Genomic DNA, 72,089 nt, shown 5'->3' on the forward strand with positions numbered 1-72,089 from the left:
TAGATGAAGATTCGTGAATTTATAATCAAGACGTAAGACCCAAAATTTTGAATGTGCGACAAAAATAATGTATACAAAATACGCTTACATGTATGTATTTATATGAAACCAACTACTATAACAAATGTAAATGTCAAAAATCCAACAATGTATACAAACTACACATCTCCATTTCATGTAAGTTATAAAGTAAATTACCAAAGAATAAGACATATAATGTGTGATTTCAAATACCAACTACTAATTAGAATCTACACATATGTATATCTCAAAATGTATGTAGCATTAACATACAACTCACAAGAATATTCACTCAATTGTCCATATGCCTCATGTTTACATATATATATGGGTTATACTTATAGAAAGAACAAATACTAATTGTGTTGTGGTGCATAGGATGCTAAGTTAGATAACCTATAAGGCTGTAATAAATTTATAATAGTTTACAGAAGTTGAAACATAATTCACCCTATCCTTGGTTGTAGGATGTAATTTTTAGAACAAATAAAACAACACTGATCAATTATCATCCATAAATATTCCAAATGCAACTAGTAAAGATAACCCAAATGCAAGAAACTTATATAGATTGTTTTTTTTATGTGCTACATTCAAAAGTGTGCATGTCCAATGCAAACCACTAATACACCAAAATCTACAAGATTGCAATTTGCAAGTTGCTTTTGCAATAGTTTATTTACTCGTTAATATTGATTTACTAGATTTTCTGCGTATTTAACATCTAGCACCAGTGGTCTAGTGGTAGAATAGTACCCTGCCACGGTACAGACCCGGGTTCGATTCCCGGCTGGTGCATCATTTTGCAATGAAGAGTCAACGCTCATTGTGATGTTGGGTCATCACCGCTGTTCGATATTTCGAATTATCTAGCGTTTCTGAGCAATCTTTTTTTAACCTTTTTCCCCTTAGAAAAATGTATACGCAATCTACCATAAATCGCCGGCTGACACAAACAACTACTTCCGTTTAGAATCTGTCTGTTACCCAAAACTCCCAGCTGATTTTTTTTCTAATGAAATTGGTGTTCTAAAAAAGAATTTGTTATTTTGTACTTTAACATGTTCTGTTGACATTAATCAACCCTACATCCACGACTTGATCGCTACATCTGTTCTAGCCCCGATTGCTATTGTGGTTGGTGTGTTGGTTCAGTTCTGTTTACTCATGAAGGAAAACATTAAAACATACCTGTTATAGCAGACAGTGCGTTGGAGAATCCAGTAATGGAGTTCGACATGCTTGTCATCGTGATCTGGTTCCTCCTTAGGATGCTGACTAATGATGGGGACTTAGAAAACCGAAAAGGGATATCGGTTAGGAGAGGAGGTCGTTCGTGATGATGTTATGGCTAATGGGGTGTGTGTAATTGTGTAACTGAGTAACCCCTTAACCTCCATATAATTCTCCTTATATAAGCACCCAGAAGGAAACCTAATTAGTTAATAAGGGTAATATGGTCCCTCAACAATTACCAACTAATTATTTAATAGGTTCTAATATATTTTGATCTCTATAATGTAAATGATTATGATGGCTATAGATTAAATATTAATACGTAACATATTTAATCTTACATTCTCCCACTTAGCCGAGTAATCATTTACTATGAGTATTAGATAAGCCTGATCAGGAGTTAACACTCATTTTAGCCTTAAACAAGTACTATAGCAGAAAAATACAGCCGTTGAATCATTATGCGACTCAGGACCCACATTAATCATACTATAGCCTTAATTTAAAACCTAATCGTCATGATCAAAATACGCGTAAGCCCTTTGTTTGATTTGTAACTTTATTTGTCTATATGCCATTATACCGGTTGAACATATTCTAATAGACATACAAAATCAAACTGAGGAAATTTCATTAATCATAAACATAAGCTAGTACAATATGCTCAAATAAGGTCTTTACTAAATCCCATATTCCGAACATGTTCTTCGTAAACCTTAGGAGGGAGACCTTTAGTCATTGGATCCGCAAGCATATCCTTAGTACTAATATACTCGATACATAGATTATTTTCCTCAACACGTTCACGTACAAATAGATATTTTGTATCGAGATATAAACCAGCTCCAGTCGAACTGTTACTGTTCGAGAAACTAACGGCAACTGAATTATCACAGTAAAGCTTCAATGGTCTAGAAATGGAATTAACAATTTTGAGTCCAGTGACCATATTTCTAAGCAACATTCCTTGACAGGTTGCGTTATAAACAGCAATGTACTCTGCCATCATTGTGGAAGTTGTGATCAACTGTTGTTTATGACTCTTCCAAGAGATAGGGTCGCCTGCTAACATGAAGATATAGCCCGAAGTGGATTTCTTGTCATCTTTGCATTTGGCAAAGTCAGAATCAGAATAGCCCACCACTTCTAAATGATCACTTCTTCTATAAGTCAGTTTATAGTCTTTCGTCCCTTGCAGATATCGAAGTACCTTCTTAGCTGCTTTCCAGTGATCTAAGCCAGGATTAGTCTGATAACGGCCTAGCATTCCAGCAATTTAAGCGATATCTGGACGAGTACAGACTTGAGCATACATCAAGCTCCCAACTACTGACGCGTAAGGTATCTGGCTCATTTGCTCCTTCTCAACCTCTGTTGTCAGACACTGGAATGAACCGAAAACATCTCCCTTAACTACTGGAGCGACGGAGGGTTTGCACTGTTGCATGTTGTAACGTGTAAGGACACGATCTATGTAAGCCCTTTGGGACAATCCTAAGATCCCTTTGTTTCTATCTCGGTGAATTTCGATACCAATGACGTAAGAAGCATCTCCGAGATCCTTCATGTCGAAGTTATGCGAAAGTAATCGCTTCGACTCATGCAACATGTCTAAACTATTACTTGCCAATAGAATATCATCTACGTAAAGGACAAGTATAGTAAAGTTACTCCCACTCATCTTGAGGTAGGTGCATTGATCCACTTGATTCTTCATAAAACCTTGCCTCTTCATGACTTCATCAAACTTGAGGTACCACTGACGTGATGCTTGTTTTAACCCGTAAATGGATTTCTTCAACTTACAGACTAGATGCTCCTGACCCTCAGGTTTAAAGCCTTCAGGTTGTTTCATGTAAACATCTTCGTCCAAATCTCCGTTAAGGAAAGCGGTTTTAACGTCCATCTGATGCAGCTCTAAATCGAAATGAGCTACTAGGGCCATGACGATCCTTAATGAATCTTTACGAGAGACAGGTGAAAACGTCTCTTGATAATCAATTCCCTCTTTCTGAGTGTAGCCCTTTGCAACCAATCTCGCTTTGTAGCGTTCAACGTTCCCATTCGGATCCTGTTTTGTTTTGAACACCCATTTGCATCCTACGGGTTTGACTCCGTTGGGTAATTCTACCAAATCCCAAACGTCATTTTTCTTCATGGATTCAAGCTCATCAATCATCGCTTTATTCCATTCAGAAGACTGATCACTGCTAATGGCTTCATTGTAAGAGATAGGATCATTGAGCTTTCCGAGATCCATTTCAGTCAGGTAGGTAACGTAATCATCCCAATTAGTAGCCCGTCTCTGCCTAGATGACCCCCTGAGTTGATTTTCGGGTTCAGCGTTGTCTTGGTTTTGAGCGTTTGATGTGCCTTCATCATGAGGTATAATGGGTTCTGATTGTGGAGGTGAATTTGGAGTTGGTGCAGTAGCTTCAGGTGCAGTAATTGCATTGGGTACAAGAGGAGTAATCGGAGTAATGGTAAGCGACGAGTCTCTCCCCCCCCCCCCCCCCCCGTGTCTTGTACTTCTTGCAATTCTTCGTAAGGGTTGGTACTGCTCCCACTGACCTTGAAATCCTCCAGGAACGCGGCACGCTTGGTTTCAACAATACGGGTGACATGGGAAGGACAATAGAAACGATAACCCTTAGAGTTCTCAGGATACCCGATAAAGAAACAGGTAACTGTTTTAGGGTCAAGTTTCCTTAGGAAAGGATTGTAAAGTTTTGCTTCAGCAATGCAGCCCCATACTTTCATATATTTAAGACTCGGTTTCCTTCCTGTCCAAAGTTCATAAGGAGTTTTAGGGATAGACTTAGAAGGAACTCTATTGAGTATATGAACAGCTGCTTTTAACGCTTCAGTCCAGAGGAATAATGGTAAATTAGTGTTGGCTAACATACTGCGCACCATGTTCATAAGGGTACGGTTTCTTCTTTCAGCGACTCCGTTCTGCTGAGGTGTACCAGGCATGGTGTATTGGTTCACAATCCCCTGGCCCTTACAAAACTCATAAAATGGACCAGGAGCTTGACCCACATTAGTATGTCTTCCATAATATTCACCGCCTCTATCTGATCTCACAACTTTAATCTGACGATCTAATTGCTTTTCAACTTCAGCCTTATAATCTTTAAATGTTGTAAGAGATTCAGATTTCTCCTTAATAAGATACAAGTACATGTAACGAGAATAATCATCAATAAAAGTGATAAATGAAGTATGTCCTGTTATGCCAGCGATTTGGTAGGGACCACTAATGTCAGTGTGAATGAGTTCTAATAAATTAGAACTCCTAGTGGCACCTTTCTTATTCGCTAATGTCATTTTACCTTTAAGACATTTGACACATGTCCCAAAATCAGAGAAATCGAGAGGAGGTAAGACTTCATCCTTTACGAGACGATTTAATCGTTATTTTGAAATGTGGCCTAAACGCTGATGCCACAACATGGATGAAGTCTCTGAGTCTCGTTTCTCTTCCATCTTTGTGAGTGATTCATTAATGTTATATGACAACAAAGATTTGGAAAAGTTATCTTCCAGTTCTAGTCTATAGAGACCACCATCCAGAACACCAGTACCATAAAGAACAGAATCATAGAGGATAGAGAGTTTGCGATGACCATGGGAAACAATAAAACCGTCCATGTCTAACTTTGGTCCTGATACAAGGTTCCGAGTTACCTCAGGAACATATAAGGTATCATAAAGTTTAATACATAAACCAGTTTTCATAACTAATTGTAATGTTCCAATGGCCTTCACTTCTAATTCTCGATCATCCCCAACCTTAAGCATTCTTTGGTTTCTTTCCAGCTTCCGGATTGAAAGGAATCCCTGAGTAGAATTGGTAACATGAACCATAGAACCAGAATCAAACCACCAAGAATTAGCAGGAACACTTAAATTATAGGACTCAAGTATCATAAAATAATCGTTACCTTTCTTAGCCAGCCACTCCTTAAAGTCAGGGCATTCTTCTGCATGTGTCCTGTCTTTTTACAGAACTTGCAGCGGATACTGCCTAAGGAGTTCTTAGAGCTGGAAGGTGTACTTGTATTATGATTAGGATTAGGCCTTTGGACTTTTGAAGCATCCTTCCTCTGATAATTGTTCTTCCTTTTCTTAGAATTGGAGGTAGTGAAGTTTGCAACATCAGTATGGCGATCCATCCTCATACGCTCTTACTCCTGTACGCACATAGCGACCAGTTCACTCATTGTCTACTTGTCCTTCTGAGTGTTGTAATTGATCTTGAATGCTTCAAAGGACGAAGGAACGAAGTAATGATGAAATGAACAAGGAAACCATCACTGATTTCCATTTCCAGCCCCTTCAGCTTATTGGCCATGTCATTCATCATCATGATGTGCTCGCGAATGCCGCTCCTCCCATCATACTTAGTTGTCACCAGCTTGAGAATAAGGGTACTAGCGTGTGCTTTAGACGTCCCCTTGAACTGCGCCTCCACAGAAGCCAAGTAGGTTTTAGCATCTTCAGAATCAGGAATAGCTCCCCTGATAGCATTGCTTATGGACTGCTTCATAAACATGAGACACATGCGGTTACACCTAGTCCACTTTTCATGAAGTATCTGCTCAGCAGCAGTACTCTGAGTGGTAAGGTCCGCTGGCTTATTCTCCCTAAGAGCGTAATCAAAATCCAGCAGCCCAAGCGTAAGCATGAGAGCATCCTTCCATGCAGCAAAGTTATCACCCGTCAAAGATGGAATCCCCTGATTTGGTGCTGATAGTGGAAATAAGATGAGCAAGTTATGATACTAAGGAAAAAGTCCTAATTTGATCTAAGGGCACGTTAAACTAAGGCAGGCATAAATAATGACCATTTTACATTATGAAGTTGTGATAATGTCTATTACTAACATCAAAATAATAGACTTAGTTAAAAATTCTACTTAAACGAAGACAAAACAGCTTTGGCCAGAAGTGTAATCATTTAAGCATATGTGCAAAGTGGTTGTAACAAATCAGCTTTGGCCAGAAATTGAAACAATCACTTTAGTTATGCACTTGTTAAGTATGCCATCTATGAAAGAATTAAATCAGCTTTGGCCAGATATTAAAACCTTCATGCTTATGATGCACACTTAACATAGCTTTCGTAATACTTGAATGATAAGTAGATGTATCAAGTCAGCTTTGGCCAGAAATGATACATCAGAAGCTCATTCAAGTTAAGCTATTTTGGTTTTGCAAAACATTACATTATCTGATTCTGATTATTTAACTAAATAATTACAAAACCAATTATTTAATAGCAAACTACCCGTTAGCGCGGATCGAACTAATGAGGTTTCGAGTCAGGTCTCGACTGAGTTATGAGATCTCGAGTCATGATGAGATCTTGATGTGCTAAAAGTGGTCAAATAAATATAAACTAAATTAACCCTAAATTAGACACCTAATTTTAAATTTGTAAAACTAAGACTCTCTAAACCTAGACCACACAACCGGCAAGTGTACCGATCAATGTAGTATAGCCTAAGTAAGTCCGAGTATCGAACCCACGAGACTCTCTAATTACGTTGACTAGACTCGACTAACCTAACTGACCTAACTGAATTACTTGTTTTTATTGTTTTGGGGGGTTTTCTAACAATCCTAAAATTGCAATTAAATTAAACTAATTAACTAGACTAACTAGACGCGAATTTGGACAAAGATTGAGACCAGAGATGACGAATAACTACCTAGGTTAGAATCCTATTTAACTAGGAATGGATTTCTATTCGAAACTATAGTGGTATGGAACCGGGATCTTTATGTGCTAAACCCTAAGAAATCCCTCCTAAGACCTCCCGACCCTTCTCAGGAAGAAACCTGTGAGACTCTACAGGGCTGTTATGACTACCGCTTGGTTAGACTTCCTCTCAGTCCTCTAACTTCTTTAAAAGTGCCTTAATCCGACAATCTACCTCTCAGCGCGAAAGTCTAAGGCAACTATGGATTTTAATTTAGTTTAATAGACACGAATAAGATTAGGGAACTAAGACCGATTTCTCTCAAAACCTAATCCTAGCTATATATCAAACCGAGACCTATTAATAACCTCGAGCCTCTCAGCGACAAGATTAGCAGAATATCAAGTTCTAAATATATTTTATTTATCGTTTCTAAGGTTATTGGCCAATTCACCCAAAGACTACCCGAACCCGCAAAGACTCGAACAATCAACACAAACCTATCCTATGAAAGACATTCACCAAGGTTCATGTGAAACGAATAAACAATCAATAATCAAAACTAGATACGCATACGCACTAAGTTAAAGATTCCAAAGTTCTTTACTTTTTAAGAAAAACCCATACACACGATAATAAACAAAAAGAAATCCAAACTTTATCAAATATTCATCTTAACCTAGGTAGTTTGAAAAGTCTAGCCAAGAACCATAGCCAAGAACAAGAAACAAGTCTCAAATAAATAACAAATCATAGTATCAAGTTGAAAGAAACACAAAGTCTTTAAAACTGAATACTAATAAATTGCAAACCCAGACTTAAATCTTGACCGCGGCTTGAACCATCGCCAATCTTCTCCTTGTCTTTAAAATTCGTCCCTCTGATCATGTAAAAACTCCTCCCCCAGTTGCCGTCTATCTCTCAATGTCTCCATTAGGTTTTATTATAAATATCTTCATATGTTGAACAACAGAATTCACATGGGCCTAATCCCATAATTTACTACTACATGCTTGGACTTTTTTTTAATTCTCACGTTGCTTTAGGGATTTTCATATTATAATATCAAATAACTTAATGTTTTAAAGGCCCACAATCACTGATTTTCACGTAAACATGGGCTGAACTTCTAGTCTTTGGCGGCCCCCTGTTCCTTTGTAAATATCTTCGTCGAACACCAAAAGCAATATATATAGATAGCGGGCTCGGTCCAATCATAGAAAATAGCTGCAAATTTAATTCAGTCACTGGCGTCTCACTCTGCCCAACTGGCTGGTTATTTCCTTTTTACTCGTTTTTGCTCCATTTGCACCAGGACCTAGCAAAACACAATATAATATAATATAATACTAAAACTAAATCAAAGCAAATAAAAACTGTACACAAATTATACAATCTACACGGGACAAATATGTGTATTTTACCCCACATCAAATATCCCCACACTTAACCTTTTTTCGTCCCCGAAAAAGAATTATGCAACGGAATCATAGATAAATAATCATTTGGGTCAAAAGCATATGTATATTTTATTAAAACCAAAGCTTGCGTTAGCCGCGATTGCGAATATACTTGTCCCTTTAAACCTAAGTCCGGCCTCAAGCCCTTATCATGTGAATTTAATTTAAGTGCGGTCGGCCTACCTAGGGTCTCACACTAGAATCTACGGTTCACCTACTCCTGCCTCAAGCTTATAGAACTAAGGGAACGATCACTGGACCAATTCCCAACCGTCTTATATCAAAACCAAGAGAGTTTACAATCAGATTTTCATTTTTTTTTCCATTTTTTTTATTTTTGCTTTTCTTTTTTTTTTCTTTCATGAGCGTAGACGATGCTTTCCCTAACCAAGAGGCAATCCGACTGTAGAGTCGCTATCCCCAGCCCAGATTACTTAAGCTTCGGTACTTTTTTTTTCTTTTCTTTGCACGGTCGATTTCACACACCCTAGCGGTAATCCGGCTGTAGAGTCGCTATCCCCAGCCCAGACTACATAGGAATGCACTACTTTTATTTAGTTTCTAGCTCACTTTTTATTTTATTTTTTCTTCATGACCACAAACTCTAACGGTTTTAACTTATAATGGTGCCCCTTATACTATTATTGGCAGTTTCAATTTCCCATATCTCCCAGGCGAAAACCCACTAGTAAACCGACAATTAAAGTATATTAGCTCAAAGGGACTTAAAACCAAACCCGGGCCTATCCACATATCCCTAACTAGACGCAAGCTCGATTTATTTTATTCTCTTATTATTATTATTTGAACCCAAATAAAAATTCATCTTTTCTATCATTTTCCGTATTAATTTGCAAACTCCTTTACTCGAAAGACATTTTCTGATTTTTCGTTTTTTTTGGATTTTTGAAATTTTTTATTTTTCAAGACTCTGCTAACTAGACACACTAGACACTAAACGATAGTTTCCCATCCCCACACTTAAACTCTACATTGCCCTCAATGTAGGATGGAAACCGACTCAAAAGACTAAAAATAAATAAGAAATAAAAAAATGGGCAAATCGGAAAGGACTTAGCTGGTTAAAAAAACGCGTAAGCTCCAAAGTCTCTCGACCAATCCAGCTCGATCGTATAGCATTTCGGTCGCGATCGGCTTTGACACTGACTAGTATACTTGGGTAAATTCCTTGAAATTTGAAAAGCAGCTCCAAAATCACCCGAATGGAGATTGCGGACGGGTGGTACATATTCAAACCTGCATAAACAAAAACAAGCAAAAACCAAAGCAATACCGACTCTAAAAAAACGACTAAAAACTACTAAATAAGACTCAATATACAAAAACTACTAACTACCGAAAATACACCAAATATATAAATTTTACGAACTCTACAAGAAACCTCCCCACACTTGAACTTAATCAGGAGGTTTCTCCTTGATCTGGACCCTATCTAACCCGTTTAATTCCACCCGGTCCTCAAAAATAGTTAAAAATTTACTGGTGGAATAATAAAATATTTTGAAAATTCTTAACGGGTCAGACCACCAAAATTTATACTTACCTGGAAGGAACCAAATGCGCAACATGTAAAGCGAATATTGATCGTGCGCCAACGGCTCCTTCTTGTACCAGCCTTCAATCTTCTTCCGTTTTCCATCTTTTCTTTTTCTTTTCTTTGCCTTCTCCCGTGGTTTCGATTTTTTAGTCGCATTCGTTATCAGTACCACGGGCCAGCTATGGTGTTCTTCATCTTCCACCATTCCCTCTACTTCATTGGGAAGATCCCCACACTTAATTTCTACGTGCGGTGTGGGTTCACTTATTTTCTCGGGTTTACCTTCTAGTAGGGCTTCTAAATTTGCTAAATCACCTAATGGATCAAATTCCCGTACTTGTTCAGATTCTGATAAACCTTCTAACTCCCCTAAAAACTCATCTTCCCAACTTAACATTTTTTTCTCTACCTCAACTTCTACCTCATTATCAAACAGACTTCCTAAGGAATCTCCTAAATCTAATTCCTCGTCAACATCTACCCCCTTAACCAATGATTCCTGGTAGACTTGCCACTCATCTACTTCTTCCACACTCTCTCTCAATATCCCGCAATTAGCCATTTGCATCATAATCTCCTCTTCTTCACAGCCAAAATCAATGATGCCCTTCTTCTCTGTTTCTTCTACTTCTTCTAATTCCCTAGACACTTCTTCTATTGAGCATCGAATGTCTGAGAGTATAGACTGGTGATTTTGAAGCAGGACTTCATGTTCTTGAATCATTTTCTGAGTAGTCTCATCTGTAGCTACCAGTTGAACTAACAACCCCGTTATCCTATCCAGCTGGTCCTGCTCATATACTTCAGAATTTTGCTATTGGGGCTGGTGATACGGTTCCTCATACTGGTACGTGGAATACCCCTGTGAAAAATATGACTGCGGCTGCACATAGGGGTTAGCATAACAACGTATGGAGTACCTCGGGAAATATGGACAAAATATAGAGATGTGAGGTATACCACAATTTTGACACATAACTGACACTAAGACTCAAGAAAAAGAAAAGACACGGACAATTAGACACCTACGACTCAATATACAAAATATACAAGTAGCACAGATATGTCAGATAAGATCAGTCAAAGAAATTAACGCAATCACCAAGAGTCCCCGGCAACGGCGCCAAAAACTTGATGTGCTAAAAGTGGTCAAATAAATATAAACTAAATTAACCCTAAATTAGACACCTAATTTTAAATTTGTAAAACTAAGACTCTCTAAACCTAGACCACACAACCGGCAAGTGTACCGATCAATGTAGTATAGCCTAAGTAAGTCCGAGTATCGAACCCACGAGACTCTCTAATTACGTTGACTAGACTCGACTAACCTAACTGACCTAACTGAATTACTTGTTTTTATTGTTTTGGGGGGTTTTCTGACAATCCTAAAATTGCAATTAAATTAAACTAATTAACTAGACTAACTAAACGCGAATTTGGACAAAGATTGAGACCAGAGATGACGAATAACTACCTAGGTTAGAATCCTATTTAACTAGGAATGGATTTCTATTCGAAACTATAGTGGTATGGAACCGGGATCTTTATGTGCTAAACCCTAAGAAATCCCTCCTAAGACCTCCCGACCCTTCTCAGGAAGAAACCTGTGAGACTCTACAGGGCTGTTATGACTACCTCTTGGTTAGACTTCCTCTCAGTCCTCTAACTTCTTTAAAAGTGCCTTAATCCGACAATCTACCTCTCTGCGCGAAAGTCTAAGGCAACTATGGATTTTAATTTAGTTTAATAGACACGAATAAGATTAGGGAACTAAGACCGATTTCTCTCAAAACCTAATCCTAGCTATATATCAAACCGAGACCTATTAATAACCTCGAGCCTCTCAGCGACAAGATTAGCAGAATATCAAGTTCTAAATATATTTTATTTATCGTTTCTAAGGTTATTGGCCAATTCACCCAAAGACTACCCGAACCCGCAAAGACTCGAACAATCAACACAAACCTATCATATGAAAGACATTCACCAAGGTTCATGTGAAACGAATAAACAATCAATAATCAAAACTAGATACGCATACGCACTAAGTTAAAGATTCCAAAGTTCTTTACTTTTTAAGAAAAACCCATACACACGATAATAAACAAAAAGAAATCCAAACTTTATCAAATATTCATTTTAACCTAGGTAGTTTGAAAAGTCTAGCCAAGAACCATAGCCAAGAACAAGAAACAAGTCTCAAATAAATAACAAATCATAGTATCAAGTTGAAAGAAACACAAAGTCTTTAAAACTGAATACTAATAAATTGCAAACCCAGACTTAAATCTTGACCGCGGCTTGAACCATCGCCAATCTTCTCCTTGTCTTTAAAATTCGTCCCTCTGACCATGTAAAAACTCCTCCCCCAGTTGCCGTCTATCTCTCAATGTCTCCATTAGGTTTTATTATAAATATCTTCATATGTTGAACAACAGAATTCACATGGGCCTAATCCCATAATTTACTACTACATGCTTGGACTTTTTTTTAATTCTCACGTTGCTTTAGGGATTTTCATATTATAATATCAAATAACTTAATGTTTTAAAGGCCCACAATCACTGATTTTCACGTAAACATGGGCTGAACTTCTAGTCTTTGGCGGCCCCCTGTTCCTTTGTAAATATCTTCGTCGAACACCAAAAGCAATATATATAGATAGCGGGCTCGGTCCAATCATAGAAAATAGCTGCAAATTTAATTCAGTCACTGGCGTCTCACTCTGCCCAACTGGCTGGTTATTTCCTTTTTACTCGTTTTTGCTCCATTTGCACCAGGACCTAGCAAAACACAATATAATATAATATAATACTAAAACTAAATCAAAGCAAATAAAAACTGTACACAAATTATACAATCTACACGGGACAAATATGTGTATTTTACCCCACATCAAATATCCCCACACTTAACCTTTTTTCGTCCCCGAAAAAGAATTATGCAACGGAATCATAGATAAATAATCATTTGGGTCAAAAGCATATGTATATTTTATTAAAACCAAAGCTTGCGTTAGCCGCGATTGCGAATATACTTGTCCCTTTAAACCTAAGTCCGGCCTCAAGCCCTTATCATGTGAATTTAATTTAAGTGCGGTCGGCCTACCTAGGGTCTCACACTAGAATCTACGGTTCACCTACTCCTGCCTCAAGCTTATAGAACTAAGGGAACGATCACTGGACCAATTCCCAACCGTCTTATATCAAAACCAAGAGAGTTTACAATCAGATTTTCATTTTTTTTTCCATTTTTTTTATTTTTGCTTTTCTTTTTTTTTTCTTTCATGAGCGTAGACGATGCTTTCCCTAACCAAGAGGCAATCCGGCTGTAGAGTCGCTATCCCCAGCCCAGATTACTTAAGCTTCGGTACTTTTTTTTTCTTTTCTTTGCACGGTCGATTTCACACACCCTAGCGGTAATCCGGCTGTAGAGTCGCTATCCCCAGCCCAGACTACATAGGAATGCACTACTTTTATTTAGTTTCTAGCTCACTTTTTATTTTATTTTTTCTTCATGACCACAAACTCTAACGGTTTTAAATTATAATGGTGCCCCTTATACTATTATTGGCAGTTTCAATTTCCCATATCTCCCAGGCGAAAACCCACTAGTAAACCGACAATTAAGGTATATTAGCTCAAAGGGACTTAAAACCAAACCCGGGCCTATCCACATATCCCTAACTAGACGCAAGCTCGATTTATTTTATTCTCTTATTATTATTATTTGAACCCAAATAAAAATTCATCTTTTCTATCATTTTCCGTATTAATTTGCAAACTCCTTTACTCGAAAGACATTTTCTGATTTTTCATTTTTTTTTGGATTTTTGAATTTTTTTATTTTTCAAGACTCTGCTAACTAGACACACTAGACACTAAACGATAGTTTCCCATCCCCACACTTAAACTCTACATTGCCCTCAATGTAGGATGGAAACCGACTCAAAAGACTAAAAATAAATAAGAAATAAAAAAATGGGCAAATCGGAAAGGACTTAGCTGGTTAAAAAAACGCGTAAGCTCCAAAGTCTCTCGACCAATCCAGCTCGATCGTATAGCATTTCGGTCGCGATCGGCTTTGACACTGACTAGTATACTTGGGTAAATTCCTTGAAATTTGAAAAGCAGCTCCAAAATCACCCGAATGGAGATTGCGGACGGGTGGTACATATTCAAACCTGCATAAACAAAAACAAGCAAAAACCAAAGCAATACCGACTCTAAAAAAACGACAAAAAACTACTAAATAAGACTCAATATACAAAAACTACTAACTACCGAAAATACACCAAATATATAAATTTTACGAACTCTACAAGAAACCTCCCCACACTTGAACTTAATCAGGAGGTTTCTCCTTGATCTGGACCCTATCTAACCCGTTTAATTCCACCCGGTCCTCAAAAATAGTTAAAAATTTACTTGTGGAATCATAAAATATTTTGAAAATTCTTAACGGGTCAGACCACCAAAATTTATACTTACCTGGAATGAACCAAATGCGCAACATGTAAAGCGAATATTGATCGTGCGCCAACGGCTCCTTCTTGTACCAGCCTTCAATCCTCTTCCGTTTTCCATCTTTTCTTTTTCTTTTCTTTGCCTTCTCCCGTGGTTTCGATTTTTTAGTCGCATTCGTTATCAGTACCACGGGCCAGCTATGGTGTTCTTCATCTTCCACCATTCCCTCTACTTCATTGGGAAGATCCCCACACTTAATTTCTACGTGCGGTGTGGGTTCACTTATTTTCTCGGGTTTACCTTCTAGTAGGGCTTCTAAATTTGCTAAATCACCTAATGGATCAAATTCCCCTACTTGTTTAGATTCTGATAAACCTTCTAACTCCCCTAAAAACTCATCTTCCCAACTTAACATTTTTTTCTCTACCTCAACTTCTACCTCATTATCAAACAGACTTCCTAAGGAATCTCCTAAATCTAATTCCTCATCAACATCTACCCCCTTAACCAATGATTCCTGGTAGACTTGCCACTCGTCTACTTCTTCCACACTCTCTCTCAATATCCCGCAATTAGCCATTTGCATCATAATCTCCTCTTCTTCACAGCCAAAATCAATGATGCCCTTCTTCTCTGTTTCTTCTACTTCTTCTAATTCCCTAGACACTTCTTCTATTGAGCATCGAATGTCTGAGAGTATAGACTGGTGATTTTGAAGCAGGACTTCATGTTCTTGAATCATTTTCTGAGTAGTCTCATCTGTAGCTACCAGTTGAACTAACAACCCCGTTATCCTATCCAGCTGGTCCTGCTCATATACTTCAGAATTTTGCTGTTGGGGCTGGTGATACGGTTCCTCATACTGGTACGTGGAATACCCCTGTGAAAAATATGACTGCGGCTGCACATAGGGGTTAGCATAACAACGTATGGAGTACCTCGGGAAATATGGACAAAATACAGAGATGTGAGGTATACCACAATTTTGACACATAACTGACACTAAGACTCAAGAAAAAGAAAAGACACGGACAATTAGACACCTACGACTCAATATACAAAATATACAAGTAGCACAGATATGTCAGATAAGATCAGTCAAAGAAATTAACGCAATCACCAAGAGTCCCCGGCAACGGCGCCAAAAACTTGATGTGCTAAAAGTGGTCAAATAAATATAAACTAAATTAACCCTAAATTAGACACCTAATTTTAAATTTGTAAAACTAAGACTCTCTAAACCTAGACCACACAACCGGCAAGTGTACCGATCAATGTAGTATAGCCTAAGTAAGTCCGAGTATCGAACCCACGAGACTCTCTAATTACGTTGACTAGACTCGACTAACCTAACTGACCTAACTGAATTACTTGTTTTTATTGTTTTGGGGGGTTTTCTAACAATCCTAAAATTGCAATTAAATTAAACTAATTAACTAGACTAACTAGACGCGAATTTGGACAAAGATTGAGACCAGAGATGACGAATAACTACCTAGGTTAGAATCCTATTTAACTAGGAATGGATTTCTATTCGAAACTATAGTGGTATGGAACCGGGATCTTTATGTGCTAAACCCTAAGAAATCCCTCCTAAGACATCCCGACCCTTCTCAGGAAGAAACCTGTGAGACTCTACAGGGCTGTTATGACTACCGCTTGGTTAGACTTCCTCTCAGTCCTCTAACTTCTTTAAAAGTGCCTTAATCCGACAATCTACCTCTCAGCGCGAAAGTCTAAGGCAACTATGGATTTTAATAGATTATATATACCATATGCATCGCACTGCAATTTCACCAGATTAATAGATTATATATACGTTGCAGCATCATGCTCAAATTGATGTATCATTTACAAGCTGGAGCTTCAATAATAAGTCAGAATAATCATCACTCTATGAGTAAACATCAAGCACCATTGGTCTAGTGGTAGAATAGTACCCCCCCGAAACTTGTATAAAAACAAAGAGTTAGAGATTAAATAACCGCAAACTAAAATAATAATAACTAACAGGATTTTGGATTTAGAGAAAACTAGGACCATTATTAAGTAATTCTCATTTAGGATTAAAACAACTAGCTATTGTTGATAGGGATGTTCTGCATTAGTTTATCCGCTTGCTAGATATGATGCCACTTTGAAATGAAAGTCGCTGATATAAGAGTCCGTCGTATGATCCATTTTAGACTTTTGTAAGCAGACCGTTTTTTAGTTTTCATACTTACGTAATTTAAATATTTCTTTTGGATTAGGCATAGACCCATTTCCCTCGATCTTATTGTGGTCCAACCGGTGCCAATCTCCATCTTCATGTTTATTCCATCTTCGACCATTGCAAGCCTGCATCTCCTTGATTATGGTCCGGTTTCTCCAAAGGATCTTCATTTGGGACCATATTATCAATTCCGATTTCCGTTGCTATGGTGGTTGCTGTTGACCAATTATTACCTCTAACCATTATGCTTTTATTGTTCATCAACAACAAACAAGATACAACACAAGCAGCCTTTGGCTTCACCAAATCAGTGAGTGCAAGCCAACAGTTTTATATCCATAGTAAATAATAAACTTAGGATGTTTTAGTTATCTTTACCAAATTCTCAACCTCTTAGGTTTCTAAGTGTTTTAATGCTGTGAGAAGTTATCATGTTATAGGTGGCTACTAAATTAGCTTATCTATTATCTCTTTGTAAAAATGAAACAAATATCAAGCACCAGTGGTCTAGTGGTAGAATAGTACCCTGCCACGGTACAGACCCGGGTTCGATTCCCGGCTGGTGCATTTGCTATGAAGAAACTGCGCTCGTCGTGATGTTGGGTCATCACAGCTGTTCGATTATTCGAAACATTTAAAGTGCATCTGAGCATTCACTTTTTTTATATAGCTCATCTCCTGTACTATTACGATGATGCAAAGATGATTGCATATTTATTATGTCTTAATAATAACAAATCTAGTAGCCATTGTAATCTCAAATCATGATGTTTTGGTGACCAAGAAATTAGTAGCATAGATGATATTATTATGCTATAGTTTTGACTTTTGAGCATTAAACCATTATGTTAGTAATTTAGTTTCTGTAGTTATATTTCAAAAATGCCACCAACTTGATCTTAGCCATTAAAAACACCCATCCAATGGCCAGGATCGCTTCCCACACTTTGTAGGAAAAACACACTTTGCGGAGGAACCCTATTCTACGGAATTGTTGATTATTTTGCTTAGCAAGAGAAGAGACTGTCAAGTCGACTTGGGTGTTACAATGACTAGGAGAAAAACTTCTAGTTAATTAGTTAGTTCATACTTCATATCATGGTGGCAAAATGGCAGGTTGGGTCAGGTGTGCTGATTACTGCAATATATTTTCTTTTAATGAACAGTTATGTGTTAAATATGATTACAGAATCATATCTCTGAACAATAACATAATGATTTTATTTTATAAATGAAGTGATTTGGTCAGTTTTAGCACTTCATCTGAATTGCAACCCAATTTATGAATAGACAGACATTAAACAACCTTCCTTCCTTGCGCGAGAGTGGGCATTCCATACGCGAGGGAGTTAGCCTTTTTGTACTTAACTTAGGCATCTTCATCTTTAGCATTTGAGGGTATCCATCATACTTTGCCCTCGAATGCTTTCCTCTGCATTTGGATGCTTTTACGTGTTTAATGCATCTTATTATTATTATAATGAATAACTGTAATAAAAGTAATAATGTATGTAGGTGCCATAAAACAAATTCAACTACAAATATGTTTGAACACTGAAACATTTTTTCCTTATGCAGCAGTTTGATTAACTTCACATTACAAGATCCTGTCTCACTCGGTTCGTCCCACATCGGCTAAGAGATGAAGTTGTAAATGGTATGTATAGCCAGGACGAGGAGTGGTAATCGTCCCCTTGGGGACATCCGATAAAATTGGAACGATACAGAGAAGATTAGCATGGCCCCTGCGCAAGGATGACACGCACAAATCGAGAAATGGTCCAAATTTTTTTCCCAATCGTTTTCTCGTTTCCTACTTCATCGACACTGTTTTATTCGTTCGTGCGCCACTTTTAATGTTTTGTTTTAGCATAAACTTTCCCACAACCTAAAACTTTTACACAATCTATCCTGAATATTTCGTTTAGCACTTTAGCTAAATGTAGTCCTTGCTCGACCAACAACTCACCTGCATCTATTCACATCATGAATACTGTCATCATATTTAGGCCTCAATCCTCAACAAGATCTTTCATCAATACTATTTGGTCATCATCATCATCTTTACAAAACTAATCTCGCTCTTTTTTTATTGTTTGATGCATATTATTATAATAATAACTGCAAGGATGACACGCACAAATCGAGAAATGGTCCAATTTTTTTTCTTCTTCTTTGTTTGCCCCTTCTTTTTTCATTTTCCAGACTTCATCCATGTTTCCATCGACATCATGTGGAACAATGCTAAGGATCACATTATGAATACTATCATCGTACTTAAGACCTTAATCCTCAACAAGATCTTTCATTGCTACTATTTGCTCATCTAAATCACCATCAACTTAATTCTTTTTTTGGGAGGATCACCATCTCATCATCATCTTTATAAAACTAATCACTTTTTTAATGAACTTCCGGCTTCTATGTATAGACGAGCTGAGCAATGGGTATCGTTCATTCGGAACCATACATAAGATTAACATGACCTTATTTATGTACCAAAATTCAACAATCTTGAACATATCATCAACTTTAGAACCTGTTTGAGTAAGTTACCTCTTCACAATTTAAATGTTGACTAATCTTAGTTGTCATGGTTTTTATTTGATGCATAAAGAATATCTGCAACACGTTTTTTACATTACTGTCGACATGGTACTGAAACCGGGATACTTGGGCATCGATCCTTGATTGCTCTGATACCAGGTGTTGAATAATCAGAACTCAGAAGCAAACACAACGAAGAACACACTATTTTGCGACGATCTTCTGACCGTATTTCTTCAACTTAAAAAGCTTACAAAACTAAAGGGAAATTACGAAAACGAAGTTTTGTGGCAACTCTTAACTTACTGGATGAGGATCTTACCTAAAGGGTTCTAAAACTCAATTTAAACCATGTTGGAAAATCCTTATATTACAGTGCAAGCAAACATGGGCAAATAACTAGTAAGGGTAAAAACTATTTAACAAAGATATGAGTCAAAACAGATAAGCTGGTCATGGTCAATATGTTTGACTTTGTTGGAGATTATAGAACCCTTTAGGCAAGATTCACTTATTTCTTTGAGTTCATCTTTTACACCTTTCATGTTAGGCCTCTATCTCCACACATTCTTTTGCAAGCTCGGCGGTTTTCTTGATATAGTCACTAAGGTCATCTTCCTTAAGTTTAGCATCAAGAACTCCAACTAAGCAACCCCTTTCCATAGAAGAAACAAAATGCATTGCCAAACCCAGCTCACTTTCAGTTCCATCGTGTGAATAGACCTTCCTTCCTTCCGGTAAGAAGCTCCACAAGAAGCATGCCAAAGCTATAAACGTCACTTTTCTCAGTCAAAATTCCTGAACGAAAGTACTCAGGATCTATGTACCCCATGCACCAAAGTCTGTAAGTGAGTCTGATTGACAGGAATGAACCTTGAGATTCCAAAGTATATTTGAAGATTTAATATCTCTATGAATGATTTGTGTGGTTGAGTGTATATGACTAGCAAGGGCTTCCGCAGTCTGTGTGGCTATGTTTCATGTTCATGTAGGTGTTGGAAGACTGTTTTGTTGGTTACAAACTCATAAACTAGAAGAGGAGTCTGTGTCTCTAAACAGCACCCCAAGAGTTTGACAACATTTGGGTGACTAATTTCTGATAGAATGATCACCTCATTTAGAAACTGCTCAATCTGGTTCTCGTCAATTGACTTGGACCTATTGATATCCCATCTGGTAACCTTGATTGAGTTCATTCAAAGCATCAGTACACACACTATTCTCTTTGCAAACATAGTTTGTACCATTCTTTTGAGCTTCTTCGCAGCTTGTGTTTCCAACCGACCATTGAAAAACAACTGGGAAAGATCGTTTATGCATATTATCAAAATCGGTTTCTTGAAACGTGTAATGATCTTTCTTAACAACAAACCCGTAGGTGCAGTTATTGAAACTCCACTTCCCGACACTGCTCTCTGTATTTCTTTTTGTATAGACTTGGAAACTTGTCATCTTATAAGGGACCGGAACCTGGCTGCAACCCAAGCCTAAACATGAACCATTGGTTAACCTATCACATCCAGTCATTGCTAGACTTCCAGCGATGTACTCTTCGCGATCAAGGACCTTCATGGTGGCTCTAAGTACCTTGGTTTTCTGATTCTTGTGGTAACAATGACGAGCCACTGGTAAGGAGCCATGCATATAACCATCAAGGGATATGTCTAACAGTTTGAAATTGGTGTTCCAGATTTGTAGTTTACCTCATAGAATTTGCTCAAGTAGCAGTCTTCTGTCACCCCAAAAGGATATGGAATCGTCACATTCCCACATTTATCTGGGCAGCCGGGCAGTGATTGAGCTGCTATTGTTCTTGATCGTATTGGTCAAATTCAGAAGCAGTTTAAGTTGTATACCCATTGCACATGGACTTGAAATCCAGTGTTGGTACTTTCCCTTTTATATTAAAATGTTCCAACCCGGCTTTGGGTTTATGTTTTTGTTCTTAAGCTATGAAGCTCTTGTGATGCATTGTGTATGCACTTAGAAATCAGCTAAAACAATTATAAATTTGTTTTTATTTGTTTGTCCACTGTCCATAGTCTTATTCTCTTAGACATAAGTTTGAATATATCAAACCTTGAGACCGGGCACTTATTTTGTTATCTAATGTCTAGATCTAGTATAACAACATATATATTTAGAGATCATATATATATCTATATCCACTGATAAGACTAAAATATGAATGCAGCAGCAATTCTTTAGAACACAGGTTTGCACTTTCAGTTTACAACTTGAATTCAAGAGAATTTGATCAAACACGGGTCAGAACTGAAAAAACATGGATTAAAACTTGAATCGATTAATTGACCCTTCCAAAAGGATAACACCCACAAATCGATAAATGGTCCAACTTGGTGTTTAATCGACCGGAGTCGTCGCCGTCTTCTTTTGAAACCTTAGTTTCGAATTTCAAAATGAAATATTTAAAATCTATAATATCTAATCGTAAGCAATCACATAAGATCAGATGTCTGCATGTTTTGGTGCATTAGCTTTTAATAACAGCAAAAAGTAAAAAAGAAATTAAATGTTCCTGCCCGGGATCGAACCGGAGACCTTTTGCGTGTAAAGCAAACGTGATAACCACTACACCACAGAAACATCTTATTTACTTACATCAACTACTAGCTATGTAATGACAATTTTAACCATGTAACTTGACGAAATACCAGTGATGCTGCTGCCATGGTCTTATTTTGAGGAGGTATTCATGAAAAAATAGTGTTTAAAAGGTATGTAAAACCTATGAGTTTCTATTTTTTAGTTTATTATTGTGACATCATACTAGCTATTCTGTTAACTATATTTCAAGTAATAATGAATCTGGGCATATTTTTTTTTTGCTTTATTATGATGCTTAAAATGACTTAATGCGTAATGAGTCTGTCAGGTCGATTTGTGTTACACGGATTAGGACGAAACTTCTAGTTAGTTCATGCACTCATGGCTAAACGACGGGTTTGATAATCGGGTTTGTTCACCCAACGTCCCAACCGGTCCAAATTGTAAACCCAGCCGTGAAAACCGGTTTTAAACTATAAAACTGAACCGTATTACTATTAACCTGACCAAACGAACCGTTTTAGCTTAAGTCGGTTATACATGTTTTTAAACATCCCTTCTGAACAGACAGGGCTACTTTGTTTCTGTTCCAAACCGCCATAACATTTTTACATTCAATCCGAGTGAACCGATTATCGTTTAGCTTACGTGGCTTCCGATTTTTTTTTCTTAAAACATTCTTCCTGTAATTTCTGGAATATTGTACAATTTGGACGGAGCACAATTCAATAATCACTTGCGGAATATGTTGCAGCATCATGCTCAAAATGATGTATCCTTTACAAATGGAACTTAAGATAATAAGTGATAATGGTGATCACTCAATGAGTATGAAACATCTAGCACCAGTGGTCTAGTGGTAGAATAGTACCCTGCCACGGTACAGACCCGGGTTCGATTCCCGGCTGGTGCATCTTTGCAATGAAGATACTGCGCTCATTGTGATGTTGGGTCATCACAGCTGTGTTCGATCTTTCGAATTATGAAGCGATTCTGAGCATTTCCTTTTTTTTTTTTTTTGGTTACTGCCCAACACTTGGAATTTAGTCTAAACGTGTCCAGATTAGTTTCAGGTGGAATTCATATTCATAAACACATTTAGTTAATCAAACTAATTAGGCCAGCTTCACAGGTGAATGAGTTTATAAAGTTTGTTTTATGGTTTAAACATACTTGTTTTATACATATTTGTATTTGCAAATTTGCAATTTAGAGTGTTGATAGCCTAATAAAATAAACTACTTCTTTTCATATTTAAGGAGCATGTTCAATTCAATTCAACCCGCTAATACTTGGGTCGTGTTCATGTGTCTTAACACAATTTTTGAATTGTTAGATTTAACTGTCAACCCACAAACATGCCCATGTCTTAACACTCTTGAATTGCACTGCTATTTTACCAGATTATATGTTTGAAGCATCATGGTCAAAAATCAAAATAATGCATCATTTCCAGGCTGAAGCTTAAACAACCACTTAGAAAATAACTCATAATAATAATAATAATAATCATACCCAAAACAGAATATAACGATCCGAATACAATTACTAACAAAGCATACGATCATACACGAAAACTCAAGCTACATTAAATTGCTCTGTATAAGCTCCATAACCTCCTTTCATAATTTTACCACAAGGAAAACTTTAACTCATCGATTATTGTAAATGGCGACAAATCAAGCGCTAATGTTCTCAATCGGCGATGTTTTGTCCATTCTCTTCACAATCCCAGCAATAACCTAATTTTACATACAAATTGGTGCATGACTTAAGCACGATAAAAAAAAAATTTCGTAAAAAAGAAAGACGAAACTTAACGATAGTCCAGATTTTACCTTTCCAGGCCCGAGTTCATAACTCTTTACTAGTCCCCTCGACAAAAGTGTCTTTACCGTTGTTTCCCATTGAACCGGTGATGTAACCTAAGATAATAAATTGTTAATAAAAGTCGGTAACATGATAACTAAAGAAATAATTCTTCATTATTTTACAAGCTGACCTGGCGAGCCAATATTTTCTTGATTGTCTCAGGGTCAGCATGCGGTTGTGCATCAACATTAGATATAACGGGTATTCTCGGAGTTTTGATTTCGGTTGCTGACAAAGCGGACTCCAGTTGGGATAAAGCTGGATTCATGAATCTGGTGTGGAAGGCCCCAGCGACAGCAAGACGCACCTGCAAAAGAATAAAGAATGTATTTATCAGGCGTGTTTCAAACGTGAATATGTGATGGTTACAAACAGAATTTCGTTTGTAATACCGTCATTCGAGCCTTGAATGATTTTGCTTTTGCTTCCACAGCTTCGATCCCCTTTACCCCTCCAGATACCGCATAGTTTCCCTGCACGGTAGAGAACTTTTCTGGTTACTTTTCAATTTCAAAGTCATACTAAATATGATAGCAACGAACGTGAGCATTACAGTGCATAAGAAATTCGCAATTTGAACTTTTTCGGCTTCCTCGACTTCTTCATTGGCTGCATCGCAGAGTTGCTGCACCTTATCGGAATCTAGTCCAATAATACTGACCATCGCACCTTTAGCAGCATCTGCGGCTTCCTGAGGATTATAACACGATTAATACCACGATTTACATCTTTTCACAAAGTATTATTGTTTTCTTACTTGCATTGCTTGACCTCTTAGTTTGACCAGCTTGAGACCGTCCTCGAAACTGATGGAAAAGAAAAATGCGCAAAAGATTATAAGGAGAAAAGGTGTGAATACATAAGATCAATTAAAGAACAAAGGCTTAAATGATTCACCTAAAGGCTCCAGCAAATGCAAGAGCTGTGTATTCTCCTAAACTTAATCCGCATGTAACATCAACAGAATCGATTATCTGCTGACCACCGTCGCGAGCACGTAGTATCTCCACTGCAGCTAGACTAGTAACATATATAGCTGGCTGCAAAATTATAAAAAGAAATGCTAATAAGAAAATTTGTGTTTTAAGGTATTCCTTATCATGTAAAGATCTAAATTGTTTGTTTTATCCGACGCTTATTATTAGAAGTTTAGCTTAATAACTTTACCCAACCCGCCTGACTCAGCACTTGCGTACCAGTTTATCATCATCTGAACGTAGTAAACATAACAAAAAGGAAATACAGTGCAAACTTGCCTGACTTAAAACAGTGGAATCCAGCTTTTCTTTCGGCCCGTTAATGCAAACGTCCACTATATCAAACCTTCAAGCAAAGATTAATAACTATTTTTATTAATATAGTCACGAATACAAGTTCTTTTGCTCAAATATAGAACAGTTAATAATAAACAGAAACATTTAAGCTGATAGATTTACCCTAAAATCTCATTAGCCTTGTTATACAACTCTGCAGCAGCTGGCACCTTAAGAGCTTCCTGTCCCATTCCAACCGCTTGTGCACCCTAAAACAAAAATCACTATCAATTACAGCAAAAACCGTTGGAATAATTTCTGAATATAATCGAACAAATGAGGGGATAATCTGAGAATCATGTGAACACTTTCGGATTCAAACTATTCGACGGTTCGCTCGAATAAATCAACTGGATAAAACTCAAACTTTAATAAGCAAGAATCAAACACTTTGGTCAACAAGTCAACCCAATTACACTAAAATATCTAACAAAAAACATCTGAATTGGTACATAATTTCTCAAAAAGATTCAAACTTTCAAGCTCATGAAACACTTTGGTCAACAAGTCAACCCAATTACACTAAAACATCTAACAAAAACATGTGAATTGGTACATAATTTCACAAAAAGATTCAAACTTTGAAGCTCAACCAGTAACAAACATCATTCACAACGAATAAAAACAGTAATTTTCACATACCCACATAACAATATACTCCAATTAACTTCCAATTGAACAATAAACAAACAAGTTGTTGTGATTTACAATCTGACCTGACCGGGGAAGAGGAAAGCAGTGGTGGGTTTATAATCGGTGAACAATGCGTCATCAATTGCAGTGGTGGATCCAGCTGATAGGCTCATAGAAACCCTAGATTTGTCCAGATTAATACGTCGGAATCCATGTTTAAGAGTTCCGAAACAAACGGAAGATGAGGTCTTGAGCTGATGATGGTTGAGTGAGACTGATGGGAGCAGTAGAGATGATGAAGAAGAAGAAGCCATTGTTGTTGAGAGAAGATTGAAACTAGAAAAACGTCTGAGAAACTGAGGGGAGTTGGAAACAAGCATGCATTCGGTGGTGGTGGTTTTGGATTTATAAATGAGGGTTTTGAAATTGTAGCGGAGATCACTAGAATGGGTGTAGGGTAGGGTGGGTATGAACTATGAAGATGCCAAATTTTTAAGGTAAAATCCGGTATTTTACCGGTATCATACCGAACCGAAATATATCGGTACGGTACGGTAGCGGTATTTGAAGGTAAAATCCGGTATTTTACCGATACCATACCAAACCAGTACCGTACCGAACCGGTACCGATACCGAAAATGCCAAAAAGTGGATATCGTTTTCGGTACCGAAAAAATTCGGTACGGTTTTTTTTCGGGATCGGGATCAGTACAGGACGGGACCGGGATCGGTATTTGATACCAAATGCTCATCCCTATATTAGAGCATTTACGTCTCATTATGTATTTTTTTTTTTTTTTTGCGTATTATAAAAAGTGGTTGTAAGTGGAGGAAAAAGAAAACATTATCGTTCATCTGTATATTTGAAGAAACATTATTCACCCTTATTAATTTTTAATATTTTTATAAGTGGTTGTGAGTGAATAAGAGAGAAATAATAATAATAATAATAATAATAATAATAATAATAATAATAATAATAAATTACAAAAATCGTTCTTTATGTTGACACCAGATTGCAAATTATGTCATTTGTTTTTAAAAAAAATTACAAAAAAACGTGTTTGATGTTTGCAAACCCTTGCATTTTATGTTCTTTAGACCTAACTCAGTCAGTTTCCATGGTTAAATCTGACTAAATGGACCCATATAAGGGTATTTTGGTAACTTTACTCATTTATTTAAAATATATATCAATAAAATAAAAAGAATTTAAAACAAATAAAAAATTACATATAAAAATAAATAATGACCCTTTCTCTCACAACTCTCTCCATCCCCCTTTCTCTCTCTCTAACTTCAGATTCAGTTGACCCCCACCATAGACCACCATCTTCATCGCACACCACCATTGACCTCCATACCTACCATTACACCACCGCCAGATCTCTTCGGGCTTTCGGCCGACGATCAAGCCTCCCCTCTCCACCACCCTTGTCACACCCTAACCGAGGGCGGAAACATCGGAGTGAGGCGAAAACGAGATTGTAAGAGACTTCAAAACGACTATTTATAACCAGTTTTTAATAAGCAAAATTTCATTTCATTTCATTTCATTTCTAAATCGGAAATACAGTGTTTGGAAGCAAAGTACAACATCTTGTAGCAAGGAAACAAAGTAAAATACAAAAACAAAATTTAAAGTGTGTTTCTAGTCGTCCTACTAGATTTATTTCAAGTAACATCGTCAAGTTCCTACAATACATATTAAAGTAAATGTCAATACATAGAGCAAAGTACAACATCTTGTAGCGCTTAGAATGAGCTACAAGTTTTTAGAAAAAAAAAATGACTATTTTAACCTTTAAAGATATTGAACTTTTTAATGCAGCAACTTTTTAATTTTTTTTCTAAAGATAACGAAAAAATCAAACTCTTAGTTATCTTTTAAACAAATTCTTTATATATACACGATCTTCGTATGCTGTTGTTCTCATACGTTCTTCTTCAGTCGTCTCCATCATCACCGGTTTTCTGGTACGTAGATGTGCTTTAAATTATACATATTTTTATATAGATATTTCTTACACTTTTGAATAGTTTTATGGTTGTTTTTATTAAGTCTTACTCATAATAAGTTCATATTTAAATTGGAGGGGTTTAAGTGAAAATGAGTGAAACGATTGCATCATATTAAAAATTAAAAAATAGTGTAAATGTGAAAATTTTATAATTTGGGAATTTATATCTATTTATATTTATATCTATTTATATCTATTAATAGAGAAAGTTAAAAGAACAGTAGGTGGAATATGATTAACAAAGTGAAATATACATAATGGTTTTTTAAGTGTCTACTGGAAATGAAATGAAATTTATTAATTAATTAAATGCTTACATTTACCATGAGGGTGAATGGTGTCATACAACTATCTGCCACCCCTTCGTTGGTTGTGGTTTTTTGTATTTTACTTTCGAACCTTCAACTTCGCTAAAATATATGTTTAGCCCCTTTGCTTTTAAGAAAAGTTTTCTTTTTATTTGTTAACTTTGTTTATATACGTGTTTAGGGCTCTGCTATAACTTTTGTAGTGTACATGTTTAATCCTTCTACTTTTATTCCTCTTAGTGATTGATCGTAGGCTTGTGTATCTTGCTTTTAAACCTTCAACTTTGCTAATATACGTGTTTAGCCCTTCTGTTTATTAAAAAAGCTTTATTTTTATTGATTAGCTTTGTTTATATGCGTGTTTAGTGTCTTTGCTTTAACTTTGGTTATGTACATGTTTAGTCCCTCTACTTTTATTTCTTTTAGTATTTCATCTTTTCTGCTTGTGTCACACCCCCAAAAATCCACCATGCAGAGTATCACTGCTTGGAGGCGTGACATGACCAGGATCGAGCCACCCATCATATTGAACAACGTAATTAAGTAAATAAAACCAACCACACAATATAATTGGTGATCAAAAGCTAGTTAACCAAGTTCAACTTAAACAGCGGAAGCATAAAACGTGAAACCAAAACATAAGTCTTATAAGTTCATAAAGTTCAAATACTAGGCACGGGATATAACAGTCCATATCCCACAACGACCTCCTCTTCGTGCAAGCTCCATAAGCATCTAACGACCTGTAAGGCATGTAACAACGAGTCAACAACAAAGTTGAGTAAGTTTACAGTTGGTTGTTTAGTTTTAAGTTGTTTCCGAAAACATGGTTTGTCTTTTGCTGGCTTTCTTGCCGTGGGGGTTACCCCATAGTTGAAAATATGATTAACCAGTTCCTTCTTTATTACCCAAACCATATACATAATCAGTGGGGGCTTCCCCATGTGAACCACTAGACCATTACCATATCGACTACTAACGAAAGTAAGTTGTGCCCTACGTCAATGTCTATCATCATTGATAGTTTGCCATAGTCCATTAGTACATGCCCGTCCGACTGGCACGGTGTGAGGTTTGTTAAACCTAATAGCGCTATTAACTAATGACCCGCTCGCCATTGGCCTCGGCGATTAAGTCGATATAAAATGAGGGACTTAATGATAGAGTTTTGTCTAGTAAGTTTTAAGGTTGTTGTCCTACCCAAGGAGGACGAACGTACGTATTCTACCTAAGGAGAATACGCAGGATTAATATTGGCATCCTACCCATGGAGGATGGCGGTACATATCCTACCCAAGGAGGATATGTAGGTTCCGTTTTAATTCTTTAACCCATTCCCAACCACCGGGAATCCCGTGCCTTAGAAAGTGTGTGAACTCACCTTGGTTTGCTCGGTTAGATTAGTTACTTTAATAATCAGAAATCAAGCACGTCCTAATAAGGTACAGATAACAGTCAGTTTCTCATGCATAACACGTATCCTACGTACGGTTTATCTACTCATTACTTCTATCACGTACCACACAATTCTAATGTCAAGGTATTCTGTTAAGTTATATTATTTTAACCTAAAATAATATAACTATCTCACAAAATAAACAAATATCCACACAAGTGTTCTAGTATAAAATATATATTCTAAATATATTTTTACCCATTTTACTTGTAAAAATCAACCTCCGATACTTTGTATTTTTGTAACAAAACTCATGGCGAAGTTTATTTTTTGAAAAACAAAGTTAAAACGTATTTTTGAACACTTGTTAGAAAAATAATTTCTAAATGTTGGAATTTTTAGAAAATTTCGTCAGAGTTTCCTTTGTAAATGGAGATGTCTATCACACCCCTCCAAAGCCCCACCCCGCCTTGGAGGCGTGACATGCCCAGGATCATAGCCACCAATCATATTGAACAACGTATTTAAGTAAATAAAACCAACCACAATACAATTGGTGTCAAAAACATAGTTTGAGTTTACAGCGGAAGCAAAACATAAGTTTAATATAAGTTTTCCCCACAACGACCACGCCTCCCAGTGCAAGCTCCTTAAGCTAGGGACCTAACGACCTGCAAGGCATGTAATAACGAGTCAACAACAAAGTTGAGTGAATTCACGGTTGGTTCACTGGCTTACTAGCCCGTATCGCGGTCTCCCAGACATGTGTGCGAAGGTTAGTATTCGTATCGTATTGCATCGTGTCGCGGCCCTACAGGCATGTGTGCGAAGATTAGTGGAGTGGCATCCTACCTCTGGAGGATGGCCGTGCCTTGTAGAAAGTTCATGAACTCACCTTTGCTTTTGCTTTGCTCGGTTTGCTTATCTTCTTTGATTGTAAGGGTATTGAATAGAGTTTAGCCTACTGATAAGCCTAATAATCTAATGCACACGAAATTTAGGTAAGTAACCAATACAGCATTTACGACAATTCACGAGATTAAACCGTCACAACGATTAACAAAGTGCAATACTTAACAATTCAGCGGATTCACAACGAATAACAGAGCATAGTCCGAATTCGAACAGCACTCAAATATTCAAGTCGAAATCACGACGAATCAATAAAGTATCAGCTCAATTTGAGCAGCACTTAATCATACGTTGGATAGTTTCAATCGATCGGACGTTGAATCGTAATAGCGATCGAATTAATACCCTGAATCGTAGCAGCACTTCGTGATTGTGTGTGTTATTGAACTGTTCTAGCTATAACCCGACGTCAATTTGAAGTTTGAGCGTCGTTTTTGTGCCCAGAAGCAAGTCCCGAAACCTGCTATTTATATACGAATTTGCTCCTGCTTACGGACCGTATGCCTGAGCCCTTACGGTCCGTAAGGGACACCTATAATTCTTTGGCTTGCCCTCCACGGGACTAGCCTAGATGAGTCAACAGTTTTGACCAATTAGATTTCTACAACGAGTTATGTGGATATTCATCAAGTAGGAAATACCCCCCTGAGTTTTAGGGGCCCTGATCCTAATTCTGATTGTTCTGGAAATCTTAGGGTTTCTGTAGAATCACTTGGGTTTCTCAATTTGGGTTTCCAATTAGACTAATTAAAATAATAAATATGACTTCTAGTGAGAGTTGCTACAGTGTCCATGCTAATAAGCATATCATTTTCTTTTTCAAAAATCATTCAACAATCAACAACAATTTACCAAGAGCAAACTCTTCTATTTACAAACCAACATGAACTTGATGTTTCATAAAAACGCGTAGTAACTTGGTATGGCGTTTAGTGGGTTTAGTTACCCTCCAAAGTGTGTCTACTTTATTTAAAATCTCATTCTCGGGATTTTTAGATGTTCACAACTTGTGAACATATTTTACAAAAATATTTATTTTCAACATTTTCATGTGTCACTAGTATCCATATACTTACTTTATTTCCAAAATAGTGTAAGGATCATGATCTTTCGAAAACCGTCTTTTAAACTTGGTTTATTTAGGAAAATCATTCACAAGTTTTAGATCTACAAGATTACTAGATCACTTTGTTTGTTATTTTACAAGAAATCATTTGTCACCAAGTTCATGTCTAAATATGGAGGTGATTCTTTTATGAAAACCCCTAATCACCTCCTACTTGTTAAATCATGTTTTTTAATCATAAGTTAACAAGTTTCATGTAATGATAACAACATATTTCTAGTAATCAACAAGCAAGCATCAACATATACCAAACAACATCATACTAACATTATTTCTTCATGTATCATCTTATTTAAGCTTATGTTTCAAGTTTTAAGTGTAAGATCTTATGGTGTTCATATGTTTTCTTCATAATAAACCTTTTAACCACCATAAACATGAAGTAAATAAGGATTAACAAGAAGCTTACAACTAGCTTAAAGCTAGGGAAGATCAGGATGAAAATGTAGAGGATAATAGCAAACGAGAGAGGTCCTTCAAGTTCCGAGAACACCGAGCTTCGTTATTCACCTTCTTACACCTTGTAGTACACTTGGAATTGTTTGAACTTGGAACAAAAATATGGTGGTGTGTGTGGGTAAGGTCGGCCGAGAGAGGGGGAAGGAAGGGAGTGAATGTGGTGAGTTGAAGATGGTGAAGAGCTCTAGTGTTCTTATATCCAATTTAGAGTTTTATCCAAAGGTTAGTGTGTCTCCACAAGTACAAGCATCATCACATCATATCTTTAAGAAGATTATGGAAGATTTAGTGGGGATTTGATGATCTTGATGTGGGGTCCATGCTTGGGGACGGTTACAAGAGGGGGGGGGGTTAAATGAAAATTATTTGGTAAATAATTCAATTAGTGGAAGGTTAAAGTGTCAAGTCTAGTGTTTAGTGTGTTACATGCTTTATGTAGTGTGTCTAAGTGTTCCGGAACCATGACTAGCTCAGAAAAAGTGAAATAATGTTTTTAACAATATTTTGGTGTCCCGGGTAATGTCCGGTTGTTTGGTTAAATATCGTTCCGTTAAATTGCTAAGTTATATCGTTTAGTGTCTTTTATATATCTTTTTGTAACACTTTTAATTCCCAACACTTAGGAAAACGTTCAGGATCATTTAGTCAATTTTCTGCACAAGACTAGTATGTTAAAAAGCACATGTAAGTATGACACAGTAATCAGAAAGCAGTTAAGTAATTTAGCACAATCATCAAGCACTTTAATTAGCATTAATCAATCGTACGGATACATGTAATTATGAGGGTTGTCACAGCTTGCTACTGTGACGTACCAACCCGGGGGAATAGTGACCATTTGCTATTGGTGGACAAACGCTATTATTCCTGGACTTTAATAAAGTTACTCTACGACAAGCGTATTTATACCTATGTCTCGATGTAATTTTTATTGAGATTGTGTTATGAGTAGTATGTTCAAGTAACCGAAACACATAAATACATATTATCAAATTGAGATATATTCTGCTTACCGCCCCGCAAAGCGGGCATGACAGAACACTAGTTTAAGTAACAATTAAAAATGGTCCATTAATATTTATACAAAGTTAATCTACGCGTGATATAACAAAGTGCATATTAAAGTGATTAAAAATATAATCAATAGTATTATATTATGTTCTCGTCGTCAATGACTATGTTTTATTTAACTGAAAATAACCATGTTTTATTTATTTGAGAAAGAACTTATAGTATATGTGTGTGTGTCAGTGTGTGTATGCGTGTGATTACGTTTAGTATTATGTTTTTTTAGTTATGTCCATTTTGGTCATTTTATACATTTTTATTAAAACTCCATCTACTTTGCTAAACACCTAAATATATCTAAAAAACTAGAGCCACCAGCCACTTTTGCCAAACATACCCATAATGTTTTTGAAGTCCGTCTCTTGGGTGAGTTTGAGTAACAAGAATCTCAATAGTTAATTTCTAACCACATAAGTTTACCTTACAGGATCCCTAATAAAGTATAATTATGAGGAAACCCTTGTACCCAACATCTACGGGACAATATATAAGATATTGTTTTACAATTAGGTATATAATAGAGATCGCCAAAAACACAAGGCAACGTCACTAGATGTGCCATTTTGGTCCACTATACTATCCATCATGTCTAAAGGATCTTTCGGACCTGTCTAATTCTTATTTTATGCAAGCTACATTCTCACTTCATTTGTTCTACATTATCCAGTAGAAGTCCTTGATGATAAGTTACCAATTGAGCCCAATCGTTAGATGCAACATGAACTTTTTAGTAAAGTTAAATTAAATGCATGTGTGATTGTGAATTACAGATCAATCCAAGTTATTTTTTTAACTATAATGGGTCAAACTAGTAAAAAAATAATTTATATGAAGGAATCAGTCAAATCACAAATGTTCTGCAAAGTGTGTATTAAAGGAAAGTGATTTGTACACTACAAAGAAATATGGCACAAAAAGTATAACTTACCAAGCAATTAGCAAACATCATATTATTGGTATCATTCACATGCTGGAGCTTTAAGATATAAGTGATAATAGTAATCACTCAATGAGTATGAAGTATCTAGCACCAGTGGTCTAGTGGTAGAATAGTACCCTGCCACGGTACAGACCCGGGTTCGATTCCCGGCTGGTGCATCATCTTGCAATGAAGATACTGCGCTCCTTGTGATGTTGGGTCATCACAGTTGTTCGATCTTTCGAATTATGAAGCGATTCTGAGCACTCACTTTTTAATTTTTTTTCACTTAGCCGGCTGACACAAACAACGACTTCCGTTTAGAAATTGCTGTTCTGAAAGAAATTAAGTCTACCGGCTTAAATGGGTCAAAAGTATATTACTAAACGGAAACAAGTCTACTGACCTAAATGTGTCAAGTCTACTGGCTTAAATGGGTCGAAAGTAGATTACTAAACGGAAATAAGTCTACTGGCTTAAATGTGTCGAAAGTAGACCAGAGTTTATTATCTACACGCATAAACCTCCTAACTTTATTTATTTAAAAGATTACATCGTATCGTAATTATTTTTAATGTATAGTTATTATAGTGTCTGCAAGCCGACTTGATCCGTACGAAAAAGATTACTCGATTTGACCCACATTAGAAACAAGAAATTCAAAAGAAGGTACATAGAGTTTATGGCCCGGTGCAGGCTCACAAAGAAAGCATCCTCCCCACCTTTGTCAACCTTAAGAACAAAATGAAAAAAAGATGATACAATGGCAAACAAACTTTGTACTAGAGGTGTGAAAACTTGCGAGTCGGGTTACAGTCAAAACATGTCATTTTTAGTATGGGTTGTAAGGCTATGGCATTGGGTGCGGTGTGTCTAATTGTCTATTATGATTAAAAAAAGTACATTTATGATTTTTGTTGATTAAAAACATTTAGTAAGTTGTGTACTTGTATGCATTAACCCGTTTGGCCGTTTGATAAACAAAACACGTTATCATAAATTAATCCTTCAAGGCTTTGATAATCAAAAGCTGTATGTGAAAACACACATGAAGACTAGTTTTCCCTTTTTTGTTCCTGCTTTTTAAATTGTATGTGAAGACACACATACGAAGGGAAGTCGACTCAAGAGGCACATATCAAGTGAGGCACAGACTTGAAGAGTGAAGTCAATTCAAGTGTTTTTTTTAAATTTTATTCGTGCGCCATTATTTAACATTTGGTTTTAGCATAAACCACCCACCACTTGAAACTTTTACACAATCTATCCTGAATAGCTTATTTAAAAATAAAGGGCCAACCTGTGAACCAGATGGGTCGACACAACGTGTTTCGTTTAGCACTTTAGCAAAATGTAGTGGTCGTTTGACGAACAACTCACCTGGAACTATTCAGTTTAAACCCAGACATGGTCTAAAGTTCTAACTTGTGTGTTTTACCAAAATGCATTGCACTGCAATTTCACCAGATAATATGTTGCAGCATCATGCTCAAAAAATGATGTATCATTTACAAGCTGGTGCTTAAACAAATAAGTCATATCAAACATCACCCAGGAAATGATCATCAAGCACCAGTGGTCTAGTGGTAGAATAGTACCCTGCCACGGTACAGACCCGGGTTCGATTCCCGGCTGGTGCATTATCTTGCAATGAAGAATCAACGCTCATTGTGAAGTTGGGTCATCACAGCAGTTCGATTATTCGAAACATTTAAGGCGCATCTGAGCATCCACTTTTTATTTTTTAAAGTCATAAAGGGTTTTTAGTTTATATTATAGCACCTATTTATTTGATAATGTTAGATGATTAACGTGTGGTCTGACTTTTTTTCGTATATTGTTTGAAGGTAATTTGAAGCGTTTAAGACACATGCATGTTAAAGCCTCTTAAAGTTTAAAGAAAAGTTTATGAAAGATGAGGAAATAAGGAATAACGAACAAACCCTTATAGGAGTTCATCACACAAAAAGGATTTGGTGCTTATGTTTGCATATGCATTCACTATGAGCATTAACATGATCTTGTATGTTTGCATGCATTCACTAGGAGACGAGACATGGCAATCAATTATTTAAGGCACACAATAAGGGCCACATGCGTAAAATATTTGTTCGTTGTTATTTACAGACAACAACTACCACAAATATAAACAGATTTTACGTTTATTCACTTATTTGGATGTAGTGAGCATTCCCCTGAAGTGTCAACGCGATACTCATGGCTTAACCATGCAAGAATCTGGTGACCCAAAGACTATCTCCCGTGGTATTACGATGATGCAAAGATGATTACATATTTATGTCGTAATAATAACAAATAAAACAACACTAATCAATTATCATCAATGATTATTTATGGATTGAACATGTAGCACCAGTGGTCTAGTGGTAGAATAGTACCCTGCCACGGTACAGACCCGGGTTCGATTCCCGGCTGGTGCATCTTTGCAATGAAGAAGCAGCGCTCATTGTGATGGTGGGTCATCACAACTGTTCGATATTTTGAATCATGAAGCGCTTCTGAGCATTCTTTTTTTCCAGTTACTGTCCAACATTCGGAATTTAGTCTAAACGGGTCTAGATTAGTTTCGGGTGGAACTCATGAACACGTTTAGTTAATCAAACTAATTAGACCAGCTTCACATGTTAATGAGTTTATAAAGTCTGTTTTATAGTTTAAGCGTACTTGTTTAAATAAATAAATTTTATATACTAAATAATAAAACAATATATCTTTAAAAACCTAATTTATTATACGGGTTGAATAAATATAATTTTATATATTAAATAATAAAAAGTTATATCTATAAGAACCATATTGTACGGGTTGAATAAATGTAAATGTATATAGCAAATAAAAAAGTTTTATCTTTAAAACACGTGTATCATATGGGTTAAATAAATGTACAATTATTTACCAAATAATAATAAAAAAAACCTCATTTATAACACGAGTTGAATAAATGTAATTTTATATACCAAATAATAAAAAAGTTACATACTAAATAATAAAAAATATATATCCTTAAAAAACCTCGTGTATTGTACGAATTGAATAAATCTAATTTTATATCTGTACTAAATAATAAAGAGTTTCGTAAAATCTATTTGATACCAAACTAAACAAAACGTTCAAATATAACTAATTCAAATAAATAATATTATAAATGAGAAGGAGATTAACTAAATAATAATTAGAGTTAATTGCCAAAATTGTCCATGAGGTTTGGGCATGTTTGTCATTTTCGTCCAAAATGATTTTTTGTACCAAATAGCCCCCCACGTTTGTAACTTTTTGTCATTTTCATCCAAATGCTTAACTGGGTTAGAAACAACCGTTTGATAAGTTTTTTTTTTCTTTCTTTTTTTTTTTTTTTGAAATTTCACAAGTATAGGGCCTAAAATATAATTTCTTTTTAAACTCTTCCTTTATAAAAGTAAATATTTACATGTAAAACAAATTGTAGAATTATATATAGGCCTATTATGGTATCTTTAACTTCCGTTTTGACGAATTACAGTCAAATGCATATTTTTAACATATTTATCCTTTTTGCTTATTGATAAGAAACATGTGAACATCACCTTCTAAGTGTTCTTAGTTTCATGTTTACTTCCTCGGTTTCCTCTTATCCCTGATCTCCATTATATTTTGTAAACAAAATATCATGTGATAATTTTACAAATTTATGAAACCGAATATAATCATGTCCTAGGTAGTCTTAGTATTATTGGAATTTCCATTTGATTAATGGTTTCTGTTAGTTACTTCGAATTTCCTTGTTTATTTTCTGTCTGAGGTATGCGTGTATCCCAAAAACGTGAAAGGCTGAAACTGGTAATCACTTCATTTAGCTGCAGTGTGATGACAGTTTAACCCATTTAGCTTTTTTTTGTTTATGATCTACCCAACTGTAATATGAGTTCAGTTAATATGTTCAGTTTAATTATTTCATTATGTACAGGTCGATGCATAAAAGGTTTCGCTGAAGGGCATATAGTGATGGGTACTGGTCGATACATCTTAGTTTTATATCTATTTATGAGCATTACACGGTGGAGGTGAGTAACGGTGTGAGTGGTAGTTGATGGTTTGTTTTGAAGGTTGTAGACAGAGAAAGCAGAGGGTGATGGTTTTAGGTTTAAAAAAATTACATTTTAGGCCCTATACATGTGAAATTTCAAAAAAAAAAAAAAAAAAAAAAAACCCTCATCAAACGATTGTTTCTAACCCAGTTAGGCATTTGGATGAAAATGGCAAAAAGTTACAAACGTGAGGGGCTATTTGGTAAAAAAAGTCATTTTGAACGAAAATGACAAACATGCCCAAACCTCAGGGACGATTTTGGCAATTAACTCTAATAATTATCCATAAGATATTAAACTAATAATATTTAGTAGGAGGATTATTTATAATATAAGATATTAAACTAAATAATATTTAGTATGAAGGTTATCTATAATTAATTAAAAGAGACTAAAATTATAATTATCTATAAGAGATGGTGTAATATGATGACAAGTGTCCCAAAAGTAGTTTCTTTTATTATATAGTATAGATTTGTATTTGCAATCTACATATAAGTTGTTTTAAGAAAATAAATAAATATTAATTAAATATCTACTTTTGATGTTTTTGTACATTCTTACACTAGTGGTATGAATTTTTCACACGGGCCCAGATTAGTTTCAGATGGAACCTTGAATATTATTAACCAACAGTGCCAGGTTAACCGGTTTATGTTTATAACTTTTGTTAGAGCATCTCCAATGGCATCCGAAATATATGTGACATATTTATATTTGTAGTCGTCAATTTGTAATTATAGAGTATTAATACCCTAAAAAAATACAATATGTTTTCCCAGATTTTACAGCCCGTGTTCAATTCAACCCTCGAATTCATGTGTCGTGTTCATTTTCACGTGTCTAACAAGATTTTCCGATCTATAATGCGTGTGGGTTTGGGTAAATTTTTTAGAAGCATATTTGGTTCAACTCAACAACCCACAAACACGACCAATCTAACACTCATATTACCTATTGTTTGATGAAATAAATGTCTAAACTATTTTTTACCAAATGCATTGCATATGTTGACAAATCACTCTAAAATAAAACACAATAATCATCACTCAAAGTGCATATAATCATCATGATCCAAATACAATTACTAGCAAAGCTTATGATCACTACATCGATTTGCATTGTATAAGCTCCATGATCCCTTTATATATACTCTTACCAAAAAGCTTTATTTCATCAATTATTGTAAAACGGCAACAAATCAAGCCCGCGTTCACGCACTAATGTTCTCAACTAGCGATGTTTTATCCATTCTCTTAACAATCCCGGCAATAACCTGATTTCACATTCAAATTGGTGCATATTTCGTTACGTATTAGTTTGTATGAGGGTTCATATGTAATAAGTAGACATAGAAGTTGTTAACTGTAATGTCAACTAACCATTCCAAGTTAGTTAACACAGTTAGTATAAATAAATGAAGTGCTAACATATGCAGGGGCGGACCTTATGTTGTCCGAGCCGTAGCACGGGCTACGGCTCAAATTTTTATCGGTAGTGTAAAATTTTTTTTTTTCGGTTTTTATACCAAGGATACCCCTGAACAACTACGAGAATACCTCTAAAAAAGTCTGTAAGCCCAAATCAATTGAAAATAATAAGCCCAAATCTCAATTGCCCAATATGTTAGCCCAAACAATTGAAGATTGTAAATAATAAGCCCAATAGCCCAATATGTTAGCCCAAAATAATAAAAGATTGTAAATAATTGCCCAATTGCCTTGAAGTTTTAATGCACGGCACGACACAACTACGAGGATACCAATCAATTGAAAACAATAAGCCCAAATCCCAATTGCCCATTTCGTCACACTATAAGTGATGGTGATAAATTTGCAAACTTGAATAGAATAAGTGATTTTGCGCGTGTTATGGTTGAAATGGAAACGCATAGTTCTTTTCCTTCAGTTTATCGGGTAGTGAAGCTAGCTTTGCTTTTACCGGTTCCAACCACAACCGTTGAAAGATGTTTTTCGAAATTGAAGCTTGTCAAGACGGATTTACGCAATCGAATGGGCCCGTAATTTTTGAACAATGCTATGATTTGTGCGGTCGAAAAGGATTTTTTACATGAAGTAAAAGACGACGATGTGATGGAACGATTTCAAGCTATGAAAAAAGAAGAGGACAAATCTATTAGATATTTGTTTTACTTTATTTATTTATTGTCATTTTTTTAATATTGTACGATTGCACGGTGAAAAAAAAAATTAGGATACCCCTTAGTTAATGTTCTAGTTCCGCCACTGAAGATATGTATAGCAAATTAAGTAATAAGTCTAAAAAAATAAAGATGAAACTTAACAATAGTCGTTGTTGTACCTTTCCAGGTCCGAGTTCGTAACTCTTGACTAGTCCCCTCGACAAAAGTGTCTTTACCGTTGTCTCCCACTGAACCGGTGATGTAACCTAAGATAATAAATTGTTGGTAAAATGATAAATAAATATAAATTCTTCAAACTTTTGGAAGCTGACCTGGCGAGCCAAGATTTTCTTGATTGTCTCGGGGTCAGCATGTGGTTGTGCATCAACATTAGATATAACTGGTATTCTTGGAGTTTTGATTTCGGTTGCTGACAAAGCGGACTCCAGTTGCGATAAAGCTGGATCCATGAATCTGGTGTGGGCGGCCCCAGCGACAGCAAGGCGCACCTGCAAACGATTTGATGCCAAACGATTATTCCAACAGTTATAACTACTGTCTAAGGATAAATTAACAGTTGTAATATTATCTCAACTTGTCAGTATTGTTGCTTGACTGAAGGTAGAATCTATTTATATAAACATTTAAAACAACTGTTGCGACTTCAAGTCCCAATAATCAAATAACCGGTTCCTAAATTAAATCTAAATATGCCCTTTATGTTGCCACAAACCTACAGTCATTTATATCTTGCATGAGGGAGATTGTATACCGTAGTTCGAGCCTTAAACGATTTTGCTTTTGCTTCCACAACTTCAATTCCTTTTACCCCTCCTGAGACTGCATAGTTTCCCTGCAGGGTAGAGAATAACAGATTTGACTTTTCTGGTCAAATCTATTAATTTAAAATTCGTATGGGTTATAAAGAATCAAATGCCTTCTCGTGTCGTAACGAGTTTTGGTAAAAAAAAAAAAAAAAAGTTTAAATTTGAACCAAGGCAAAATTCTCTTTTTTCTATACAAAAGAGTGGTAAAAAGACAAACAATATGAATGTGAGCATTACATTGCATAAGAAATTTGCAATTTGAACTTTTTCGGCTTCCTCGACTTCTTCATTGGCTGCATCACAGAGTTGTTGCACCTTATCTGAATCTAGTCCGATAATGCTGACCATAGCACCTTTAGCAGCATCTGCCGCTACCTGACGATTCATTATACTACCACAAATTTATATCTTTTATAAATGATATAATGTAATAGCATAAAGCATTATTATTATTATTATTATTATTATTATTATTATTATTATTATTATTATTATTATTATTATTATTATTATTCCCGTACCTGCATTGCTTGACCTCTTAGTTTGACCAGCTTGAGACCATCCTCAAAGCTAATGATAAGGAGAAAACATATGAATACATATAAGATGAACTAAAGAAATTAGATCTTGTGCTTAAATGATTCACCTAAAAGCTCGAGCAAATGCAAGAGCGGTGTATTCTCCTAAACTTAATCCACATGTAACGTCAACAGAATCGATTATCTGCTGACCACCGTCGCGAGCACGTAGTATCTCTACTGCAGCTAGACTAGTAACATATATAGCTGGCTGCAAAATTATAAAAAGAAATGCTAATAAGCAAATGTGTGTTTTAAGGTATTCCTCATCATGTTAAATGAAGATAACCCAAATTTACAATCATAAAACATTGGTCAACTGGGTCGTTTTTGATGCGTAAAACTTCCAAAATTATTTTTATTAAAATGATGGATTATAATGAGATAATAATATAACTTTTGTAGTCATATATGATGCAGTAATCAGTTAAACAAAAAATATTGCACCAAAATGCTTCGGGTCAACCAGTGGCAAACCCCGTGTCACCAAGTTTTAGTCTTTGGATGTCCAGATTCTTTTTTATTTTCCATTTGGGACGCCAAAATTCCAATATTTATTAATTTATTAGTTAATTTATTCCTGTAACAGTGGCTTTTATGATTCTTGATTTGTTGGATGCTTATTATTAAAAGTTTAGCTTAAAAACTAAAGTTCTTAATTAACATTTGCTAAAAAAACTACATGCTATGACCCGTTACCCAACCCGCCTGACTCATCACTTGCGTGCTGGTTTATCATCACCTAAATGTCGCAAACATAACATAATGGAAATACAGTAGAAACTAGCCTGAGTGAAAACAGTGGAATCCAACTTTTCTTTTGGCCCGTTAATGCAAACGTCTAATATATCAAACCTTCAAGAAAATATAACTTTTTGTTAATTTATTCACTAATACAAGTTATTAAGCTCAAATTTAGAACAATGAATGATAAACAGAAACATATGTAATACTATGAGTAAAGAAATTATCAAGCCTCACCCTAAGACTTCATTAGCCTTACTATACAACTCTGCGGCAGCTGGTACCTTAAGAGCCTCCCGTCCCATTCCAACCGCTTGTGCACCCTAAAACAACATGACTATGAAATATCTGAATCGGTAGAGAATTTCACATTATAAAGTTTTAGATTAATACACCACCGTTTTTTTTATAAAATTTCTCTCGAAACATAGATTAAAATAAAACACGTCACAACACCATACTCGTTTCTTTATAGTAATACATTATATATTTATACAAGAAAGAAAAACATAAAATAACTAATGTCACATCATTTGGTGCAACAAGTTAAAAAGTTGGTGCAAATAATATAACTCATTCTTAAACCTGACCTGACCAGGGAAAAGGAAAGCGGTGGTAGGCTTGTAATCGGTGAACAATGCATCGTCAATCGCAGTGGTGTATCCAACTGATACGCTCATAGAAACCTTAGATTTATCGAGATTAGGACGTCGAAGTCCATGTTTAAGGCCCCCGAAACAAAAAGAGGATGAGCGCTTCAACGACGACGAATCAAGAGACAGCTGTTGATTCAGTGAAACTAATGGAAGCAGTAGAGATGATGCAGCCATTGTGGAGAGAAGATTGAAACTAGAAAAATGTATGAGAAGTTGACAAGATTGGTGGGAAGGAAGGAAGCATGCATTCAGTGGTTATATTTTTGAATTTAGAGTAAATTACTATTTTCGTCCCTGTTTAAATTTTTTGACTTTGTGGTTTTCTAAATTTTGTCTTTTTAGTCCATCTCACTAACTCCGTTTGTTCGAAAAAAAGGCAACAGTCTCATTAATGAGGTGTAATTTGGTTATTTCATAAGAAGTTAACAGTGTCATAAATATAAAAAAGTGTGAAAGTAACAATTATTAATGAGAGTTTTGAAATTGTTGTGATTAAAAAAGTGGCTCTAGGGTGGGTATGAAGATATATAGAGAGGGCTTGAAATTCTATACAGCCTACCAAATTCTTTAATGTTTTGTAGTTATAATATAACTATGAAAAGCTTTACACAATTATACTTTACCTCTTTTGGAAATTCATACACAACTTGTTCAATTTTTGTAACTTGAAGTCTAGTTTTTTTTTCCAAAATAAAGTTATAGTGTAAACCATACTCATATGATCATTTAAACCAAACACAGGGGTGGTAGAAACTAGAAAACCGAAAAGCCAAACAACAATAATCGAAACTCAAAGCAGTACATATAAAAATTTGAGTAAACTACTAAAATCGCCCGTGTGGTTTGACTCAAATTGCTAGATCAGTCCAAAATCAACTTTTTTTGCTAAAACAGTCCCTGAGTCTAGTTTCTGTTGCTATTTCAGTCCAATAAATTAACACCGTTAGAACCTCCGTTAATGAATAGGTAAAACTGCTAAATTCGTCCCTGAGGTTTGATTCAAGTTGCTAGATCAGTCCAAAATCAAGTTTTTTGAATTTGTTAATTATAAACTTATTTAGGTATATAATTTTTCTAGACTTGCATTAATTTTTTGAATTTGTTAATTATAAACTTATTTAGATTATAAACTTATGTAGGTATATAATTTTTCTAGACTTGCATTAATTTTTTGAATTTGTTAATTATAAACTTATTTAGATTATAAACTTATTTAGGTATATAAATCATTAATATCACAAGAGAAAAAAATCCTTTTGTTAGTTATTTAAAAAATTATTTGTTAGTTATTTTGATTATTATTATTATTATTATTATCATTAAATGTTTACTAATTATATACTTAAGTATTTAAATAAGATAATACTTAATTTAATTTAAATAAAATTAGTTTTAAAAATATAAATGTAGCTTTTTTGAAGAGCGTAATTTAACCGGCCCAGCCTTAAATACTGATTTTATTTTGATGTTGTTGTTGTTGTTACCATGTAAATATTTAGTATTTATTTAAGGATTTAAATAAGACAACAGTTAATTTAAACAATATTTAGTTATGAAAAATACAAACATTATATGTAAATTTAAATATTAAGAAATTAACATAATTTTTATTTGTTTTTATTTAAATCGTAACATTTAATGTTTAATAATTATCAATTATTTTAATTTAATATTTGTATTATAAAGTTCTTTTATTCATTTTTTCTACTTAATTAAGTGGTTTCTTATTTAATAATACTTATCATTCAGGTGAGGTCGGACAACATGTCATGCCAGAACAAGTCTCATAAAAAGGATTATCTTGGTTTGAGTCAAAACGGGTTCGGGTCAAAGCAGTGTTTAAGACAGGTCAAATAAAATTGCACTCTCCAAAAGAGCTACATTCTGTTTATATTTTTATAACTAAACACAAATTTAAATTATATATTTAGGGTACACTTGTAATTTATCTTAAATTTTAAGACCTTTAAGAAAATATATAATGCATTTGGTACAAGTATTGATGCATTAAGAACCTGTCATTTACCATTTTTTTTTCTCTTGTGATATTAATGATTTATTTAACGAACATAAATATAACTGGACCCGCCTTAAATAAGTTTATAATCTTTTGATATTAATGATTTATATACCTAAATAAGTTTATAATCTACATAAGTTTATAATTAACAAATTCAAAAAATTAATGCAAGTCTAGAAAAATTATATACCTAAATAAATTTATAATCTAAATAAGTTTATAATTAACAAATTCAAAAAATTAATGCAAGTCTAGAAAAATTATATACCTAAATAAGTTTATAATTAACAAATTCAAAAAACTTGATTTTGGACTGATCTAGCAACTTGAATCAAACCTCAGGGACGAATTTAGCAGTTTTACCCATTCATTAACGGAGGTTCTAACGGTGTTAATTTATTGGACTGAAATAGCAACAGAAACTAGGCTCAGAGACTGTTTTAGCAAAAAAAGTTGATTTTGGACTGATCTAGCAATTTGAGTCAAACCTCAGGGATGATTTTAGCAGTTTACTCTAAAAATTTTGAGGTAAAAGTTTTTGATAAGTTGTATAAGTTTTCGCGGTTTTATGACATATATGGTCTTAGATGATACCGTAATGCAAATAAATTTGATAATATGACGATTATACTCTTCTCTTTCTCCTTATACTTCAAATTTTGTTAATCTGTTATCCTAAATTCCTAATGCAAGTTTTAATAGAAAGGTGATATATGTAAACAAGTATTAATAAAATTTTGTTTCTCCCATCTAATTCAATGCTTAACAATTTGTACATCATGCTTGTTGGCCTGTACATAAGCCAAACAAGTTTTATTCCATAATACTTGTTTATATACACAGACCCCCAATATAGACATGAAAGTAACTATAGAGTACAAGATATGCCCAACTTTTATGCCATATTATTTGACAGCATGTCGCCTGTGGGCCCTCCCTTTGCCGGCGAAAACCACATCCGATTATCATCTTCGACAGAAGTCTAAATATAATCAGCAGCCTGAAGTTCACTGAATGCATCTGATTCACTCCTTATTACCCTCGTCTTGTCGCCTCTTATTTCTAACACCTGGTGAATAAACATTATATTAAACATTTTACAGCATTATATAAAACATCAAATAAAAAAAGAGACGAGGTTACCTCAGGTCTTGAATCAAGAACTCCACTAGACATCCCCACATCAACACGCCAAATGCTACAGTTATATTTACTGCATACCGTACAATATATCCTTTAAACATATGTTGAAATATCGCCTTGAAAATAATTATGTCATGACGATTGCATACCAATTGACTCCTGTAGTTTGTGGAGTGTGTCCAACCACCATCGCCTTTGCACCGACCACTTGAAGTGTGGTGTCAAGAATAGACTGAATCTGTGAAACAAACACAATCTTGATCAAAATTACTTATGTACGGGTTTTATCGCACATGGGTCAAATCAGAAAATTAAGCTAAACATAGAACGGGTCAATTTGGTTCCAAACAAAATTTACTTGCCTGTTCAATATTATAATCTTCTAAATCAGTGGTATCTCTAGAATATAAACGGTTCCAAACAACACTATCATAGCCTCTGGTAGCTATAAAGGGTATTTGCGACCCATTGTCATCTTCGTTAACATTAGTCATCCATTTAGATACTTCATTGTTTATCTTCTCTATGCCATACGTGACTGCAACATTACCAGAAAAAAATCAGTATTTATTCCTTCAAAGAAAATAATACCAAGAACAAACCAATTAAATGCATTAATTCCCCTCTTGGTCAACCAAAAATCCACATTGAATGCAACATACGGATTTGTGTTGTTAAAGGGTAGATGATGTAGTAGTTAAACGGAAAATTATGTAAAAAGGTAATAAACTTTGGCACATTTGCGTTTCAGGTATTTTTCACCTTTTTAACCCAAAAAAAAAAGGAAAAATTACAAGTTTTGTCCTTTATCTTTATACCACTTTTCAGGCGGTGTCCTTTACTAGGTATTTTGTTGCAAGTTTAGTCCTTTACACCCAACCCAGTTAAAAAACCCTGTTAATTGTTGACAGGCGGTGTCCTTTATTAGGTATTTTGTTGCAAGTTTAGTCCTTTACCTAGGTATTTTGTTACAAGTTTAGTCCTTTACACCCAACAATTAACAGGGTTTTTTAACTGGGTTGGGTGTAAAGGACTAAACTTGCAACAAAATACCTAGTAAAGGACACCGCTTGTCAACATTCGTTAAAAAGAACACCGCCTGAAAAGTGGTATAAATATAAAGAACAAAACTTGTAATTTTTCCTAAAAAAATGATGCAGGAGCATATCAGCATATCTTATATTTCTATTTAAAATTTGAATTTCCTATTTTATCTTTTTTCATAGTTATAAATTAGGTTCTAGGGTTTATTGTTTATTCAGTTTTTGTTGATTATTGAATAGAAAGAACTATGTTCTTTGAACCTTTGGTTCGTTTATCAGTCTTTGTTTAATCGATTGTTCTTGAGCCATTTGAGTACGCTTCCGATCCGTATCATTTGGTATCAGAGCTTTTGGTTTTCAAATGGCTCTACGTGGAAAAGAAGAAACTTTCGTTCGTAGATTCACCGCCGGAGGCAACGACGGAGTTCCTTTTAATCCGCGAGGATATGGTGATCATTCTCGTAGATTCGCCGCCCGAGGCAACGAGATTGTGGACCATGAAAACTTTCGTGAATCATGTGATGGTTATCATCCCCGTAGATTCGCCGCCCGAGGCAACGAGGATCCTGACCTTATCTATGATTCTTCTCCCGTATTTGATGAGTATGAGGATGATTTGTGGTATGCTTGGGCAACCGGTGGTTCATATCGTTGTGGTTTCGATGAAGCCGTGAGATTGAATGAGAATTCCTTGAGTCCGAAGATCGCAGAGGTGAGCCGAAAAGATTATTTATGGGTTACAAAGGCCTTGAACGAATCAGACGATGAAAGTGATGAATTTTCAAGGGATGAAACAGATAATAATGGTGGTTGTGTGGTGGATATTGTCGGCAGGGTGGTGGCTATCGGTGCCCATGCGGCTGGTGATGTTGGATTGGAAACTCCATTATTTCCGCCAATAGTTGTGGAAGGTTTGAATACACTAAAGGATAAGGTAGGTTTGAATTTTGATATATCTATTATTGATGAGATCTCAAGAAAAAATAATAATGATATTTACGTAAATATGGAGGAACATCAAGGTTATAAGGGGTATGGTGACAAGAAAAAAAATGATCACCTACAAAGTGGAAATCCATGTGCGCATGAAGATTTTGTGTATAATTTTCAAAGCTCTAGCCATTTTAATTATGGCAAAGATTTAGAAACAAAAGTTGCTTTAGTGGGTGAATCAAAAAAGGGTGACAGACTATATAGATTGTTGACTAATATTGTTGGGCTGATATACATGTCCAGTGGGTGTACGATTTTGGAAGATTATCAAAAAATTAAAAAGAGCCATGGGCTTATGGGTGTGACTTCCACAGAACTTCAACCGGAACCACTTGTGAACACCCAAATCCAATTCGGGAGTCGGTTCAATGCTCCATTCGATCCAGGTGGTTTAGGTCAAGAACTAGGCAAGACGAAACGTGCAGTAAAATTCTTTGGGTGGGGTGTGATAATAGTAATTCAGGTTCGAGTTGATGTTCCCTATGATCCGGGTGGCCTTGGTCTGAAGGCAAAACTCGAGGACGAGTTTTTTTCGAAGAGGGGGAGAATGATGCAGGAGCATATCAGCATATCTTATATTTCTATTTAAAATTTGAATTTCCTATTTTATCTTTTTTCATAGTTATAAATTAGGTTCTAGGGTTTATTGTTTATTCAGTTTTTGTTGATTATTGAATAGAAAGAACTATGTTCTTTACCTTTGGTTCGTTTATCAGTCTTTGTTTAATCGATTGTTCTTGAGCCATTTGAGTACGCTTCCGATCCGTATCAAAAAACCATCAAAGTTTAAAAAAAAAATACTGGTCTAAGCTAATCTTCAAAGTTAACCAGTTTCATATGCCAGATGCCACATCATCATTTTAGCATGGCAGACAGGTAAGATTAACATTTAAAAAAGTCGGTAACCTCGGATCAAATTTACTGAAATCTTGACCACTTTTTTCTAGTCTCACAAAAGTTACGTAAAACAATACTTTGACAAAGTTGGTTACTTTTTTATACAGTTAGCCCATAGTCATGCAATTCCACTGGCTTATTTAGTCAATCTAAGGTTGCATTTGTATTGGGACAAAGGGAGTAAAAGTTGGCGAAAATAAACAAAACAGAGGAAATTGAGCTTCATAAATTATAATAATTATATATAACATGAGGGTAAATCTTTACCATGATGGGGAAGAAGTCCACCGTGACAAAACACCCAATCGTCAACTTTAAGAACAACGGGATGTCGTGCGAGTTCCAATGCCAATGGACCACCAGGTCTTAACAGTACCGATCTTGCAATTACTCCCTTTTGCCGCTGTCCTAATATTTAAATAAATCAATCAGACGCTAATCACTTTTCATTGGAGACGAAAACGAATATACAGTGGTACCAAATTGCCACCATGATCATCACAAACATAACTGAACATAAGAAAAGTTGAACATAGAGTTGGTAATTGCAACCCATGTACATATGAACGGGTTGATTTGGATTGTTTTTATTTCAAATGGGTCAAATAAAAGCAATTAGCTAAAATCGAAAATTCACATCCTAAGTCTATTTTTAATGCATACAACTTCCTAAACCGTTACACTAAAAGATTCAGATTTTATTAGAGTAAAATACCATTTTCGTCCCTGAAGTTTGGTCAGTTTTGCGTATTTCGTCCAAAAGTTTGGTTTTTCCGCATTTGGATCCAAAAGGTTTGAAATCTTGTCATTTTCATCCGGCTCGTTAACTGCATCCATTTTTCTCCGTTAAGTCAGGGATATTTCCGTCTTTTTTGTTAACTTAAAGGGCGATTCGATCTAACGAAATCAATCTTTGAAAATGACAAGATGACAAAACTTTTGGATCCAGATGCGGATTAATAACAAACCTTTGGATGAAAGTCACAAAACTGGCCAAACCTCAGGGACGAAAATGGCATTTTACTCGATTTTATTACTAACATATTTTTTATTTATAAACAAATAAACAAAAAAGCATGTGAGGGTCAACCCAACAGGATTTGGCTCATTTTGACCCACTCTAAAATAGTTTCAACCCGAACCCATGTCGTCAACCTGCCCACATTGCAACATGTGGTTAACACAAATTCAGCACTAATTTCCATGAATTGCATACCTTTACCAGGTTCCATGCTCCCCAAGCATTATGCGACATTGTTCGTTCTTGTTTCCAGCTTTCGGATACTTCACACCAACTTGCAAACGCATCTTCCCAATCATGGCCGCAATCGTTTAAATATTCTAAAAAGTCGGAACATTCGTCGAACGCCCCGGAATCAACATATCTGAAATCCCCTTCGACGTTCATAGTTTCATGATTTCCGTTCACCTAAGTTTATCAAACCATACATTCAATTGTTAACGATATGATAAATTCTATAAGATGGAACCACTATTTCATACCAATTCAAAATATGAAAAGCAACCCATTTTTTAAATTTAAAACCTGAGGATTAGAACATATAGCTAGGACTGCAAACGAACGAAATGTTCAGCGAACAGTTCGTGAACTGTTAGGTGTGAAGTTTGTTTGTGTTCGTTCGTTTATTAAACAAACTAATATGAACAAGAAATTTCGTTCGTTTAGTTAAATGAACGAACATGAGCAGAGGCCGCATTTGTTCATTTATTTATGTTCGTGAACGTGTTCCTTTATGTTCGATAGTTCATCAGTGTTTTTAGTTTCTATATTTTATTTAAATACTTCAAAATTCCGACAAATAAAATATTTAACAAGTGTCAGTGTATTATATGTTATGTTCATGAACACTTGTTTGTGTTCGTTTATTTCCATCTGTGTTCATGAACATTAGTTTGCATTCATTTGTGTTCATCAACTTTCGTTTTCGTTTGTTGCCATTACTTTTTGAGTACTCGTGTTTAGTGATTTTAACCACTTGAGTCCAAAATCAAAAGTTTAACGGCCTGAGTCCCTAACCGTTCATTTTATAACGTTTTAAGTCCCTGTGTTTAGCGGTTTTAACCACTTGAGTCCAAAATCAAAAGTACAAGTGTTAAAAAGTTAGACTCAAAATGTTATAAAATGAGTGGTTAGGGACTCAGGGCATTAAACTTTTTTATTTTGGACTCAAATGGTTAAAACCACTAAAACACAGGGACTCAAAAAGTAATTTACTCATTAACAAATGAACACGTTCATTTCCTTAACAAACGAACACGAACATAAAATCTCGTTCGGTAAGTGTTCATGAACAGTTCGTGAACACATATATTTTTTAACAAACGAACAAGAACAAGGTCTTGTTCGTGTTTGTTCAGTTCGTTTGCAGCCCTACATATACTTTTTTTTTTTTTTTTTTTTTGTAAGCGCACCTGAAAAACAGCCCCGCCATGTTCTTTAGCCTGAATTTGCAGTGATCTCAACAAAGATAATATGGCAATTTCATCTTCACCCCTGTCTAGTATATCTCCAAGCTGTACCAAGACCTGTCACAGGGTAAATATTTAAATAACTGCATTAATTATGATACTTTACACGCGCCTAAAGTGTTAAAATAATAATCAAACTACAAAGGCATACCGTCTCTTGGCCAGTCCACACGTCACTACCGTCTGAACTCAAGACACCAGCCAACTCGAGTGCACCTCTTGCTTTTGCAAGGTCCCCATGCAAATCCCCAACTAAAAGAATCGTTTCATGTAAAATAGTAATATAATGAGCATAAAATGGATATATGTGACCTTATGGGATGAAGTTGTAACGTAACAACAGCCATGAACAATAGCATTGAGAATTAAAATGAAAGAAATAAATGACACACGTATATAACGTTGTTCACTCAATCGATGTGGTCAGGCTACATCCACAACCAAACTAGAGAGTATGTTATCATATATCGATTTTGGTCAAAGGTTTATAGTTACAAAGCGTTGCTTATATATATAGAGGCAGATTAGAGTTAATGAATTGTTCCCTAAGATTGCACAATTACTAAAACGGGCCTAAAGTCCCATACGAGCAGCGCCTGTAGCTCTCATTTTTGTTCCTAGGGCGACTCCCGCCTCGTTAGTGGCAACTAGGTCATCAGTGCACTCCACAACTGTAACACCAATACTGCCACGAGGAGCTAACGGATTTGTTTTGGTTATCCGAGTGGATACTTCCTAGAAGATCACTAATCCTAGTACTACTCCCACCTACCTGAGCACGCTCGGAGTTTTCATCTTCTCCACGGCCAACGTGCCCAAAAGGCGTTGGTGATATCTGAGGCAGGACATTCCTTAAGGCCCGGTATCTCGCCCATGGACAGGACCTTGGTTTTAAAATGCGCGCATCACATGATGTGGTCTAAACAAATTTGACCATCCATTGAGTATTTGAACAACTTAGTTAGACCATTGATTGAACAAATTACTAACATATCATCAATCCTCCAACGACTAAACTAACACAAGAAAAAGAAAACAGACAGACAGACAAATCATATGAAAGACTTTCAGATCAAAAATCAAATTCAAAGTTTGTTATCCAGAAAGAACTAACCAGCAACGATGCGACGACCAGGAGCCGATACAAAGGTGGGAGGGTGGCCGGAAATGACAATGGGCTTTAAGGTGCCGCCGCCGTAGTTTAGAGACGTTGATGTTGGAGCATCAGTGGTTTTGCGAGAGTGTTGAGAAGGAGGTTGCATAGGTAAGGAGTTGAGTGATAAAGAAGCCATCGCCATTGTTGAGTTTGAGTTTGAGTAACAATAACAATGGCTGGCGAATGTCCGCCCACTACAGCCACGATTTTTTTATCTTCATTTGCTGCTGCTTGCTGCTTTCTTTCTTAACTTTTGCAACATTCGTCCCTTCACTTGTTAATTTTACATTTTAAACACTTGTGTTTTTTTATTACTTATACTTGACCATAAAAATGGGTTAACATGAGTTAAATGGGTGTTTGAGGTGGTTCAAGTTTATGTTGACAACATTTTGTATTCATTATGTGCAGCTTGAATTTAAAAGCAACTGGTTGCTCACATAGCTCCATTTGTGTGTTTGAGTCTCCCTAGTGTTAGTATCATCTTTGCTTTCTTAGATATTCTTTACAATGTTTTAAAAACCGGTTTTTAAATCGTATCGGATTAGGCTCATAAATGGTTCAATCAGGTTGTACCGGGCGATTCAACCAGGCAGACTAATAAACACTATAAATCCATAAAATACAATTTTTACTCAAAAAATAAACTACATCATTTCATAATAAAAATATTCCAAAAGTTAATACATAATAAAAAATAATCCAAAAATTCACTTTTGGTAACTTTTGGATGCTAAATTTTACTAAGAAGGTAAATCATCACCTTTTGGGCCATAAAAGATTAAAACTCTAAATTTTAACATTTGACCCGGTATCGGTATACCGGTTTAAACCGGTATATCCCAATTTACCGGCGGTACAACTTCTTTGCCGTTCACTCAGTTTACTGGTGTGATTCGTGCCGGCTAAACTTTTGACATCCAGTTTAACCGTTTCAACCGGCCGGTATAAACCGGTTTTTAAAACATTGATTCTTACCTCTATTTTAATATATCAATAACTACTGTATTTTTAAAAACATGTTTTTATTAAACGTGACTATAATTTTTCAGAGACGTATTTTAAACTTTTTCTTAGATATTTTATTTGATTACTTATTATTTTTTTAGAGTTAAATGTTATTTTAGTCCCTGCGGTTTGGGCCATTTTACCAGTTTAGTCCAAAGGTTTTATTTTTCATCTGTGAGTCAAAAGGGTTTCACCATTGCCATTTTCGTCCACTGGGTTAATTTTATCTATTTTTTCTGTTAACGATAAGGGCAATTCGGTCATATAATATGACCGAATTGCCCTTCTAGTTAACAGAATTACATATAAAAATGGTTATTGTCTTATTTTATAAAAATCAATTTCTACTATATTCAAATTACTTTCCTATGGTTTTAAATTTTGCCGATTTTGATACATTAAATAATAAAATATTTATTATTTTAATCATTTTGATACACTCTTATATTATGTGTGTGGATCAGGGTTAAAATCTTTTACAAAAATAAGTATGTTAGTTGGGTTCAGATTGCATATTTTAATCCGTCAACTCGACACAATTAGCATTACCTATCAAGTATCAACAGAATTTCACGTTTCTTATACGGAATTGGACCATATAGTTGTGCTAAAAATGAATGGGTTATTTATTGTGCTTAAATTTTTGGCCCATTGGACTTGTTGACTTGCTCACTTTCGTTACCAGGCTTTGTTATTTAGGTTTCTAGATTTTAGGCCCATTATTTGAACAAGGTAAAATTACCACCATTTCGAATGGCCTCTTTCATAACCAAAAGTGTCAGCTGACCCCCCCCCCCCCACCCCCACCCCCTTTTCTCGCGTAATCCGGGCAACTCTATCCTTGTAAAGGGACAGGACACCTAGAAAACGACCTATAACGTCACATGGGCTAAAAGCATCCTCCCGACGTCATTGGAAGAGCTTTAACGAAAACAAGTCATAGTAAACAAAATTGGTTTGATGAGTTTAGTTACTTATATTTTTATAAACCGAAGCAAGCTACAAGTATACTTGTGCACATACTCAACCGGTAAAGAACATATGGTTCAAACTTATCGATAAACAAGATATAGTACAATTTTTTTAATGTATGAGCTTAAGAACTAATTTTGTCACATACAAATTACATCAATTTATAATCGTGATTATACACTTTGAAAAATCTACCATCAAGGAAAATGGTTGTTATGATCACATAAGTTATATATGAAACAAAGTAATCAACACATTGATTATTTAGTGTATTATTTAACTTAGATATAATTATATTTGTACATCTATTTCTATATATTTATTCAACTTACATAATAAATAATTACAAACTTGGACATGTATCACCATATATTTCGCCTCGCAAAACTATCTCCACCCAAATTCTTATTTAGAAAATATATTATCAGATCTATAAGTTTAAGCTCGCCCAATATAGAAATTTCAACAACTTTTTTCTTTCAAAACTACTAAATTATTACCACTATTATTTAAATAAAATTTGGGTTACTACATGATGCAATTTCTCTAATCGATAATCAAATGCTTTCATATATACAAACCTGATAAACATTACACGTTTTGATCATACATGACACAAATTTATTTTAACACGTGAAAAGCGTCTTAAAAAACATTATTTCATAATTCTTAAATATTTATTATTAACTATCTGATTTTTTACTTATTCACCTCATCTAATACACGAGATTATAACCTACTAACACAATATACATTATTTAGCATTACTATCACAATTTTATATATTACATTTATAGTAATTAAATATTGAGTAAGTTATGTTTTTGGCCCCTGTGATTATATCACTTTTACTATATTAGCCCAAAATAAGAATTTTTAACATATCTGCCCCCATGGTCTCTATAACTAACCATTTAGCCCCTATGTCTAGAGATCATGGGGGCCAAAATGGTTAGTTATAGAGACCATGGGGGCTAAAATGATTAGACTTAGGGGCCAAAATGGTTAGTTATAGAGATCATGGGGGCAGATATGTTAAAAATTCTTATTTTGAGCTAATATAGTAAAAGTGATATAACCACAGGGGCCAAAAACGTAATTTACTCTTAAATATTTAATATATAAAATGAATTTTGTTTTCTCTGTACAAATTATAGGGCGTTTAAATAGGTTTGAGCTCATTTAAGCTCGATTAATTTTGAGTTTGTCAGTCTATCTTGAATGGGTAACTAGTCACTTAGCATACTATATATTGTGGTTAAGTAAAGAATCCTGTTGACTTCTAATGCATAGAACTTAGAAAGAGCATTCATGAGGAATCTCAGTAAGAAGAGAATCAACCCATCTTAGGAGGAAGTTTATTTCATTCTGTCTTAGATCTATTGTTCACCTTAATATTCTAGTTTGAGTATATAACTATTAGATAGAATTATTAGATTGTGCTAACTAGCGACACGGCGGTGGACCGTAGTCCTGCAGGCGGCGCGGCAGAGGACCAAAGTCCAATGAGCGGCTTGTCACACCCCAACCGATAGCGGAAACATCGGGGCGCGGCACTGAGCGAAACAGATTTTCCAGGAGAATCCATAACAACTACTAATTATAATATATTAAAGGTTCATGTCCCATACCACAAACACATAAAATAAAAACAGTTATTACAGACGTCGATCTCAAGGACAAATATCCATTCCGACAACTCATATTTTATTTAGTTTGTTTCTAACTCTCATAGCTTGATTCCATAGCAACTAACAAGCAAAAGCATCCTAAACACCAGTCACATACGTTAAAATAAAAGTCAATACACATAGTGTAAAGGTGAGCATACAAGTTTAATAGTATAGTAGATAGCGAAATCGGTTTACGCATAACCAGCATGTAACATGTAGTAATGTGAAGCAAGTAGGTTATCGACAATGAAATATGCACAGACGTGACTGCGAGTTGTAGAGTGCGCAACACATATCACCACCGTGACACGTGAAGAAATACCCTTAGCAACCCCCGTCCATGACAGGTGATGAGTCCAAATTATAGTAGAATCGTTGCTAAAGTGTCAGGCAACAATCAATGTGTAAATATAACGTACAAGCATTCATCGAATAACACGTATAACATGCAGAGCGGTTAGCGTATAAAAGTGTTTGCGTTGTGTGATCGATGTGATTTTAGTATAAGTAACGTATGTAACACCCAAAAGTGCGTAAAGCAAAAAGGGGTCGAGTATACTCACAGATTGTGTTAAATGAATAACACAGCCTTAGATTGGATTGAAGGGAGTGCTGGAAAGTTAGCCTGATTACAGAACGATAGCATAAGCGATGAACAGTGCGTTAAACGGTGCGAGTGAACTGATTTGTCGAAGGGTCATCCGATCGGATGACAATCCGGACGGATGGTCATCCGGTCGGATGGCCATTCGATCGAACTGCCATTCGTTTGGGATGGATGTGTTTGTGTATGATGTGACTTTGAAGTTTTCGTTGTAGCATTTTCAAAATAAAGAAGTGTTTCTTCAAACCAGGTCATCCGACTGGAAGGTCATCCGGCCGGATGGCCGTCCGTTCAGATGGCGATTCGTTTGAAACTTATCTCCCTTGGGTTTTTGTGAAAATGTTTTAAGTAAAAAGATCACAAGTCATCCGGTCAGATTGTCGTTCGATCGGATGGCAATCCGATCAGACGACAGTCCGTTTGGTGACCTGTTCGTTGAGTACTTTGTAAAAATTGTTAAGTTTGAAAAGTTTTGCAATTGAACCGAAATGGTATGACAACGTGTTTAAACAACGGAAACTCCACCAAGTCCAAGTCATCCGATCGAATGGGAATCACCCCGTCCGATCAGTTAACTGTTATTGTTTGTACTTCATGTTCAACCCGTGAATCGGTCGTCTTCTCCGATGTGAATCCATTCTCAGTCCAATACTTCACTATAGAACGAGTGGAAGGTCTGAAGGAGCTCGGATTCCATCGGTCTTTATGCGAAAAGTTGAGAATGATGAAGAAAAGTGGAAATCAGTTGGAAAATGTTTAGATTATGGCGAAATCAATGTTTAAACATGTTGAAATCTCTTAGAACTGAGTTGTTCTTGGTAGAATGAGGTCACACTTTGAAGTTCTTGAGAACCCATGATGAAATCAGCCTAGAACAGCCCAAATCAGCCGATTTCATGGTGAAAAGTTAAGATTTGATGGTGAAAATGATCAGAAAGTGTGTTCTGATTGAAGAAGTACAAGATTTGAGTTGGAAAGTTACAAGAATCGCGAGGAATCAAGAGAAAATAGCCCAAAGTGTGCTGGTCGGACGAGAGAGCTGTCACATCACTGTTCATGATGTGACAGGTGCTATTTATAGGTGAAAGGGTGGAGAAAGGCGGTGTAGAGGAGTGATCGGAGGGCAGTATAACCATTCGATTGAATGGTCATTCGATCGAAGGGCTCGAGTGGGTTAGTTTCTGACTTTTCGTTTCGTGCGTTGAATATTGCGATGCGTTTCGAGTAAGCGATGTGATAGTATCAAACAATAGTTACACAAATAACCTAACTAACATTCAACAACATAAGTAATCTTATAATTCGAGTTCGCGATGAGATTGCGTTGCGATAGAGTTGCGACTGCGTTTTCGATTAATCACCTCAAACATAAATAAACATGCACAAGTAACACGTAAATAGCACACACACGTAAAACAATATCCAGAACACATAATTCGAGTTGCGATGCGATTAGCGATAAATTGCGATTATTACATTTACTCCACATAATACAACTAAAGTAACATAAAATAGAGTATCGATTACAAAGTCAAAGAGTACAATCAATAATTAAGCAAGGATTGACAGATCGCATTTAGCAATCTTTTCTTCCTTTGACTTTGACTTCAAAACGCGGGTTGTTACACGGCGGATCGAATTCGGCAGAAATAGGATGGACCGTGGTCCAATAAGCGGCAGACCAAAGTCGGCAGCAATTAAAAAAAACAAAAGAGAGAGGCAACGGCTTGGCGACAATGAGCACCTTGAGAAATACGGCGGGTAAAAGGCGACTATGTCTCGAAAACAGATGTAGGTATTTTGGCTTGGATCTTGTACCAATAACGAAGCTTTATTTGAACTTAAGAATGAATATATAAACAAAACTGGAAAAAAACGAAGGTGGGACATGGCGACGACGGTGGCGACCCACCGCCCTGTCTAGGGTTTGTACCCGGTGGCGGCGGCTAGGGTTTGTATATTTGTGGTGGCGCGACGGAGAAGAAGGTAACCAAAACACTAAGGCTCTAATACCATGCTAAATGGTGAAATGCTGAATGATTTTATTGAATGATTAAGTTACAATATACAGACATCATAACAAAACCTAGTTACCCTAATCTAATAATACTATCTAATAATAACCAAACACAGTTTTTCAATTCTAAGTATAAATAAATATAACTGATTAAGTTTTCTATATTACACTAAACTCAAATTACTATCCTAAATTACAAATAAATAAATAAGTCAATTATTGGTTACATAGTAAAACCTATTAGGCTAGTGGGTATGGTGATGGTCCATCCTTAGAGGATGATCCGCCACGTAGGCGACGCGTCATAGTCCTCCCAAGTATGGATCATACTCCAAAACTAGAGGGCATGGGAGGATGGTCCTAAATGATCCTACCCCACTACTTTTATGTTTTTTTTTTTATTTTTTTAATCTTCTACCTTTTTTTTAACATTTAACAAATAAAGTAACAAAATATTTTCATTAATATTAAAAACATTACATAAACTTAAAAAAAATAAACTTAAAAAAAGATATAAACTAAAAAAAACATAAACTTAATAACTAGTAGCCTTAATAATTCATTTGATGCAATATTTTTTAATAATTAATATATATTCTGTATTTAATTAATTATTTAACCTAAGCCACACATTTTATCCTCTTTCAAATCCATCAAAATCCCCTTTCAACCACTTTCCGATCAAATTCACCCCATTCCCCAGCTCAGCTCATCTTGTCTCTCTCCCTCATCTCTCCATCTAACCTAAAAATCAGCATTCAAACCTCATTTCTACCTACAAATCAAGATAAAATTCAAAGGACAAGGCTCATCTTCTTCATCTTCCAGTAAATTCAAAAGACAGGGCTTATCTTCTTCTTCAATTCCATCTAATCAGGTTAATTGGTTTTTTTTTTATTCAAACGGTCATGTATACCTCGGTCCCCACACTCTTTTGTCCTTTATTGGCCCGTCCTCAACGTCTTACACTCGCCGTTCACGACGAAGACGGGAGGGGGCGACACGGTGTGCGCTCCGGCGCCGGACCAGAACGACCCGGGGACGTCCCCATACCGCATAGCCTTATTCTATTGAATAAGTACTCTAATTAATTATTGGTTACATTGTTAAACCTCTTATTCTATTGAATAAGTATTCTAATAATTATGTTTTCTCCGGTCCATACCATAATCACTTGAGAACAAGAGAGGATTATATAACAAGCTAAAGATATTTTATAAATAATAATTGAAATTGTAAGTCTGTAAGCCTGTTCTAGTAGCAGAAGTCACATGATGTAGATTATGGATGTAGGTACTTTAAAGAACAATGAAAAGCAAACATAATACCCACAGAACCACAGCTGACAGAGCAAACAACACACACATATCATAGGTACATACACATACACACATTAATTTCAAAATTAAGAATTAGGGAGCCGCTTCACAGTTTATACAATTTGTTATATGAATTATTATTATATATAACAATTTGCGTCTCTCTTAGTAACAGTCCCGATTTTTGTCACCTACATATGTCGGTCGTTATCTTTTTGTTGGCAAGGTTTTAACAATTCGCTGAAAATGAAATTTTGCTCCCATCCACCCACCGCCATCACCTAACCCAGATCCCATCGTTGGTGTAGAGAGGGAAGAGAGAGGCGGCAGTTGCGGTTATTAGGAACTTGTGCTCAGATATGACGGATTGGCGGTTAGATGGTGTGTCGATGTCGATCCTTTAGGAACATATCATAAAGCAGCTTCTTAAATATAATTTGAGCATGTATAAATTTGATATGCTTAATATTTATGGGTGTTGTTAAATATACCCAAAAGTCAACCTCAACCTCAGGAGAGAGAATGATTGGCAGGAGAGAGAAAATGGCTGGCATTAATTACCCAAATAATTAATTACCATTTGAATTTAAAAAAAATATCCACAACTTTAGTTTTATAAATCATAATATTAATTACTAATTGTAACAGTAACAATATTTAGGGGCTGTTTGGTAGCCTCTTAATGACCATTCAGATGGTACCTCTTAATGGTTTAAAACCTCTGAATGAATAAGAGGTAACATCAAGTCTGAATGGTTAAGAGGTAACCTCTGAATGGTAAATCATCACATGTCACATTCTTCTACCTTCTCATTGGTAAAATTCATAATGATTCCATTAAGATGTAGCCTCTTAATGACCATTCAAAGGCTACCAAACAGCCCCTTAATAAAAATGAGAGAGAAAAAAAAATCTATGAATCAAAGTAAAAAGGAAAAAAATCGATGGTTCAAATGTTAAATGTGATTCTATTTTTGGACTTGATGATCCTAATTCATAAAGAAAGTCTTTTTTAGTAAATGAAAATGTTTTTTAATAGTAATTAGTTTGAGAATAAGCAATATTTTTGAAGCCGGCTCAGATGAGAAACGATATATACAATCGGTTTTGTTGAGTATTCTTGAATCATCTTCATTTGAGACGCTTATTCGTTTAGTTATGGATGATTCAGTTGATCTTATGATTCTAATAGTAAACTTTTTGATAGAGCATTTTTATTTTCTTACTTACTAAATTTGTTACGGCGTTAGGGTTTTATTTGAGGTGTTTAGAATTATATACCCAACTTTATCGTCGTGAAAGTGGTTTTGTCGATCTAGGTGATTAATTGTGTTAGAATCCGGCGGGAAACGACCATTTTCTAAATAAATAATTAATATAGTACAAAAATTCCGTTGTTAAATTACAAATATAGTTCGTCCATTAGTAACATATAAAATTGTAATGATTAACTGTATAATATGTATTTCTTTTTTGTTATACAAGACAAGTAGTAAAAATAAAATATAAAAAAAGTAATAAAAAGTATAATAAAATAAAATAACATAAAAAACATAATTATTACTTTTGACTTTTATAATAAAATAATGTAATAAAGTAAATAATATAAAAACATAATTATTAGTTTTGACTTTTATAATAAAATAATGTAATAAAGTGCTTAATCATTACCAAGTTTGACTAATGGGTAGATTTATCCTATTATTGGGTGTATTTATCACACCCCATATTTATTTGTAAAATTATACTAGTTATCACTTTTGTCTATACACTATATGAACATGTATATGCTTATGTACACATTTTATACTTTTAAAAGAAAATTTCAAGAGACATAAGATAAAATCAAAAAGAAAGAGCGTGGTAATATTAACTCTCTAAATAAATTAAACTATTTTTGTGGTAATTAACTATACACTTTATTATATAAATTTTAACTATAATGCATGTATAATTTGATATGTTTAATATTTATCTTTTCATAAAATAAAAAAAACTATTGATAGTCTTTTGTCTCTATATACCATATGAACATGTATATGCTTATGTACGCATTTTATACCTTGAAAGAAATATTCAAAAAGCATAAGATAAAATCAAAGAAAGAGCATGGTGAGGTAATAAGCCATTTATTTTATTTTAAATTACCTTTTTATTAAGTCCCTATTTACAAGAGTTTATGTGTTTCTCGTGATTCTTACCGTACGTATAAAATGTATATTATGTGCATTATGAAATGAAAGCACGTACATGTATAAAATGTGTATATAAGGAGGATGAGACTATACATGATTATGATTGATTGTTAAGCCCTATCACTTGTTCCTTCCCTAGGAACACCTTTTACAATGCTTCCAATTCATGTTGTTCTAAAATTATAGTTCTATCATGTCAAAAGTAAAAAGTTTTTTTTACGACTTGATAGTATTATACTATTGTATGCTACAAGTCAACAAAACTTCTCATACAAGAACTATCCTAAAGTATGATATACCCTTTAAGTTAATTTATTGTTATTTTGTAACAACTAGCAATAACACTCGTGCGCGTAGCGACGCGGGTATACCGCAAATATTGAATGGATTAGTCCAAATGTTATGTTATGTGTAAATCATATGAAAACGTACGTTTCGACGTATCTGACTGAGCTCAGTTTGACCTATATACGCATTGCGATTGGATCAAAACGTAAAGTAAATCGAGTTTATACCGTACAATCATAAAGTATCATATATATATAAAACATTAGCGGGGTATTTATAGGCAGCCAAGAGTCTTACATATTCTTAAGCGGCCCGTGACATTTCCAAGAGAGGAAGTATGACATGGTCCTATCCTTTGTTCCATCGAAACATCGAGGGTGTGACACTAAATTATAATTTATCTATTTAATTTATATCTTTTGTTCATTTTGAATCTCACATTAAAGTCTCCATCCCCATTTTTATTTTGGAAACTAATTCAAGCAGCTAAAAAATGAAACATTAATGGCATACAATAACAAGTTAGTGATGATGTCAAACCAACATCAAAAAATATTAGGTCATACGGTATGAAGGACGGCCTAGTGCTGGCGCCGTCCCAGCACACCACACCCTAGGTGCATTCCCGTTCTCAGCGTCTTCCTGATGCCGTTCACGCCGGGCCTCATTCTCTCTCGCTCTCCTTCTTTATACACACACACATATATATACAACACACACATATATATATATATATATATATATGAGGCCGATCCCCTATACTTTAGGTCCATCCCTTTCAGCCTCATTCTCACACCTGCTTACGTAGACGCCTACATGGCAAAACATCATTTGAGGACTACCCTCCTCCACACCCAGTAGTTTTAGTGTTTGCCTTTGCCTTGAACGAAATGTATAGTTCTCCTTATACCTATTGTTTTTATATAAATCATACCAAATCATAAAAGATATGGTTTCCCTATGGACCAAAATTCATGTGCTGCATAAAAGTTAAAAGAGTTTTTATGATTATGATTAGATACTCTTGGGTCTGACCGACCTACCTACTACCCTTCAGACGGGCATGGAGAGGGTATTTATGTCCATTCCATTCTTGTGTGTGGTCAAATGACGGTCAATAAATAGTCATAGGTTACTAGCCATGTGAGGGGTATGGATGATTGAATGTCCTTGGTCATAAACAATTATGAATCAGGGATACGATAACAGTCAGTGTGGGCACACAATTGCTTCTGCGTAAATTGTACTCTTATTTCCGAGTAATACGCCGGGTCACTTGGGTGGGTGGGTGGGTTAAGTACGGGTCACAAAATATTCTTTATATATTTTAAGATGTACTGTTAACATTTAGTTAGACATTTACAAGAGTAAAACCATATGCAAATTATACAATATTCGTACAACTCATGTGAATAATGATTAAATTTAGAGTAAATTTCAAAGTTCGTCCTTTATGTATGTCTAATATATCAAAGTATGTCCTTTATCTTTAATATATTCAAGAAACATACTTAATGTTTGCAAATCCTTACATGTTACGTCCTTTAGTCCTAATCCAGTTACTTTTCATGGTTAAATCAGACAAAGTGTATCCTACATAAGGGTATTTTAGACATTTTACCCTAAATAAATAATTATGTTTAAAAAATATTTTACACACACAGAGAGACAACACTTAGCCACCACTCCTTTTACTCCCACCACCATTCCCACCCTACCCACTGTCCACCGCCATCCTTAGACACCACCATCGGAACCACAACCATCTCGCCTGCAATCTCTCGCAACCTCCGGCTATCCCACCTCTCTTTCCAAAATCAAAGGCTCAACTCTTAACCAATATTGTTTATAACCGGAAACAGAGCATTTTCCGCTTAAAACCTGCTCTGTTTTCTTCTTAATATTAACTCCATTTACTTTCTTCATCACAATTTCATGAATTTCAGATCCAAATCCATCTATATGTCTCGCCCATATGAATTTACAACAATTGAAAAAAGCAATAAAAGAATTGAAGCTATACGTATAGAAGCTGTATGAAAATGAAATAACCTTCTTGTTTAACCATCCGGCAAACGTTCGCAGCAAACTCACCTACATTTTCCGATCTGTCGAATCCACCGTCACCGGAAACACAATATCAAATGTATTATCCCGAAACGGCTGACTAAACCCTAGACCTTTAACCACCAACGGCTTAACAACCTTCTTGTAGATCCCGATGGCGTCCTCACTTGTTTGCGGCGGTTAGCCATGAAAACATCAGATCCCGAAACCCTAGACCTTTAACCCTAGACCGTCAACGATCGGATCCTGAAACACACTGGTGGTGGTGGTGATGGCCAGAGATTGCCGGAGTTGGTGGGAGACAGTGATGGCCAGAGATTGCCGGATGGTGGTGATGGTGGTTGTGGTGGGGGAGGTGGTGGGAGACGGTAGGAGTAAGTGGTGGTGGTGGGAGAGAAGTTAGAGAGAGATAGAAATGTCTGTATATGTAAATCTTTTTTATTATGTATTTGTTATTTTTTAGTTTTCATAATTATTTATTTAATATTTAGGGTAAAATGACCAAGATACCCTCATCTGGGGTCCAATTGATGAGACTTAACCATTAAAATAAACTGAGTTAGGGCTAAAGGACATAACGTGTAAGGGTTTGTAAACATTAAGTATGTTTCTTGAAGATATTAAAGATAAAGGACATACTTTGATATATTAGACATACATAAAGGACGAACTTTGAAATTTTTATAAATCTTTACGTAAGTGTTTAATATTTTTTTATTAAATCTTTAACATAGTATATGCTTTATCTTCTTTGAGAGTGACAAATTAAAAAATCCTTATAGTAGCAACATTTCAAAAAAAAAGGTAATGAAATAAAAAAAGTCAAGTTTTTCTAAAATTTACATTACCGTCGAAGTGTTAAGGGGCAACGGTACCGGTACCGAAATCCCTAAAAGTGGGTACCGATACCGGTACCAAATATTCCCGATACGGTACGGTTCGGTACCAGTATTTTTAGTGTAAAAACATGTAAATACCAGTACCGAATCGGTACCGGACTGGACCGGTACCAAAATGTCAAAAGTCGCCACCGAATCGGTACCGAAAATGTACCCGGTTCGGTAAATTCGGTATTGGTACCCGGTACCATTTGCTCATCCCTAATGGAGGTTACCCCTTGTTATAAGGTAGCACTACTAGAAATCATCATTTTTTACTACAAAAGTTTCCCAAAAATTTTCTACAACTAAATTTTTACTACAACTCTCCTACAGTTTTTACGACAAAAAAGAGAAACAAAAAAAAAACCTAAAACTTTTCCGCAATTTTCAGACAAAATCGCCACACAACATGAATTTGTAGGAAATTTGTAGCAAATTAAACCAGGTTCCTACGGTTTTCTCACTAAATGAAGTTAGTTATTTAATTTTAGTAAATTAAACAATTTTAATAAATAAAATACTTATTTTGTCGAAATTTTGTAGCGAATTGAGTTAGGTTGCTACTGTTTTCTGACAAAAAAAATTACTTTATTTTATATTTCTTAATTTTAATAAATACTATAATTTAAAAAATAAAATGTTATATTTGTCGAAAATTTGTAACAAACTGAGTTAGGTTGCTACAGTTTTCCGACAAAACAAAAATTACTTTATTTTTTATTTCTTAATTTTAATTAATACTATAATTTAAAAAATAAAATGTTAATTTTGTCAAAAATTTGTAGCATATTGAGTTAGGTTGCTACAGGTTTATGACAACAAAATTATTTTATTTTTAATTTTAATTAAGTGAATAATTTTAAAAAATAAAATGTTAAATTGGTAGGAAATTTGTAGCAAACTGACTCAATTTGTTACAAATTTCTGACAAAAAAAGTTGTTTTATTTCTTATTTCTTAATTTTACTTAAGTAAATAATTTTAAAAAATAAAATGTTAAATTTGTAGGAAATTTGTAGCAAATTGAGCCAATTTGCTACAATTTTTTCACAAAAAAAGTTATTATTATATACTAGTGCCTGTGCAAGAGGTGCCATCGCACAGGGCCCAAAACAATTAGGGGCCCAAAATCGTTTAAAAAATAATATAGATTTTATATATAAGTTTGCTGTTGGAAGAAATGTTTAAATTACTCCTTTTGCTCAATGGCTACAGGCGCCTACAACAATTAACTTGACGCGGACCTCCCGGGTTCGAATCCCCCTGTCATTTGTTTTTCTTTTTTTTAATTCATGTTTTGTTTTTGATATCCATTTTTAATTCATGTTTTATTATTGTTTTTCTTTTTTAATTCATGTTTTGTTTTTGTTTGTGTCTAAGGGGCTGATTTTTTCAGTTTGTTTTATTAATAGGGGGAAAAGTCCTATATAGTCACACCAATTGCAATTTTTCAAGCTTATTTTTTAATTTTTATTTTGATTTTTCACATCTAAATTTGGGCCTTCACAAATTTGCAAGTTCATTCGTTTTTTCTTCTTATTTAATCATTTACGTAACAAACTTTACATGTTTTCTTGCAGGTTTTTTATTTCTTATTTCTCATTTAACCATTTACAAGATAAACTTAGAAGAACTCAATATCTAGTTCTATTTTTTTATTTATATGAAAAGGTTCATGTTGCCAAACTAATTTGGGTATGTTTACATATATTCAGTTCTTGTTGCTACACTACTTTTGTTTTATTTATTTTATAACAATTATAGTCGTATTGTGGTTTTTGATATATGACTGATGAGTTTATATTATAGGGATGGGCCCGAATTTTTTTGTTTCGCACAAGGCCCAAAAGTATTTTATGATTCTCGGGGACGACCCTGAGTTTTACTAAAGTAAATAATGTTAAAAAATACAACACTATAGTACATATCTTTTACGACATCATACAATACAATACAATATACTATACCATGCCACGCCATGCCTATACCATATCATACCATACTACCCATCCATACCATACCATACTACCCATCCATACCATACCATACCATACCATACCATACCATATGATATAGTATACTACACTACACTACTTGTAAAATACGATCCTATACTACATTATACGATACGATCCTATAATATACTACACTATACTACATATACCATAGTATACTATACAATATCATGCCATACCATACAATACAATACAATAGCATACCATACCATACCATACCTACCCCACCCGAACCTGACCTTAACTCCTTGCAACCCGTTTCTACATCAGACCCACTAACACCTTGTCAAATGCACCCGTTTCTATATGTATGTATGTATGTATGTATATATGTACGTGTGTGTGTTTTGATATATGCATATCAGCGTATGTATGTGCGTATGTGTATATAACATAATTATTTGTTTTCCAAACTCGAGCACGAATTGGGCTTGGCTCATCTATTACTTTTTTTATAATTTATATTAGGGTAAATTACTTTTTGAGTCCATGTGTTTTAGGGGTTTTAACCACTTGAGTATAAAATCAAAATGTTTAACGTCCTGAGTCCCTATAGCCACTTTTCTTAACAATTTGAGTCCAAATGTCTAACACCATCCACCAAGTCTGTTAACTACAAGGGTAATTCAGTTATTTACACACAAAGTACAAGTCTTATATGCACATGAGTACAAGGAACAAGTCTTTAATGCATAAAGTTTTAATTTAATATATAAAATATATAAAGTCTTTAATACATCCACCTGTCCACCACCACTGTTAAAACCAACCTGCAACCACCACTCGCCGCCCCTTTCTTCAAACCGCCACCGCCTGCAACCATATATGCCCAATCTGCCGCCAACAACCAACCTGCAATCATTTATGCCCAAGATTGAACGGGTTTAATTCTTTAAATAGACTATTTTGGTCTTAAAATACTTTGATCTTAAACTAGACAAGAGCATTCCGTAAACCTAAAACACCAGTTCCCTGAATCGATGTAATCAGTGTCCGTGGTGGGAGAGATTTCAAGTTTCGCTTGTATACAACACCCTATAACAACATTGTTATTTGGCCAAACACCTTTGAAATCCCTAAAACAGAGGATTCAAGTAGATCTGAGACACAACGACACTTGTTTCAACACAACAATTAACAAAATCAGAAACCCCCTTGTTCACGAGCATATATGAGAGAGGGAGAGAGAGACATGTAGAGTCGCACCAAATCTTTAGTCGGCGACAAAGATGGGGTGGTGGTGGAGATGAAGGGAGGGTTTGAGGTGGCGGAGGTGGTGGGGTTTGGGGTGGAGTTTACAGACGTTGATGGATGAAACGGTGGTTGATATCGCTTAAGAGAGTTTGTGGTGGTGGTTGGTTGTTTGAAGTGGAGATAAGAGTAAAGGAGATAAGGTTATTTACTTTTTAATTATAAGGGTACTTTGATCATTTAACAATACTTAACCAAAAAGTTCTAACAGTGTTAGAAATTTGGGCTCAAATGGTTAAGAAAATTGGTTATAGGGACTTAGGGGATAAAACATTTTGATAAATCTGTTTATAACATAACATATCTATATATACCTAACTAAAAATAAAATTATTCACTTAATTAAAATTAAAATAAATAGGTAATTTATATATAAATAATTATTATCATATAAACATATAGTTAATATATTAAATAAAAACTATATAAAATATGTTGTATAAATGAAAGAGGGAACTCCAAAATGAAAAGGTTAAATATTTATTTTGTCCCGCTTAACTTTTGGCGCTGCTATTTCCCTCCCAATTCTCCCACCAAAGTTCTAGCCCTAATTCCCAATTCCCCCCACCAAAGTTCCAGACCTAATCGTCCCAACCAAAACTCAGAGGGCCACTACTGGTGGTTTCAGGGGAAGCTCCAAAATTGGTAAGTAATTATGTCTTTAAATTGTGCTATTACTCTTAACCCTCTCTAAGATTTGATTTCACCAGTCTAAATCGCTCGGAGTTGGTGGTTTCCTGCCATCGTGAGGCTCAAAGTGGTGGTTTCCAGTGGCGCTCGTTTACTACAGGTACGAAACTTCTTTTAATTTCAATGTAAAAACCAATTTAGTTTATATGGATTATTGTATTTCTGTATCTTTGTTTTTTAACTTTCAATCCACTGTTGTTGATAATTAGAAATTTTATCTTTCATATAGAAATTTTATATGGATTATTGTATTTCTATATCTTTGTCACTCAACGACTAACTAGCAATCAACTGTAAGCTGCAATTCCTCATCACTATCACCCTTGGATTCAGCATCACCAGCATCCAGTTCCACATTATAAATATGTAGTTAATTTTATACTTTTTATATATAATTTTAAAAGTTTAGGATGAAGTCGGAGCTGCCTGGTTGTGTGTGGTGGTGCTTTGGATGAAGTCGGAGCTGCCTGGTCGTGTGCGGAGGTAGTACAGTGAGCTCGATTAGTGGATTTTAGGAACTGTTGGTCAAAACATATGTGTCGGCTGAAATCGTGAAGATAAAATAGGTTATAATTTAAATTTGGGCTGTAAAACAATGGGCCAGTTTAAAATTTTGGGTTTAATGGGTCAAAATTTGGGTTTAATGGGCTGTAAAACAATGGGCCGATTAGTGCGATTTTCACCGACTTTGACCGATTTTGACTTTAACCGATTTTTTTGACCGACTAGCTTAAGAGATGACACGGTTCTGGTAGGTTTACGAGACTGTTGATCCACTGAATAAGCAGAGTTGGGAGGTCTGGTTGCTTCAGTACCAACTCCCAGGTCTGGTTCTTCTTTAATGCCAAGATTTTGTCTTTCATCGTTGCTACCCAATCTGTCTTCTTACTTGCTTGTTCATACGAGTCTGGTTTAATTTCGGGTTGTGTACTGATGGATTTAGTCCAAATAATACAAGCGGGACACCGTATTCATGTTGGCAAGTGTTTCTCACGGTTTACAATCTTCCACCTTGGTTGGCTTTGAAAGAGAAATGCATCCAACTTCCCTTGGTGATTCCAGGTCCAAATAATCCTGTACAAAATATTGACGTTTTTCTACAACCTTTGGCAGACAAGCTGAAATTGTTGTTCACACATGGCATTGAGACTTATGATGTCTATCGATGTGACAATTTCCAAATGAAGGCCGTTTGCTATGGACAATTAGTGACTTTCCTGCTTATGGAATGTTGTCTGGATGGAGCACACATGGTAAGTTAGCTTGCCCATATTGCTCGAATAAATCGGGATCCTTCCAACTTCAGTTTGGTGGGAAAGCATGTTGGTTTGACTACCATAGACAACATCTTCCCACAGATCATGCTTTCCTTAAAGATAAGGTTAACTTTCGGAAAAACAAAACGGTTTCAGGCGGGAGAGATATTCCAGAGCCAACTGGAGAGGAAATATGCCAGGATATAAAAGATATTCCCATTGTTTATGATGTTAAACCTCGTGGTACTGAAAGGTCTAGAAAACCACCTGGTTTTGTGATTACACATAATTGGGTAAAAAGAAGCATCTTTTGGGAACTTCCGTATTGGAGTAAGTTGTTAATCCGACACAACCTTGACGTGATGCACGTCGAGAAAAATGTATTTGATAATCTGTTTAACATAATTATGAGCACAAGCTATTCCAAAGACAATATGAAAGCAAGGCAAGACATGGAGCATATTTGTAATCGTCCTCTTTTAAACCCCATCTATGATAAAAATGGAAATATGACTAAAGATAGGGGAGAATACACTCTGAAAAAAGATGACGTTAAAAAAGTATGTTCTTTGTTGAAAAAGCTAAAGTTTCCAGACGGGTATGCATCAAACATAGGGAGTTGTGTAAACATGAAACTCAACTCTTTTCATAGCTTTAAGAGTCACGACTGTCACGTGTTTAGACAACGCTTGCTTCCGCTTGCTATTAGAGGTTTTGTCTCAAAAGAGACATACGAGGCTGTAACAGTGCTATGCATGTTCTTCCGTGTCTTATGCTCAAGAGCATTGCATGTAGAGGATTTGGTTAACATGAAGCACAATATTATTCAAACAATATGCAAGTTGGAAAAAATACTGCCTCCTAGTTTCTTTGATTCCATGGAGCACTTGGTCATACATCTAGCTAATGAAGCTCTTCTTGGCGGTCCGGTGCAATACAGATGGATGTATCAATACGATAGGTAATAATACTGTTTTATTTTTATGAAAAAAAAATGTTTTTCAGATTTTCGTTAATCATTCTTAACACATTCTCAATGATTTATAAATGTAGGAAGCTTTGTTTAATGAAAAGAAGAATTAGAAACAAATCAAAGGTTGAGGGTTCAATCATGAGGGAACACCTAGTGAATGAAATTGCCACATATTGTTCTCTATACTTTGACTCGTCGATTGAGACTCGCCATAATAGAGAGCCGCGGAATTTCGCACCACAACATTCTAGTTCTTCGAGTGGAGGCTCTCAGTTGAGCGTGTTTGCTGTTCCGTCCA

At 35.3% G+C, this 72,089-nt stretch overlaps 3 protein-coding genes and 9 non-coding genes across 12 annotated transcripts; 8 read left to right on the forward strand and 4 right to left on the reverse strand.

Annotated features, from left to right (window-relative positions):
• Positions 1 to 748: 748 nt before the first annotated feature.
• Positions 749 to 819, forward strand: TRNAG-GCC. Its single transcript has one exon. It is a non-coding gene; the product is annotated as a tRNA-Gly (tRNA).
• Positions 820 to 17,162: 16,343 nt separating this feature from the next.
• On the forward strand, positions 17,163 to 17,233 carry TRNAG-GCC. Its single transcript has one exon. It is a non-coding gene; the product is annotated as a tRNA-Gly (tRNA).
• A 1-nt stretch (position 17,234) lies between these two features.
• LOC118483132 lies at positions 17,235 to 17,319 on the forward strand. The gene has a single exon (XR_004869645.1). It is a non-coding gene; the product is annotated as a small nucleolar RNA snoR114 (small nucleolar RNA).
• Positions 17,320 to 18,354: 1,035 nt separating this feature from the next.
• On the forward strand, positions 18,355 to 18,457 carry LOC118483155. The gene has a single exon (XR_004869707.1). It is a non-coding gene; the product is annotated as a U6 spliceosomal RNA (small nuclear RNA).
• Positions 18,458 to 21,747: 3,290 nt separating this feature from the next.
• TRNAV-UAC lies at positions 21,748 to 21,820 on the reverse strand. The gene has a single exon. It is a non-coding gene; the product is annotated as a tRNA-Val (tRNA).
• An 803-nt stretch (positions 21,821 to 22,623) lies between these two features.
• On the forward strand, positions 22,624 to 22,694 carry TRNAG-GCC. The gene has a single exon. It is a non-coding gene; the product is annotated as a tRNA-Gly (tRNA).
• Positions 22,695 to 23,257: 563 nt separating this feature from the next.
• On the reverse strand, positions 23,258 to 26,047 carry LOC110869205 (malonyl CoA-acyl carrier protein transacylase). Its single transcript, XM_022118500.2, has 10 exons — positions 25,683 to 26,047; positions 25,090 to 25,175; positions 24,910 to 24,976; positions 24,551 to 24,693; positions 24,411 to 24,459; positions 24,207 to 24,344; positions 24,046 to 24,126; positions 23,784 to 23,960; positions 23,620 to 23,706; positions 23,258 to 23,523 (listed from the first exon to the last, which is right to left on the reverse strand). Exons 1-10 carry the CDS (start codon positions 25,977 to 25,979, stop codon positions 23,461 to 23,463), a joined length of 1,188 nt encoding a protein of 395 aa, XP_021974192.1. The 5' UTR covers positions 25,980 to 26,047; the 3' UTR covers positions 23,258 to 23,460.
• Positions 26,048 to 33,916: 7,869 nt separating this feature from the next.
• Positions 33,917 to 33,987, forward strand: TRNAG-GCC. The gene has a single exon. It is a non-coding gene; the product is annotated as a tRNA-Gly (tRNA).
• A 1,390-nt stretch (positions 33,988 to 35,377) lies between these two features.
• TRNAG-GCC lies at positions 35,378 to 35,448 on the forward strand. Its single transcript has one exon. It is a non-coding gene; the product is annotated as a tRNA-Gly (tRNA).
• A 730-nt stretch (positions 35,449 to 36,178) lies between these two features.
• On the forward strand, positions 36,179 to 36,249 carry TRNAG-GCC. The gene has a single exon. It is a non-coding gene; the product is annotated as a tRNA-Gly (tRNA).
• Positions 36,250 to 38,913: 2,664 nt separating this feature from the next.
• LOC110911012 (malonyl CoA-acyl carrier protein transacylase) lies at positions 38,914 to 43,066 on the reverse strand (the record flags this gene model as incomplete). The annotated part of the gene is made up of 10 exons (XM_022155607.2): positions 38,914 to 39,169; positions 40,216 to 40,302; positions 40,369 to 40,545; positions 40,809 to 40,889; positions 41,101 to 41,238; positions 41,385 to 41,433; positions 41,510 to 41,652; positions 42,230 to 42,296; positions 42,423 to 42,508; positions 42,776 to 43,066. Coding segments are annotated over 10 exons (1,182 nt in total), but the record flags the coding sequence as incomplete, so codon positions are not given.
• Positions 43,067 to 45,587: 2,521 nt separating this feature from the next.
• On the reverse strand, positions 45,588 to 52,786 carry LOC110869213 (shewanella-like protein phosphatase 1). The gene is made up of 9 exons (XM_022118504.2): positions 52,542 to 52,786; positions 51,579 to 51,679; positions 51,371 to 51,484; positions 50,154 to 50,366; positions 49,205 to 49,340; positions 46,367 to 46,542; positions 46,154 to 46,242; positions 46,005 to 46,074; positions 45,588 to 45,930 (listed from the first exon to the last, which is right to left on the reverse strand). The coding sequence occupies exons 1-9, from the start codon at positions 52,723 to 52,725 to the stop codon at positions 45,844 to 45,846; spliced, it is 1,170 nt and encodes a 389-aa protein (XP_021974196.1). The 5' UTR covers positions 52,726 to 52,786; the 3' UTR covers positions 45,588 to 45,843.
• Between the last annotated feature and the right edge of the window lie 19,303 nt (positions 52,787 to 72,089).

Source organism: Helianthus annuus, chromosome 1 (assembly GCF_002127325.2).
Source record: "Helianthus annuus cultivar XRQ/B chromosome 1, HanXRQr2.0-SUNRISE, whole genome shotgun sequence".
Classification (NCBI taxonomy): domain Eukaryota; kingdom Viridiplantae; phylum Streptophyta; class Magnoliopsida; order Asterales; family Asteraceae; genus Helianthus; species Helianthus annuus.

What these genes read in the sequence shown, in the direction of transcription:
- LOC110869205 (XM_022118500.2), bottom strand. Translation starts at nt 25,979, where the DNA reads ATGCTTGTTTCCAACTCCCCTCAGTTTCTCAGACGTTTTTCTAGTTTC. An exon ending in TTGCGAATTTCTTATGCACT is followed by an intron (nt 24,127 to 24,206) that starts GTAATGCTCACG and finishes TCTACCGTGCAG; the next exon opens with GGAAACTATGCGGTATCTGG. An exon ending in CATTCAAGGCTCGAATGACG is followed by an intron (nt 23,961 to 24,045) that starts GTATTACAAACG and finishes ATTCTTTTGCAG; the next exon opens with GTGCGTCTTGCTGTCGCTGG.
- LOC110869213 (XM_022118504.2), bottom strand. Translation starts at nt 52,725, where the DNA reads ATGGCGATGGCTTCTTTATCACTCAACTCCTTACCTATGCAACCTCCT. An exon ending in TGTGGACTGGCCAAGAGACG is followed by an intron (nt 51,485 to 51,578) that starts GTATGCCTTTGT and finishes ACCCTGTGACAG; the next exon opens with GTCTTGGTACAGCTTGGAGA. An exon ending in CAAACTACAGGAGTCAATTG is followed by an intron (nt 46,075 to 46,153) that starts GTATGCAATCGT and finishes TACGGTATGCAG; the next exon opens with TAAATATAACTGTAGCATTT.